At 42.6% G+C, this 72,089-nt stretch overlaps 1 protein-coding gene and 2 pseudogenes across 1 annotated transcript; 1 reads left to right on the plus strand and 2 right to left on the minus strand.

Annotated features, from left to right (window-relative positions):
- Positions 1–401: 401 nt before the first annotated feature.
- On the minus strand, positions 402–6,962 carry LOC138439841 (GTPase IMAP family member 7-like; annotated as a pseudogene).
- Positions 6,963–10,185: 3,223 nt separating this feature from the next.
- On the plus strand, positions 10,186–15,566 carry LOC138439625 (GTPase IMAP family member 6-like; annotated as a pseudogene).
- Positions 15,567–39,655: 24,089 nt separating this feature from the next.
- LOC138439779 (GTPase IMAP family member 4-like) lies at positions 39,656–43,888 on the minus strand. Its single transcript, XM_069588874.1, has 2 exons — positions 43,849–43,888; positions 39,656–40,569 (listed from the first exon to the last, which is right to left on the minus strand). The coding sequence occupies exons 1-2, from the start codon at positions 43,886–43,888 to the stop codon at positions 39,656–39,658; spliced, it is 954 nt and encodes a 317-aa protein (XP_069444975.1).
- Positions 43,889–72,089: the final 28,201 nt, after the last annotated feature.

The following is a 72,089-nucleotide window of genomic DNA, read 5'->3' on the forward strand; positions in this document are numbered from 1 at the left end:
ACCCCTGATTCCTGGAATCTGAAATTCATTTCCCCAGTGGCGAGCAGAGTGGCCAATATTTAAATAAATATTTTGTATATATGCATAAACATACATTATGTCTTGTACTTGTTATCTACTGCTGTGTAACAAATTACCCAAAACTTAGTGGCTAAAAACAACAAACATTTATCATCTCATCTCTCAGGAACCAGAGAACACTGCTGCTGGGGGGAGACTGGAAGCTTTGCTGACATTTACACAATATTCACAAGGGGCCTGTGTAATGTGTTTCACAGGTAGTGTTAATGCTCAATGCAAAATGCATTTCAGCCTTGTAATTCCTTTCATTTGAGTCTTTGAACCATGTCCAATGAACCAGAACTCAAACTAAGCAATCTTGTAGTTGGTATTTGTTGGAGGGGAGGGAGGCATGGAGAGCAACAGGGAGTGAGCTGGAGAGATGCTTTGCTAACTATAGTAAACTTTGAAAAAAATTGTTACTTCTTGAACAAAGGAAATATTCTTGAAAGCAGCTTCATAATTTCTTCAAATACACAGCTAAATATATTGTCTTGAGACTCCTTCCTAATGTTTCCTAGTTTCTCTTCATATTTCATCTTTGGTAATTTAATTTTCCCCTATTTTTCCTGTATAATCTTCTTGCATACTTGAGCACACTCCTTTTCCACTTTTTGGATTTCTATTTCTAATTGATCAGCATATCGTTTATTCAAGACTTCCTCCAGCTTTCTCAGGCTTTCCAATGTGCCCTTGTATCTGGTCAGAAAAGTAAGCCCCTTGGTTGTTCTGCACTATCTTGTCTATCAGCTCCACCAGCTCCTGCACCTGAGCTTCCTTCTCAGCCTGCTCTGTGTTTCTGCTGTTACTGAATGCATAGCAGCGGTGTCCACACTCCTGGAGGAGGCTTCATAAGTTTACATCTACATCCTTTGAAAAGTCGCTCAGGCTCTGGTCCCCCAGTTCATCTCTGCAAGTGAATAAGATGATCATATACTTCATGGCTGCTTTCCCAAAGAGATTCTTGACCAACACCACAGTTTCTTGCTCTTCCTGTGTGTAGTGGCCCAGCCTCAGGACCAAGACGATGGAGTGAGGCCCAGGACAGGAGGTGAGGACACATTGGCTGATTTCCTTGCAGGTGGCCATTTGGGTCTTCTGGGTGTCGAAGAGCCCTGGAGTGTCAACAAGGGGAGTGTCTTTCCCCTTCCATCCCTTCCATTTCCGGGATGCTTTCTGACAAGTTTTGGTAACAGCTTCAGCAGAAATCCTAGAGTCAAATACTTTTTCCCTGAGGATGGTGTTTGCAGTCACACTTTTTCCACTTGTGGTCTTCTCGACCAGCATGATCCTCAGACTGATATCCTGAACAGCAGTGGTGTCCACATCAGAGGCTGTGGAGAGTAGGCAAGTCAGCTATAGTTTACAAAGGAAAGAAAAATAATGTTCAGATTAAGTTGAAACCATTCCCAACCCTGATTTCTTACTCTACTGAATATATAAATCAAGTCTTCTAAGCCAGGTGAAGTATTTTCACAGAGGATTTGTTCTTTGATATCTTCTATTTATTATTCTAATTCCCACTAAATGCCTCTCCTGTGTTGCTGTGATGAAAGTAGCGTTTGCATGTTTAAATGTTTTTTACTGTAATTTTTTTTTCCATTTAACAAAATAATATATACATTTTGTTTTTGAAAAAGTTCAGGTTTAAAAATCAAATCTGAAGAATCCTGGTGGCAGTAGTTAGCATCCTATGCCATGAAAGAGTGCTCATTAAAAAGCACTAACAATCCAGACTCAAACAGAAAGAAAGCATGGATGGAGGAGAGACAATAGTCCCACATGGAGACTCTCAATATGGAAGGAAAACAACCACATGGTGAGACATGTGAAAACTGTCCTGAAATTTGCACATGTCACATAGAACTAACCTAGTCTTATTTGTCAAGTTGCATGAAGGAAGATAAATTTGATGTTCTTATTGTAAAAGTACTCTAATATTTAGAAGCAATAATGGGTGCCTTATGATTTATCATAAAATAAAATGTTTGAAGTGGGTCTGATGGTCATCTGGCTACATAGTTGAGACAATAATCCTGCAGTGACTGAGAAAACAGATCTGCTATTGTTGAAATTTTAAATTACATACACCTATTGTGGATAAATAGAACTTATCAATATTGACCCTCACCAGATGGTCAATACTGAAATCAGATTGATTATATCCCTTACAGCTGAAGATGGACAAGCTTTATACAGTCAGGAAAAATAAGACCTGAAGCTCACTGTGGTCATGAGCTCCTTATTGCAAAATTCAGGCTTAAATTGAAGAAATTAGGGAACACCACTAGATCATTCAGGTTTGACCTAAATTAAATCCCTTTATGATTAAACAGAGGAGGTGAAGAATAGATTCAAGGGAGTAGGTTCGGTACACAGAGTGCCTGAAGAACTATGGACAGAGGTTTGTAACAGTGTACATGAGGTGATAACTGAAACCATCCCAAGGAAAAAGAAATGTAAGCAGGCAAAGTGGTTGTCTGAGGAGGCCATACAAATAAATAAGAAAAGTAGAGCACCAAAAGGCAAAGGACAAACAAAATATATACCCAACTGAATGCAGAGTTCCAGAGAATAGCAAGGAGAAAGAAGAAAGCCTTCTTGAGTGAACAATGCAAAGAACTAGAGGAAAACAATAGAATGGGAAAGACTAGAGATCTTTTTAAGATAACTGGGCTTCCCTGGTGGCTCAGACAGTAAAGAACCTGCCTGCAATTCAGGAGACCAAGATTTAATCCCTGGGTCAGGAAGATTCCCTGGAAAAAGAAATGGCTACCCACTCCAATATTCTTGCCTGGAGAATTCTATGAGCAGAGGAGCCTAGTGGGTTACAGTGGACTACAGTCCTGGGGTTGCAAAGAGTTGGACATGACTGAACAACTTTTACTCACAAGGGAATATTTCATGCAAAGACGGGCAAAATAGAGGGAAGATATGGCAAGGATCTAACAGGAGCAGAAGAGATTAAGAAAAGGTGACAAAAATACACAGAAGAACTATACAAAAAAGGTCTTAATGACCCAGATAATCACATGGGGTCAGTCACCTAGAGCCAGATATCCTGGAGTGTAAACTCAAGTGGGCCTTAGGAAGAATTATTATGAGCAAAGCTAGTGGAGGTGATGGGATTTCAGCTGAGCTATTTAAAATTCTAAAAGATGATGCTGTTAAAGTCCTGCACTCAGTATGCTGGCAAATTTGGGAAACTCAGCAGTGGCCACAGGAGTGGAAAAATTTTCATTCCAATCCCAAAGAAAGGCAACACCAAAGAATATTCACACTACTGTACGATTGTGCTCATTTCACATGCTAGCAAGGTAATGCTCAAAATCCTTCAAGCTAGGCTTCAACAGTACATGAAGCAAAAACTTCCAGATGTACAAGCTGGATTTAGAAAAGGCAGAGAAACCAGGGATCAAACTGCCAACAACACTGGATCAAGAGAATTCCAGAAAAACATCTCCTGCTGCTTCTTTGACTAGAGTAAAGCCTTTGAATGTGGATCACAACAAACTGGAAAACTCTTAAAGAGATAGGAATACAAGGCCATCTTACATGTCTCTGGGTCTAACTGGTCAAGAGGCAACAATTAGAATCAGACATGGAAAAATGGACTGGTTCAAAACTGGGAAAGGAGTACCTCAAGGCTATATATTGCCACTCTGCTTATTTAACTTCAGCGTAGAGTACATCATGTGAAATGCTGGGCTGAAGGAATCACAAGCTGCAATCAAGATTTCTGACAGAAACACCAACAACCTCAGGTATGCAGATGATGCCACTTTAATCGCAGAAAGTGAAGATGAACTAAAGAGCCTCTTGATGAGGGTGAAAGAGGAGAGTGAAAAAGTTGTCTTAAAGCTCAACATTCAGAAAACTAAGATCATGGCATCTGGTCCCATCACTTCATGGCAAATAGATGGGGAAAAAGTGGAAACAGTGCCAGATTTTATTTTGGTGGACTCCAAAATCACTGTGGATATTGACTGAAGCCACAAAATTAAAAAACACTTGCTCCTTGAAAGAAAAGCTATGACACACCTAGACAGCATATTAAAAAGCAGAAACATCACCTTGCTGACAAAAGTCTATATAGTCAAAGCTGTGGTTTCTCCAGTAGTCATGTATGGATGTGAGAGTTGGACCATAAATAAGGCTGAGCACTGAAGAATTGATGCTTTTGAACTGTGGTGATGGGGAAGACTTGAGAGTCCCTTGGCCAGCAAGGAGATTTAACCAGTCAATCCTAAAGGAAATCAACTCTGAATATTCACTGGAAGGACTAATACTGAAGCTGAAGCTCCAATACTTTGGCCACTGATGCTGAAGCTGATGCTCTAGTACTTTGGGCTAGTACTTTGTGAAGAGCCAACTCATTGGAAAAGACCCTGATGCTGGGAAAGATTGAGGGCAAGAAGGTGGTGACAGAGGATGAGATGGTTGGTGGCATCACCAGCTTAGTGGACATGAGTTTGAGGAAACTCTGGGAGATAGTAAAGGACAAGGAAGCCTGGCAGGCTGCAGTTCATAGGGTCACAAAGAGGTGGACACAACTTAGCAAGTGAAAAACACAACAGAGACATAACACTGAAGTAGAACAGGATTCCTGGAAGGAAGAATAGAGAAAGTAGTGGAAAATTCCTCACAAGATAGCATCAACTCTCACATGGTTTCACAGGAGAATTCCATGAAACCGTTAGCAATCATGGGCACTTGATTCCTGAGAATCCCAATTTTTCTTAAATTATTTCAGAATATAGGAAAATAAAGTAAACCTTAAAATTCTAAGAAGTAAATGTAACTTTGAGCCACAAAGTTGACAAAGATTTTATCAAACAGAAAGCTACAGTTGAATCTCATGTATGAATATCAATACAAAATCCTAATCATGTATTAATGAAAACAGAATCTGACATTTAAAAAATTATTTTAAATATTTATTTATCTATTTGGCCACACCAGCACATGGATCTTCAATCTTCATTGTGACATCTTTTTTAAATGCAGCTTGTAGGATCTTTAGTTGTTGCAATTGAACTCTTAATTGTGATATGTGAGATATATTTCCCTCACCAAAATGAATCTGGGGCCTGTACATTGCGAGGGTGGACTACCAGGGACATCCTCAGAATCTGACATTTTAAAAAGGGCTACATCATAACTGCATGGGATTTTCTCTGGAACACTAGAGTGAGGAGCGCAGGTTAAATAAGAGGAAAATCACTGATATTAAGATAGCCTTTTATAGTAAAAACATTTCATAAAATATGAATTGACACATACTTTCTTATCTATTTCTCTACTCATCCCAAAAGCCAGCAACTTACTCAATGGAGAAATACTTTCTCACTAAAACTATAATCATTCCACCTCACTTCCCAATGGTATTTGTGATATCCATCAATGCAAATAGAAAAGAAAGTGATTATAGGAATGAGAATTAGAAAAAGAAAAAAGGAGAGGCCGGATAGTAAATAACATCATAAAGCCTCTTAGAGAATTGGTGCACAGATAGGCCAGTAGGGGGGAAAAAAACAACAGAAAATCTCTACAAATGCTCATTTGCATAGGGAAATTTAGTATATAATAAAGGCAACATTCCATATCAATGGAGAGAAGATGGACATTGTAATGAAAAGTATTGAAATAATTGAATAACCATTTGAAAAAGTATAAAATTGGATTCAGTCCTCATATCAATGTAAGAAGTATCCTAAATTCATCAAGTATTTGTTAAAAACTATATGCTATTGGAAGAAAGCAAACAAATTCTTTCAAAACACGAGAGTGAGGAAAACATTTCTAAACTGAGCCCAAAATACAGATACAATATGGAATCCAATTGATAAATCTGACTTTAAGTTTCTGGTTACATGTCAGAAGCTTGGAAGTCACTACTCCATCCTAAGAATAAGTGAAAGTTGAATGGACTGAAAAATCAACTTTTCTCGAATACTTCAGAGGTTGCTTTGAGGAGACAGGGCAAGGTGCTGTCCCCAAGACAAGAGAACAGACAGGGAAATACAGGGAGCCATGGCTCAGGAGAGCAGAGACTCAGCGTGGGCACCAGTGCTGGGGCAGCAAGACTGGGATTGACCATTTGCTCGATGGTCAGTGTGGAGTTAAAATTCCAGGAGGATCCTGTCGTTGAACAACCCACACTTTTGTGAGTTTTACTTCTGCGAGCCCCACCAGGTTCTGATAGTAAATATCCAAAAAATCCCCTAGTGCTTCCTGCTGCTGCTGCTGCTGCTAAGTCGCTTCAGTTGGGTCCGACTCTATGCGACCCCACAGACGGCAGCCCATCAGGCTCCCCCGTCCCTGAAATTCTCCAGGCAAGAACACTGGAGTGGGTTGCCATTTCCTTCTCCAATGCATGAAAGTGGAAAGTGAAAGTGAAGTCACTCAGTCACGTCTGACTCTTAGCGACCCCATGGACTGCAGCCTACCAGGCTCCTCCCTCCATGGGATTTTCCAGGTGAGAGTACTGGAGTGGGTTGCCAATGCCTTCTCCCTGCAGGGGAGGGGAAAAGGAATCATTTTGAAATGGGGCAAAGCATCTTGTTCTTCTCAACAAGGCCTGCCCTCAGAGGAAAGCAGTTAACCAGAGCCTGACCTGCTGGGGTTTTATCAAAGCCTAACTCACTTAGAGAAAGAGAAATATACTACTACAGTCAGTTCTAAGCCATTCATATAGGAAAAGGGAAATAGCCACCTCCAGTCCACTCAAATGCTCGAACCTGGGGTGGGGGAGAAAAACGCTTGTGAGGCTCACAGTCCAGAGGCAAAGGCTCACTAGAACTGTGATGTGCTCATAGACAATAGACTATGTCCCCTCCCTCACCCCAGCACCACAGTACTAAAGGCTTCTTTACAATTGCAGTTTTGTTTACCCAGGTCATCGTGTCCAGCTGGTGAGAAAAACGAGCAGACATACTAAAGAGCAAAAAATATAATTTGAAAAGACAGACCAAGCATCAGTACTAGACATGGCAGGTGTCAACTGAACAAAAATTCACAACCTAAAAGTTGAGAATGGTATTGTATTTGAGGAAGTACTGAAGACTATAGCTTGGGAGACACTCTCTCAAATGGCTCTGAGGAACTGTTCCAAAGAGATAGTGGAGGAGACAGGATATATAGGAACCTTCACTGAAAACAAAACAAAAGAAAACAAAATGTATGGTCAAGCATCAAAAGATTGCTTCCAATCACAAAAAGCCAGACACTCAAATTAATGATTATAGTGCTTTTCTACATATGGGAAGATGCAAGAGTCTGGGCTCATTGAAACCATTCCTTTGATATGCATCTTAGCTATTTAGGGCCAGTATCCTGTTTTTCTCCAATCTGAATTCCCCTCAGGGCACACTGTCTGGGCCTGAAATGCTGGTGACTTGATAATGGGCAACATTCATTACTTATTGAAATGGCAGGCGAGATTTATTTGTCTACCCAGGGATCTTGGAATGATTAGACCAGGAATTTAAAACAACTAAGATGAATGTCCTAGGGCTCTAATGTAAGAATAGATGGGCCATGTAAGCAGAGACATGAAATCCTAAGAATCAAAAATAAATGTTCGAGATCAAAAATAGTGTAACAGAAAAGAAGAATGCCTTGGATGAGCTAATTAGACCAGCCCAGATTATAGTCTTCAGGATCAGTTTCTGTGCAAATAATCCAGGCTCTCTTGGAGAAATGACTGATTTAAAATCTGAGGCAGGAAATGCATAAAATGAACTTGGATCATTTTACTGGACTTTTTATTTTTTTTTGCATCCTGCTGCAAACAAAGTAAACTATAAATAAATTATGAGATAATCCATGAAATCTAATGAAAGGATATGTGATAAAATGAAAAATTTATACTACCTTTGATATTGTGGTTATATTTTTTAGAATATAGTCTTTCTTTTTTAGATATGCATCTTAAAATATTTGCAGCCACCTTCTAGTGAAGTGTGGGAATCTAGATGAGAAGTCAGTAGGCAAGGTTCTAATCTTTTCTTGTCAATCTCTTTGAGCCTTGCAGAGTCACCAGTTCTCTGGAATTTGGTTCTCTTTTCAGTGAATAAAGAGAATTAGAGTAGGTTTAATGGAATGCTGTCCAAATGGCTTTCCAGTTCTGAAGGTCTGCCTTGGAGTCACTAACCTGTACTGAAGGAAAACAACAGGTTTCCAGGTAACATTATCACAACATACACTGGCTAAAAAGTACACTATGAAGACAAGCTCAGCCCCACCTAATGAAAGAGTAAGTGTATATTACCTATGTTCCAGCCTCTAGCAACCACCATTCCACTCCCTGATTCTATGACTTTAATAACTATTTTGTATATAAATGGAATCACACAGCATCTGTCTTTCTGTGACTGCCTTGTATCATTTAGTATACTGTTCTCATATTTTATTTGTATTGTCTCATATGGTGTGATTTTTCTTTTTTAAGGTTGAATAATATTCCACTGTATGCTTCTCTTTTAATCCACTCATCTGTTGATGGATATTCAGGCTGTTTCCACCTCTTGAATATTGGGAATAGTGCTCTAATAAATGTAGAAATGCTAGTGTTTCTTTAAGATTCTGATTTCAATTTTTTGAATCAATGCCCAGAAGTAAAATTGCAGGATCATTTAGTACCTCTGTTTTTCAATTTTTGAGACGCCTCCAGACTGTTTTATGGTTAGATCTCATCTTAAGTGTTCTTATCATAATAAAATAAAGTTAAAAAATTAAAACTATGAGTCATGTGGTAGTTATAGCAATGAGTATAGGACCATTGGACTGAGAGGGGGAACAGATCACAATATTATATTATTAGAAAACAGATGGAGAAGGCAATGGCAACCCACTCCAGTACTCTTGCCTGGCAAATCCCATGGAGGGAGGAGCCTGGTAGGCTGCAGTCCATGGGGTCGCTGGGAGTCTGACATGACTGAGCGACTTCACTTTCACTTTTCACGTCCATGCATTGGAGAAGGAAACGGCAACCTACTCCAGTGTTCTTGCCTGGAGAATCCCAGGGACGGGGGATTCTGGTGGGCTGCCGTCTCTGGGGTCGCATAGAGTTGGATACGACTGAAGTGACTTAGCAATAGCAGCAGCAGAAAACAGAGAGTTATCAAAGTAAATTAAAAAAAAAAACAAAACAACCCAATGCATCAGCTGAGCAAACACCACTTAAAAAATGAAAAAGGAAGAAGTTAAACAAAAATGTTTCTGCACTATTTCTCTACACATAAATGAATATGATACATAAAAATGGAATCAAATCATAAGAGAACGTAACCCAATGTAAAAATATTTCCTCATGTGCTTTAGACTATGAAACACTATAATAAGAATACAAACTCAAAAGCAAAATTCCCAAGAGGAGATGTTAGAAGGAAGAATGAGAAGAAAATGCAGGCTCAGAGAAACAAAGTGAAGATAAAAAGTGAATCATTTCAGGACCCGTAAATGAGTTAGAAGCAGAGAGGTAGGAAAAGATATAATTCAAAAGTAAATGTCTTATTTATAGGAAAGCCTTTCACAACAAACGAAAATCTCAAACACGAGAAGATTCAACAGTTAGAGAAGGACTAACATGTGAGTAAGAACAACCACAAATCTTACTTAAAAAGGATTGATGTTGCTGAAGTTGACAAATCAATAAATAAAACCGAGGAAGCATAATCCAGTAGTTTCTCTGAAATGGAAAAAATAACCCCCTCAAAAATCTAACTCTTTAGGAAAAAGAAGACTACATTTCATTCCTGGAAACTTGATGTAAGATATTTAACACTGAATTCAGTGTTAAACATTTTCCGAAAGATCTGCTGCTTTGGTTTAAGCCCCTGAGTTCCACTTGTCCTAATGCAGGATCAAAGTAATAACATTCATGTTCCTGTTTCCCCTGTTGACGTTACCAGTGAAGTCACTCTGTCGTGTCCCACTCTCTGCGCCCGCATGGACTGCAGCCTGCCAGGCTCCTCTGTCCATGGGGTTTTCCAGGTGAGAACACTGCAGGGGGGTGCCACCAGGGCCACAGACTAGCACAGCCGGCAGAGCTTTCTGCTTGGGGGGCGGGGTGGGCCTGGCCGGAGGGCTCCGCCCACTCCCTCTTCCCTCTTCTCACAGCTGACAGCTGCACTCTCAAGGGCAGTTCTGGAGCTGAGCTTCCGGATCACGTAATACTGAAAAACTATCCGTCATGTCCTCTATGTGTGGGTATGTTTGGGGCACTGTCTCTGATCTCCTCCATTCAGCCTGCAGTGTGTTAGCTCTCAAAGGAGACAGAGAGAGTTCAGGAGAGCACACGGCCCCAGGAGACGCAAGACATGGGCATTCCTCCTGCCCCACAGACACCATGGCGGTAAGTCCAAGGCTGTGGTGACCCTGCCTGTGTGTGAGTCTGTGTGTGTGTGTTGTGCTTGAGAGTGTGTTGTGGGGGTGCGGTGCATAGTGTGTTTGTGTGTATACATGTGTGTGTTATGTTGGTGTGATATATGTGTTTTGTGTGTCTATTTGTGTATAAATGAGTATATGTGTGTATTATGTTTGCATGTGTTGCATGTGTGTTTATATGTTTGTTTGTATGTTTGTGTGTGGAGTGGAATGTTGTGTGTGTGTATATTTGTATGTCTATGTTGTGAATATATGTATGTGAGTGGTCTCTGTGTCATATGTTTGTGTTTGTGTGCCATGTATGTATGTTCATATGTTTGTGAGTCATGTGTGTTCATGTGTGTTGTATGTGTGTGCTATGTCTGTACTTTTGTACGTGTATGTGTGTAAGTAGTGTATGTGTTGTGTTTGTGTGTATCTTTTGTTTGTATGTTTGTGAGTGTGTGTGAGTCTGTGTGTGTGTGTATTGTGCTTGAGAATGTGTTGCAGGGGTGCTGTGCATAGTGTGTTTGTGTGTATATGTGTATGTATATGTGTGTGTGTTATGTTTGTGTGTATGTGAATGGTGTGTGTCAATTTGTGTATAGATGAATATATGTGTGTTTTCCATGTGTGTTATGTTTGTGTCATATGTATGTTTATATGTGTGTTTGTATGTTTGTGAGCATATGCATGAATGGTGTGTGTTGTGTTTCTATGTATGGGTTGTTGTGAATATGTGTGTGTGAGTGGTCTCTGTGTCTTACGTTTGTGTTTGTGTGCTGTGTATGTATGTTCATATGTTTGTGAGTAAATATGTGTTTGTGTGTGTTGTATGTGTGTGCTATGTTTGTACTTTTGTACGTGTATGTGTGTAAGTAGTGCATGTGCTGTGTTTGTGTGTATCTTTTGTTTGTATGTTTGTGAGTGTGTGTTTGTGAGAGTGTCTGTGTGTGCGCCTGTTTCAGGAGCAATGGGAGGAGCCAGGGGAATCAGGAGGACCTCGCAGCCTTTGGGCTCTGCCTGGCACTCCCCGCCTACCCTTGGGCAGGACACTCTGTGAGTCTCACTTTTCTCCTGAGAAACCTCACAGGCTGACAGATCTGCTCCATGTTGGAGACAAACACTGGCGCGTGGCCCACGTGTGGTGATGCCCCGTCGGGCAGGGTCTGGGGTGAGGTGGCCGGGGCTGGGCAGACAGCTCTCTGGGCTTGAGAGTGGATGACAGGAGTTCCTGGTGGGTGACAATGCCCTCCTTGGCAAAGAGGACTGGGAATTGCTCTAGAAAATATTGTGCAATGTCCTGGGAACTTCCAGGGGGACAAGATCTCAGGAATGTGTAGTTTGGACTCAGCATCCACATCTCCAGGGACACGGAGGCCCCGGCAGCACGACCACCCGAGTCGGTGGCCTGGAGCTGAGTGCCGAGGACCCGAGGCTCCTGGCAGGAATGGACCCCACAGGGAGAGGAAGCATGTGCTTGTCTGCCGCCCTCCTCACCACCCAGCACTCGGCCTCTGTGGCCCTCACTGCCAGGCTTCCCCCACAGATCGTCCTGGTCCCATGAGCCCCTCACCAGCCCCTCCAGCAACGTCCTCCTCACATCCACCCGGCACATTGGCCACTGCTCCCAGGACAGTGTCTGTCAGGATGAGTCTCTGGTCATTTCTCCCCATCACAGAATCCACCCCACCCAAGTGGAGACCATGTGCAGGGGAAGGAAGGGGGAAACAGGGTCCCTAAAGGAAGTAGCGGGTGTCTCAGACACCCCCTCACCCCGTCCCATGCCTACAAACCGATACAAACAGCTTCCATGGGCAAGAGAAAGGCAAAATCAGGAGCCCCTGAAAGCTCGGAGGAAACCTCAGTAAGACACATGATGAGTTTTTTCTAGATGGAGGAAACTGAAGAAGGTGCATCCCAGGATCCTTCTCCAGACGGGTCAGGAGGTAAAACAACTTTCTAGCAGACATGAACTTGAGAGAGGCGGGGTTGGGGCCTGAAGGGCAGGTGGTGTGCTGGGGGGGCAGCCGGAGTCCCCGCTGTCAGAGATTTGCCCACCGGGGTGGCCATCACTGGGCGTTTGGATTGGGCCTTCCTTTACCCCACCCAGCCAGAGGGGAGGGCCCCTGATGGTGCCGTGGGTCAAAGGGGGTGACAGACCACAGTCACTGCCCCTTCACTGAGTGTCAGGAAGGATGTGTTCGTGGGTGTGATAGACGGCTCGCCCCAGGCCCCTGGTGGGTGTCGCGCTGGCTCTGCTGTGAGACTCTCAGGACCACGGGGGCTGCAAAGCACTAGTGAACACATAGGATGTCTTCCCAAGGGGCTCCGTCTCCCCAAAAGCTGTTTCATCAGAGTCAGGGGCTTCACTTTCATGGGTTCAACTTGACATCTAACCTGGGGAGACAGAACTTAGGAATTTAGGAATGCTGGAAATCCATCACTTTCCTGGACAAAGGAATTGATTGGCAATTTATTATGCAGTTCCATGTACTTATGTTTTTATTAGATGAACTTCAGTGGCCTGAGCCATTGGGAGAAACCCATAATATTAAGCTGGATAAGAAAGCCACAATCCCAGTGTTCACACCTGATTTATCCTTTTTGCAGCAATCGGGGTTCAGTATTACTTCAAAATTTCTCTTCTGTGCTCGATGTATTTGGCTTTTAAGTCCAAAGGTGTGGCATGAGTGTCTCCAGGCTTGCCCATATGGGAAACCACTGTCCTCCTCCAGCTTTGCATTTGAGTACAGATGGACATTGCCCTTCCCTGCTTCTGTGGATCTCCCAGGCATTCACTCAGGTCACCTGCAGAAGCTGGAGGGAGCCCATATCTTCCAGTCGGAGTTGGTGGGTGGGTCAGCCCACCAAGGCAGAAAGGCAGGAGAAACACACCACTGCTGGGCAGAGCTGGAAGAAGATGGTGCCAGTCCTGGCCTCAGGAGGCTGAGGGCTCTGCACTGAGACACACCAATGTCTTCGCTGGGAACAGACTGGGAACCAGTTAGGGTTTGATGCTTCTCTATGTGCTGTGGGTCCTGGGACCTGCAAGGCCAGAAGGGAACTCCCTTCATGCCTTCCAGCCACAGTCATTTCTAAAATCTGGACATGGGATCCTCAGTATTAGATGGGCATGAAACATCTACTCGCAGCTGATGGTTCTGATATTCTCCTGGGTAAGGGTGTCCAGCCCAAACTTCAACGGTGGAGCTTAGGACTGTGACCCCAGTGTGAGTTGTGCTGTGGAGCTGGGAGTCTGGCTGAAAGGTCCCCACCCTCACAACACTCCTTGTTGGGAAAATTGAAGGTAATGTGGTGTGTTCGATCATGGCAGGGAGAGGACAGACACAGAGGCTTGTGCTTCCAACTTCACCCTCTTCCTGGAAAGGGTCTCCAACCAGAGGTGCTCGAGAAGCTCAGGCTCCCAGTTCATGAGGGGATGATCCCACTTGGTGGGACTAGGTGGCCCGAGAAGAAGTTTCAAAACAGAAGCATGAAACGTGGCATTCTACCATATGATCCCACAATTCCACTTCTGGGGAATATACCCCATAAAGTTTAAACAGATTGTGAATATATGTTCACTGAGGTGCATAGTAGCATTATTCACAATAGCAAAAAGTGGAAACAGTCCCCCAACTCCATATATATCTGAATATGGATTCACATATACACCTACATTCATATATACACCTACACCTACAGTGGAATATTATTCAGCCTTAAAAAGGAAGGCAATCCTGACACTTGCTCCAACATGGATGAAGCTTGCACACATTATGCAAAGTGAATAAGCCAGACACAGCAGGGAAAAAATTGCCTGATCCCAGTAATGTGAGGTCCTTAGAACAGTCGAACACATGGAGAGAGAAAGAGCAGCGGACATCGTGTGTTGGGGGAGGCAGGATGGAGAGTGAGTGTTTACTGGGGACAGGGTGTCATTCGGAAAGATGGAAAGATCTTGAGATGCCCAAGTGATGACTGCCCAGCAATGTGAATGTACCAAAGGCTACACATAAACAGGGTTCAAACAGTACATTATATGTTATTTATTTTCTGCCGTAATGTTTTCCCCAAAAGTGAAAAAAGGAGAAAAGGAAGGAAAGCATGTGAACCTAGGGCATATCTCGGATGCAGACGCTGGGCTTCCTTTGTCCTGCCCACACCCGGACCGTCTGGCCCCGGGCAGGCTAAAGCGGGGGAGGGGCTCTAACCTCGTCCCCCCACCTTCTCTTGATGCTTCCAGGGCTGCGGGGAGATGAAGGGACCCCACAGACGCTGAGGCTCATCCTGGTGGGAAAATCCGGGAGCGGGAAAAGCGCCACGGGAAACAGCATCCTTGGGAGGAGAGTGTTCGAGTCCAAGCTCAGCGCCCGCCCGGTGACCCAGGCCTTCCAGGAGGAGCGCCGCGCGTGGGCGGGGAGGGTGCTGCAGGTCATCGACACCCCCGACATCCTGTCCTGCTGGGAGGCGCCGCGGGGGACCGCTCAGGGCATTGGCGAGGCTGGCGCCCGTTCCTGGCCGGGGCCGCACGCGGTGCTCCTGGTGACTCAGCTCGGCCGCTTCACTGAAGAGGACCAGCGGGTGGCTGGGCGCCTCCAGGAGGTGTTCGGGAAGGGCATCCTGGCCCGCACCATCCTGGTGTTCACGCGGAACGAAGACCTGGATGGTGGCTCCTTGGAAAGGTACCTGCGGGAGACCGACAACCGGGCGCTGGCCAAGCTGGACGTGCTCTGCTCAAGGCGACACTGCGGCTTTAACAACAAGGGGGACGGAGCCGAGCAGGAGGCCCAGCTGAGGGAGCTCGTGCGGCACGTCGAAGGGGTCCTGTGGGAGCACGAGGGCCGTGCCTACAGCCCCCCAGCCGCCCCTCACCTCTGTGCCAGCACCCCATGAGAGCTGAGGCCTCCAGTGGCTGGGCGCCAAGGAAGGGCGCAGGGACCAGGCCTGGCTGCGGGGCCTGCGCCACATCCTCACGGAGCCTGAGCAAGTGCGCCCATCTGAGGTGCAGGCCTCCGTGGCTTCCGGCCTGTCTTCCTAGGCCTGGAGTCCGGCTCCCAGGCCCCTCACTTGCCCGCTCCATCCCAGAGGTCCCTGGCCCCCGCTGTGTCCAGAGCAGCCTCTGGTCAGGTGAGAAGAGGTGGCTGGGCTCCTGAGTTCTCAGGTCGGTCATCACACCTTCCAGAACACAGAGGGCCTCCTGCTCTGCACCCCCAGCCCATCCTCACTTGTCTCTGGCAGTCCCTCTCAACAGAACTCTAAGAGAAGCCACGCCTCCTGAGGAGGGCCTGTGCTCCCTTGTGCCGTGGAACCCCGGCAACATCCCAGCCACTGGAGTCTTGGCTTAAAACTTGATGCAGCAGATCAGCATGGAATGTCGACCAGGCAACTCTGCATCTTTCGGAGAGTTGTGTCCTTGCCCATTAAGATGGCAGACACGATGGCTTTTAAGGCCCAGTGCCATGTGGGGCAGGACAGTCTCTGGGCTGGGGAAGAGAAGGCAAATAGAAACAGGGAAGGGCCTCAAGAAGCTGCTCTTGATTCACTTTTGAAAGAGGCCACAACCCACAGCAAAGGAGCCCCATGGGAAGGAGCAGAGCATGGCAGGGGTATCCTGGGGCCAGGTCTGCTCAGGAAATGCGGCCTAGACCTGGCTGCAGGACACGGACCCACCCCGGAGGTCCAAGTGGACTTGGACAGTGGAGGAGCTCTTCCCCGGGAGGCTTGGACAAGGGAGGTCACACACCTGGCACTGCACCCCATGATGCCCACCCTTCCGCATGGAGAGCAGAAGAGACTTCTAGCCCCGCCTCTGCCTGACCTGCAACCCCTTCCCTTCTCCCCTGTGAGAGGGGAGAAAGCGAGGGGCATCTGGGCCTGTAGGTGGGTTCCCCAGCCAGGTGTTTGGGGGTGTAGAATGGAGGGAGGAAGGAAGAAAGGGAAGCTGCAAAGAAAGAAGCAGGAGACCATGTGAACGTCCTCGGGAGCAGCCTACGGGCCTCGGAGAGTCCTGCACCTCAGGGTGTCATCTCGTCCTCACCCAGAGGACCCCTGAGAAAGCTGGGACAGGTCTTTAGCTAAAAGAGTCTCACGTCAGAACAGAGACATATCGGAATATGCTTAAGGTAGCCTTTGTGCCACACCATTTACTAAGTAGGTGATCTATCTCCTGCTGAACTGAAACAGCAGTTATCATATGGTAAATTTTCATATTCCCTATGATTTCTGTGAGAATTTTTGCCTCTTTTCTTGTCTTCCATCTTCTCAACTCCCATATGAATAAAATATTGACTTGATTCCTGTGGCTTTGATTGTAATGTGAACTCTCCCCTCCACCCCCGATTTCCTCCCTAGTCACCATTTTTGTATTTCTTTTGTTATTTTCAGGCATCATTTCTTCTGTGTGAAAATTAAAATTACTTGTTGAATTTTCTAAAAAGAACATTGTTGGTATTCCAGTTGTAGTTGTCTTATGTATATGTATTGAATTTGGGAGAATTGGAAGCAAGATAAGTCAGACAGAGAAGGACAAGTACTGTGTAATATGTGGGATCTAAAAAGTCAAACCTGTTTAAAAAAGGAAGAGAATAGTGGTTACCAAGAAGTGGGGGCACAGGGGATAAGACTGATGGTGTTTTAGGCACAGACTTGTCACAAGCACTGAAAAACCATAGAGGTCTAAAGTACAGTATACTGAATGTAGACAATAATATTGTAGTATAGTATGTGATGTGCTAAACATTGTTAAAATGGCAACTGTACTATGATACACCAGTCTACCAAAGTAACACTCAGCACACCTTAAATTTACACAATGTGAAAACAAATTTAAAGTCTCATTAAAAAATCTGAAACATTAAAAAAAAATAACTGGGAGACTCTGTAAATGCTTCAAGGATAAGTGAAGCAAGCTCATTTTGTTTCTAAGTGAATAGACCCATTACTTCATAGCCACTGAATTAACAGGTAAAATCATTCACATTTCCTTTAAGATAAGAAGATAAATATCCTTAACTAAGGTACTTTTGTTTTAACCCTGTTGGCTTATTGATCTCTTCCTAGAAAATACAAGTATTGACCAAATGACAGGCACTGTCACTCACGAACGTCAAGTCACTAAACGGCAAATGGCAAGTCACTCAAAACACATCATTCATTAAAAATTCTAAAGGAGTTGCTTAAAATTTGGGGTTTTCTCTCCTTTATTACTAAAAATCAAGGAAAATCCCCCCCATGACATTTCAGAAGGAAGGGGAGTTGTTGCTTCACACCATCACTTCTTGAGCATCAGAGAACAGGGAAGGCATTGTCAGTTTATTCTGGAAATCCCACGGTCTGTGTACCAGAAAGAGAGCTTTTGTGGATGAGGTCATGGGTAGGGGGAGGAGAGGGGTTTGTCTTGGCCAAAGCTGTGAAAATAGTGACCTTTGGAATTCATTATTCTCAAAAAAACCCCTACGCTGGAACAAAGCATGAAAGAGAGAGATCTGGAGAGTCCGAAGTGACCAGTTGAGTCCACGGGCTGCTTCCTCCTCGGTGGGTCAAAGCAGTGGCTAAAAATCTCAGGGAAGTTTTCCAGCTCTGAATTCTCCTGTAATAACTTTCATACACTCTGTAGAAAATTCAAAATAATGAGAGTTTTTAAACAACTGTTGGAAGACACTGAGAATGACCAAGTACAGGAAGAGGCTATGGGGAACTTGACACTTCACTCAGGGGCCACGTGGTGTCACATGTATGTGGTTCCCCCCGAGAGCACGTCCCCATCCTGCTGATCCAGGGATGTCACTCAAGCAGAAATTCACAGGGACCTGAGAGTAAGAGGATGGAGTTTGGGAGCAGCCAGAGAGGGTAGATATCGATGGAGATGCCCACAGAGGGCATGGGTGGGAGCATGAGAAATTCTGCATTAAAAACTCCCTTCAAATCTTTGGATGACCCAGGAATTGTGATCTCTAAAGGGTCCAGGGGAAATCATTTAGAAGGATGAATAAGCTGGTCAGAGATTTCAGAGTTGCCCTTAATAGCAAAGACAGAATTTTAGATTCTAGTCCACAAGTATTCCACTGAATTTTACTAGTGGGAGTAAAGATTACCTCAGGACTAAGGGGCCTGCCCTGAAAGAGCAAAACTGGAACAGCTCCTTGCTAACGAAGACTCTTGAGTTTCCCTTGGACTGCAAGGGGGTCCAACCAGTCCATCCTAAAGGGGATCAGTGGAAGGAGTGATGCTAAAGCTGAAATTCCAATACTTTGGCCACCTCATGAGAGGAGTTGACTCATTGGAAAAGACCCTGATGCTGGGAGGGATTGGGGGCAGGACGAGAAGGGGATGACAGAGGATGAGATGGCTGGATGGCATCACCGACATAATGGATGTGAGTTTCAGTAGACTCCGGAGTTGGTGATGGACAGGGAGGCCTGGCGTGCTGCGATTCATGGGGTCACAAAGACTGAGCGACTGAACTGAGCTGAACTGAACTGAGCTGAACTGAACGATATTAAGCCTTCCAAAGTTAAGTTCAAAGGCATGGGCCAGTAATTTCAGTGCCTGCTGGAGCAAACCCAGGATCTTTCAGAAGAGCATAGTAATATCCCGAGTCTCTACAACATGCTATGGAGAATATCTGGTAAACTACTAAAAATTCTTTTTTTCTAATATGAAGGTAGAAAGTTATAAAACTTCCCTCTACACATGTTTATCTGCATCTCATAATGTTTTGTGTGTTCTCTTTTCACTATCACTCAGTTTATATTTTGCATTTTCTTTGTGATTATCTCTTTTCACTCATGGAGAATGTATTTAATTTCCAAATATTTGAGTATTTCTCAAAATTGCACTATGCAATATGGTAGACACTAACCATATGTGGTTATTGAGCATTTTCAAATATAGCTATACCTGGAAAATGGAACTTTTATTTCATGATAATTTGTTTTAATTTAAATTTAAACACTGAAGCACTGTAAAATATTTTACTATGAAACACAGTTCTGTTGTTTGGGTAGAAATACACTTCACTCTAACTGTTTAATCACATATTATTGTTGTATTGAAATGCAAACCTTGGGAACATTTATTGTTTCTAGTGTCAGAACATAAGCACATCATCACTGATTTAGTCGCTGTCCGAAGACTGATTCCCTTTGAGCAATCTTCCTAATGAGTGTTGTAGTACTTTTATGAATACTTTGTCTAGACAGCATGGATGACAGTGATACAGAGCTACATTTAGTTGGTTATTAAATTTAAATCCGGATGATTATTTTACTTATAATAGATTCAGATTAAGTTTTAGTTATAAGTAAGCATGGAGAAAATTTAAGCTTCAAAATGAAGGCATGATATTGATGCAGAATGAATGGAGATGACAAAGCAGGTACTAAAACTGGAACAAAAGAGAGAAAAAGCCTGGAAATGTTTTACAACATTCAGGATGAATGGTAATTGCAGTGGGCTGCAGTGCAATGAAACCAAGACAAAAGAAACAACCAAAAAAGTTGTTAGAGAGCTTTTCAGTAAATACATACAGGGTTTGATAAAATGTTTCCTCTTAGCCATCAAAAACAGACTTCACAAAACTACTAATGGAAGCCAGAATTGAATGGCCAACAAAAACACTCTGGACATCTTTTAACAGACTCAGGACTTGCAACTTTGGCCAGCTATAAAACAGTTTGGATTATTGGATTAAAAAAAATTTCAATTGGAGAGATGATGAAAATATTGTTACTTTGGTTATGGAAAGTTTTCTTGTAAATGTTTAAAGAAAAAACTAAAAATTCTAATGTATACAAAGCGTGAAAAACCTTCTACCAAATAATTGCCCAGAGAAGAAAAGACTTTTAAAATAATACCAAAGATTAATGGAGTTAAAGTTTTAAAAATTGCAATTCTTTTTCTTTAGACCTAATGAAAATTGTGACTTTAGACACAATCGACATAACACTTTGAGTATGTCTTCATTTTTTAAAGCCTTTCCCCTCCTTATTTTACCAATGGGTGGAAATGTGTGATTTTCTCTTGACATGAAAATATTTTCAATGTATGGTGATCTTGCCTGATGGGTTTAATATTTTCTGCATAACTGATACATGAACTCCTATAAGGCTATCCTCCATCCTGTTTTAAAAGTCAGAAAAAAGCAGCAAACTGGGAGGGAAATAGTTTATCCCCAGAGTAGTAATGTTTGAAGGGTTTCAAAGTATGTTGCTTTTCCCCTCCTTCCAACTGCGTGTCTCTATTTTCTTCTTACAGCTCACAAAATGTTAAGGGTCTTGTTGTTGTTAAGAGTAGTTCTTTGTAGGTTTTTTTTTTTTCCTTCTTCTTTCCCCAGATGAAAGTCCAATCTCTCCTTAGTTTGCTTCTCTATGCAGTATTTGACTTGCTCAGTTCTTGCCTGATTGCATCAATGAGCTCTTCTTTTAGCTTGTGCTTAGTTCCCAGCATTTTGCATGATGCACTCTGCATATAGGTTAAATAGGCAGCCTTGACGTACTCCTTTCCCAATTTGGAACCAGTCTGTAGTTCTATGTCCAGTTCTAACTGTTGCTTCAAGATTGCTGGGAGAAATATCAATAACCTCAGACATGCAGATGACACCAACCTTAAGGCAGAAAGCAAAGAACTAAAGAGCCTCTTGATGAAAGTGAAAGAGGAGACTGAAAAAGTTGGCTTAAAACTCAACATTCAGAAGTCATGGCATCTGGTCCCATGACTTCAAGGCAAATAGATGGGGAAACAGTGGAAACAGTGACAGACTTTATTTTTGGGGGCTCCAAAATCACTGCAGATGGTGATTGCAGCCATGAAATTAAAAGACACTTACTCCTTGGAAGAAACGTTATGACCAACCTAAATAGGATATTGACAAGGAGAAACATTACTTTGCCTACAAAGGTCCATCTAGTCAAAGCTATGGTTTTTCCAGTAGTCATGTATGGATGTGAGAGTTGGCCCATAAAGAAAGCTGAGCACCAAAGAATTGATGCTTTTGAACTGTGGTGTTGGAGAAGACTCTTGAGAGTCCCTTGGACTGCAAGGGGATCCAACCAGTCCATCCTAAAGGAAATCAGTCCTGAATATTCATTGGAAGGACTGATCCTGAAGCTGAAACGCCAACATTTTGGCCACCTGATGTGAAGAACTGACTCATTGGAAAAGAGCCTGATGCTGGGAAAGATTGAAGGCAGGAGGAGAAGGGGATGACAGAAGATGAGATGGTTGGATGGCATCACGGACTTAATGGACATGAGTTTGAGCAAACTCTGGATATTGGTGATGGACAGGGATGCCTGGTGTGCTGCAGTCCATGGGGTTGCAAAGAGCTGGACATGACTGAGTGGCAGAACTGAACTGGACAGGGCTCTCTTCCATTTCCAGGAGAAGGAGGACTCCTAACTGTGGTTTCTGGTCCCTGTTATGTCTTCACTTCATCTTTACTAGGGAGTCCTAGCATACTGTTAACAATATGATGTTTTGCTTTATTAGATTCAATTGTCTGTGTGTATACTTTTCCTTCAGAATCCTGGAAAGGAGAAGGGTTTTTGGCACCCTGGATCTAGCTGGTAATACTTAGAGCAGAGGAAATGCCTTGAAAAATTTGAAGCCACTATCCCTTTCTTTGTCAAACACAGGATATTTGCTCCAGTGTAATCACTGTCAAATCACTGTCTAGGACCAGCCACATTGGCAATGCCAGGGAACTGTTAGGAGTGCAAATTCTCAGGTCTACTCACTCAGTAACTTTGTATGTTAACAAGTCTTCCAGGTGACTCTGATGCAAGCTAATGCTTCACAAAATATGGGAAAATCTGAATAGTCAGATTCCAATATTTAAAAAAATAGTAATAGATTTTTTTCAAAAGATGACAGTCTTGTCAACCAATGGATTGTCCATATCCTATAACTTCTCCAATTTTCAGAAAAAGATTTAGTCACTAGACAATAACATTTTACACAGTAGTAGTCCAGCTAATTAGAGTTGAGAACTGTCTTTCCTCTCCTAGGGGAAGGGAAACAAGAAGGCAGAAGAATATAGCAATCATATATGGTCCTAAATTTTTCTCTCCAGGTTCAGGAAACAAGAGGTATATTAGATAGTGAAGTTCTGGTCACTTCTTGCATTTTGGTCTGGGGAGTGCCCTCTGGAAAAAATCCTTTCAAACATGGATGTCACTTTATGTGGTCCTTGTTTCAAGGATGGAAATACTTTCCGTTTCTATCTGCTTTGGTGGCTCCCCAGTACTTTCTAGTATTTGTTCTTTGTAGTTTATTCCAAAGTTTATCTGTAGGATATTTAATATCTTATAAGACTGTTAGGTAGGTAGAACAGGGAAAAGGAGTCCACAATGGCGGTGGCTACAAGACAAGGAAGGGAAAAGCCCGTGAAAATGGAACAAAAGAAGGTCCGAGGACTGGAGTGAGGACCTCAGGTAAAACAAACAACACTCTTGGCTGGCCCAATTTACATAGGACAGGCCCAGGGAGAGATAAACATATAAATAGAGGAGCCAAAGCTAGCTCACTCTCTCTCCCGCGTGCTGGGGCACTCTTCTCCTTGTGTCTTTAGATCGATGTGCCCTCACGGCTCAAAGATGGATTTTCCTGCTTTCTTCTAAATAAAATAGAGCTGTAACACTGAGCTGTAACATTGATTTGTCTAAGAGCTAGAACATGGTCCATTCGAGACCTGAGAGCTGTGACATGCCAAGGGGGCTTTAATGTCCGTCAACCAAATCATTTTTGTGATGAGACAAAGAATCGAGGAACATACACTTGCGTGACAAGACTCTGTTCTCTTTTGGAACCAGACTCGAGCACTGAGGTTCTATTTTCTTGTCCTTTCCTTGGTTCATGTGTAGAATGAGCAAGAGTTTAGGACTGTAGAAAAGTTTGGTTGGGAATCGTCAAAAGAATCCGCCATACCGTTGAGAATGAGGTCTCTCTAGAGCAAGAAGTGTGTGGCAAATTCACCCCAGCTCATATGGCAGGTGCTGCTGGACATCAGCCCACTAGCATTTGTCCCCTCCTCATTACTAACAAAACTACAGTTTTGCTTATCACAGCAATGGACCCATGTGAAATACTGAATTGTACTCAGTATGAATTGTTTCTTGTAGGTGAGGTAAACATATGACCAAGAGGTGGTAGAAGAAGCCCTGTGGGTTGGCTTTGCTTTTGCAGTAGAAGTGCCATCCTGTCTTCCTTCTTGTGTCTGTTCTTTCTGCTTGCAGTTCTGACCTGAGGCTGAAGCTGAAGCGGCCATCTTGCCACTCTGGGGACAAAAGATACCAGAACCGGTGGAAGAAAAAAATCAAGTTCTTTGGATAGTTAGATCAGCTCTAGAGTACCAGCCGTAAACTCCTTGTATCAAAATTGAACCCCTTGTTAAGCTACTTTGGTGAAGTTGTATTTCCTGCAACCACGTGAAATATCACCCTCTAGCTGATATTCCAGGGCTGAATGAGAGCCACTGCCTGACCAGCCACAGAGAACGTAGACCATCTGGAGCTGTGGTCAGGTCAGTTGAGGAGCCCCTGAAAGGGCACTTCCTGGATCAGAAATCAACTCACTCGGTGCCTTTACACCAGCTTGTGGACTTTCTTGTTGGGGATAGCAGGCCTTCAGAGGCTTGACAGACATGAGACATCACCCAGCAAGTAGGGGTGACAGAGGCTGAGGCTGGAGGCCTCATATGTACGTGCATGTGTGTGTGCTCAGTTGTGTCCGACTCTTTGTGACTCTGTGGACTGTAGCCCTCCATCCATGGAATTTTCCAGGTAAGAATACTAGAGTGGGTTTCCATTTCCTTCTTCAGGGGATCTCCCCAACCCAGGGATTGAATCTGTGTCTCCTGCATCGACAGGCAGATTCTTTAACACCGGCACCACCTGGGAAGCCTGGAGAATGCCATCTTTCTCCACAAACCAGTGTCCTGTAAGGCAACCAAAATCCACGGGAGGAAATAAATACAATGGTTGCAGAAAGTGTCTGAGTCACCTACATGCAGACTGAACACTATCTAAAGTGGCTCTTTTTTTTCCCCTAAGTCTTTACTGAATTTGTTACAGTATCGTTTTTCATTTATGTTTTGGTTTTTTTGGCTGCAAGTCATGTGGGATCTTTAGGTCCCAGCTAGGGATCAAACCAGCACCACCTGCATTGGAAGGCAAAGTCTTATCAACTGGACCACCAGGGAAGTCCTTAATGGGGCTCTTTAACACATCAGAATGGACTGGTTTTTACATGAGAGCAGACATTTAATTCTGAGTTTTCTCTGGAAATAATGGATAAGACCTAGGAAAGATTATGAAATTTTAGACAATGTAAACATATACCTTTTCTCTCTATTCCCTAAATGTAGTACATGTTTAATTTTGGCACAGATGGCATTTCCAGTGGATTTGAAATTGTTCTGTAGGGCGTGACTGACTTATAGTCTCAGAAGACTCATTTCCATACACTTGTTCAAAACTTTAGGTCTGTAAAGGTAACTATTACCTCAAGAGGAATTAAATATAAACAACATTTTCTCATATCATTATCTTTTCTCACAAATCCTATATCAACAATCCAAAGCTTAGGAAAAGTTCATTTCAGTTCAGTTGCTCAGTCATGTCCAACTCTTTGTGACCCCCTGGACTGTAGCATGCCAGGCTTCCCTGTCCATCACCAACTCCTGAAGTTTGCTCAGACTCATGTCCATCGAGTTGATGATGCCATCCAACCATCTCATCCTCTGTCATCCCCTTCTCCTCCTGCCTTCAATTTTCCCCACCATCAGGGTCTTTCAAACGAGTCAATTCTTTGCATCAAGTGGCCAAAGTATTGGCATTTCAGCTTCAGCACCAGTCCTTCCAATGAATATTCAGGACTGATTTTCTTTAGGACTGACTGGTTTGATCTCCTTGTAATCGAAGAGATCTCAACAGTCTTCTCCAACACCACAGTTCAAAAGCATCAATTCTTTGGCACTCAGCTTTCTTTATGGGCCAAATCTCACATCCATACATGACTACTGGAAAAACCATAGCTTTGATTAGACAGACCTTTGTTGGCAAAGTAATGTCTCTGCTTTTTAATACGCTGTCTAGGTTGGTCATAACCTTCCTTCCAAGGACAAAGTGTCTCTTAATTTCGTGGCTGCAGTCACCATCTGCAGTGATTTTGAAGCCCCTAAAAATAATGTCTGTCACTGTTTCCCCACCTATTTGCCATGAAGTGATGGGACTGGTTGCCATGATCTTAGTTTTTAGAAGGTTAAGTTTTAAGCCAACCTTTTTCCTCTCCTCTTTCACTTTTCATCAAGAGGCTCTTTAGTTCTTCTTTATTTTCTGATCATAATGAGACAAAACCAGATATCATTTCTGGGAAAATGTGCTTCTGTCTGGAAACTGAAATGGCGCATTGTATTAAACAACTCTGGTTGAAAACAAAAATACAAACTGAGTCTTTAGAGTTTCTTAAAGATCATAAAAATGAAAACATTAAATATCAGAAGCTGTAGGCCTCATTGAAAGTAGTGACCAGTGTAAAATGCATTGTGCCAAAATCTTTTTCAATAAAAGTGAAAGTGGCTCAGCTGGTAAAGAATCTGCATGCAATGTTGGGAGACCTGGGTTCAATCCCGGGGTTGGGAAGATGCCCTGGAGAAGGGAAAGGCTACTCACTTCAGTATTCTGGCCTGGAGAATTCCATAGGCTATACAGTCCACGGGGTTGGAAACAACTGGATATGAGTGAGCTACTTTCACTTTCAAAAGAAGGAAAATAAATCTCACTAAAAAAAAAAAAAAGACCACTGGAAAAAGTGAATTAAAAGCAAGTACAAGTACAAAGTTATGACCAACCTAGATAGCATATTGAAAAGCAGAGACATTACTTTGCCAACAAAGGTACATCTAGTCAAGACTATGGTTTTTCCAGTAGTCATGTAGGGATGTGAGAGTTGGACTGTGAAGAAAGCTGAGCACTGAAGAATTGATGGTTTTGAACTGTGGTGTTGGAGAAGACTCATGAGGGTCCCTTGGACTGCAAGGAGATCCAACTAGTCCATTCTAAAGGAGATCAGTCCTGGGTGTTCATTGGAAGGAATGATGCTAAAGCTGAAACTCCAGTACTTTGGCCGCCTCATGTGAAGAGTTGACTCATTGGGGCAGGAGGAGAAGGGGACGACAGAGGATGAGATGGCTGGATGGTATCACCAACTCAATGGATGTGAGTTTGAGTAAACTCTGGGAGTTGGTGAGGGACAGGGAGGCCTGGTGTGCTGCAATTCATGGGGTCGCAAAGAGTCGGATACGACTGAGTGACTGAACTGAACAAGTACAAAAGACAAAACTTTATGTATTAGCAAATAGGTGCCAACACCACCATTAAGAATGTGATACTTCATGACCAAGAGGGATAGAAAACAAAGAGGTTGGTTAAATATTGGGAAATCTGTTAATGTCATTCATTCAATTATTTTCATGGATGATTTTTTAAGTACTTAATAAAATTTAATAGCCATTCAAGATAAACCTCCCAAGAAAATAGTGATTTGGGGAATACTTGCTTAATATGATTACACACCAAATTCATTCATTCAGTTGGTCAGTCGTGTCCAACTATTTGCGACCCCATGAATAGCAGCACACCAGGACTCCCTGTTCATCACCATCTCCTGAAGTTCACTCAGACTCACGTCCATCGAGTTGGTGATGCCATCCAGGCATCTCATCCTCGGTCATCCCCTTCTCCTCCTGCCCCCAGTCTCTCCCAGCATCAGAGTCTTTTCCAATGAGTCAACTCTTCTCATGAGGTGGCCAAAGTACTGGAGCCTCAGCTTTAGCATCATTCCTCCCAAAGAAATCCCAGGGTTGGTCTCCTTCAGAATGGACTGGTTGGATCTCCTTGCAGTCCAAGGGACTCTCAAGAGTCTTCTCTAACACCACCGTTCAAAAGCATCAACTCCTCAGCGCTCAGCCTTCTTCACATCCAACTCTCACATCCAAACATGACCACAGGAAAAACCATAGCCTTGACTAGATGGACCTTAGTCGGTAAAGTAATGTCTCTGCTTTTGAATATACTATCTAGGTTGGTCATAACTTTTCTTCCAAGGAGTAAGCGTCTTTTAATTTCAAGGCTGCAGTCACTATCTGCAGTGATTTTGGAGCCAAAAAAAAAAAAAAAAGTCTGACACTGTTTCTACTGTTTCCCCATTTATTTCCCATGAAGTGATGGGACCAGATGCCATGATCTTCATTTTCTGAATGTTGAGCTTTAAGCCAACTTTTTCACTCTCCTCTTTTACTTTCATCAAGAGGCTTTTTAGCTCCTCTTCCCTTTCTGCCATAAGGGTGGTGTCATCTGCATATCTGAGGTTATTGATATTTCTCCTGGCAATCTTGACTCCAGCTTGTGTTTCTTCCAGTCCAGCGTTTCTCATGATGTACTCTGCATAGAAGTTAAATAAGCAGGGTGACAATATACAGCCTTGATGTACTCCTTTTCCTATTTGGAACAAGATTGTTGTTCCATGTCCAGTTCTAACTGTTGCTTCCTGACTGGCATACAGATTTCTCAAGAGTCAGGTTAGGTGGTCTGGTATTCCCATCTGTTTCAGAATTTTCCACAGTTTCTTGTGATCCACACAGTCAAAGGCTTTGGCATAGTCAATAAAGCACAAATAGGTGTTTTTGTGGAACTCTCTTGCTTTTTCCATGATCCAGTAGATGTTGGCAATTTGATCTCTGGTTCCTCTGCCTTTTCTAAAACCAGCTTGAACATCAGGGAGTTCACGGTTCACGTATTGCTGAAGCCTGGCTTGGAGAATTTTGAGCATTACTTTACTAGCATGTGAGATGAGTGCAATTGTGTGGTAGTTTGAGCATGCTTTGGCATTGCCTTTCTTTGGAATTGGAATTAAAACTGACCTTTTCCAGTCCTGTGGCCACTGCTGAGTTTTCCAAATTGGCTGGCATATTGAGTACAACACTTTCACAGCATCATCTTTCAGGATTTGAAACAGCTCAACTGGAATTCCATCACCTCCATTAGCTTTGTTCGTAGTGATGCTTGCTAAGGCCCACTTGACTTCACTTTCCAAGATGTCTGGCTCTAGATGAGTGATCACATCATCATGATTATCTGGGTCGTGAAGATATGTTTTGTACAGTTCTTCCGTGTATTCTTGCCACCTCTTCTTAACATCTTCTGCTTCTGTTAGGTCCATACCATTTCGTCCTTTATCAAGCCCATCTTTGCATGAAATGTTCCCTTGGTATCTCTAATTTTCTTGAAGAGATCTCCAGTCTTTCACATTCTGTTGTTTTCCTCTATTTCTTTGCACTGATTGCTGAAGAAGGCTTTCTTATCTCTTCTTGCTATTCTCTGGAACTCTGCATTCAGATGTTTATATCTTTCTTTTTCTCCTTTGCTTTTTGCCTCTCTTCTTTTTACAGCTATTTGTAAGGCCTACTCAGACAGCCATTTTGCTTTTTTGCATTACTTTTCCATGGGGATGGTCTTGATCCCTGTCTCCTGTACAATGTCATGAACCTCAGTCCATAGTTCATCAGGTACTCTATCTCTCAGATCTAGGCCCTTAAATCTATTTCTCACTTCCACTGCATAATCATAAGGGATTTAATTTAGGTCATACCTGAATGGTGTAGCGGTTTTCCCTACTTTGTTCAATTTAAGTCTGAATTTTGTAATAAGGAGTTCATGATCTGAGCCACAGTCAGCTCCTGGTCTTGTTCTTGTTGGCTGTATAGATCTTCTCCATCTTTGGCTGCATAGAATATAATCAGTCTGGTTTTGGTGTTGACCATCTGGTGATATCCATGTGTAGAGTCTTCTTTTGTGTGGTTGGAAGAGGGTGTTTTCTATGACCAGTGCATTTTCTTGGCAAAACTCTATTAGTCTTTTCCCTGCTTCATTCTGCATTCCAAGGCCAAATTTGCCTGTTACTCCAGGTGTTTCTTGACTTCCTACTTTAGCATTCCAGTCCCCTATAATGAAAAGGACATATTTTTTGGGTGTTAGTTCTAAATGGTCTTGTAGGTCTTCATAGAACCATTCAAGTTCAGCTTCTTCAGCATTACTGGTTGGGGCATAGACTTGGATAACTGTGGTACTGAATAGTTTGCCTTGGAGACGAACAGAGATCATTCTGTTGTTTTTGAGATTGCGTCCAAGTACTTCATCTCGGACTCTTTTCTTGACCATGATGGCTACTCCATTTTTTCTGAGGGATTCCTGCCCACAGAAGTAGATGTAATAGTCATCTGAGTTAAATTCACCCATTCCAGTCCATTTTAGTTCACTGATTCCTAGAATGTTGACGTTTACTCTTGCCATCTCTTGTTTGACCACTTCCAGTTTGCCTTGATTCATGGACCTGACATTCCAGGTTCCCATGCAATATTGCTCTTTATAGCATCAGACCTTGCTTCTATCACCAGTCACATCCACAGCTGGGTATTGTTTTTGCTTTGGCTCCATCCTTTCATTCTTTCTGGAGTTATTTCTCCACTGATATCCAGTAGCATATTGGGCACCTAATGACCCGGGGAGTTCCTCTTTTAGTATCCTATCATTTTGCCTTTTCATACTGTTCATGGGGTTCTCAAGGCAAGAATACTGAAGTGGCTTGCCATTCCCTTCTCCAGTGGACCACGTTCTGTCAGACCTCTCCACCATGACTACCCAGTCTTGGTTTTCCCCGCAGGCATAGTTTGCTTTCCTTGAGTTAGACAAGGCTGTGGTCCTAGTGTGATTAGATTGACTAGTTTTCTGCGAGTATGGTTGCAGGGTGTCTGCCCTCTGATGCCCTGTTGCAACACCTACCATCTTACTTGGGTTTCTCTTACCTTGGGCGTGGGGTATCTCTTCACGGCTGCTCCAGCAAAGCACAGCCACTGGTCCTTACCTTTGATGAGGGGTATCTCCCCACCACCGTCGTTCCTGACCTTTAACGTGGGATAGCTCCTCTAGGCCTTCCTGCACCTGTGCAGCCACCGCTCCTCAGGTTGCTCCTCCTGGCCGCCTGCTCTGGCCTCGGGCATGCGTGGCTCCTCCCAGCTGCCGCCCCTGGCCTCTGGCTCGGAGCAGCTCCTCAGGGTCATTGCCTCTGGCCTCTGGCATGAGGTGGCTCCTCCCCGCTGCTGCCCCTGGCCTCGGGTTCATGGTGGCTCCTCAGGGTCACTGCCCCTGACGTTGGATGCAAGGTGTCTCCTCCTGGCCGCCCCTGACCTCAGACGCGGGATAGCTCCTCCCGGCTGCCGCCCCTGACCTCGGACACAGGGTAGCTCCTCTCGGCCGTTCCTGCACCGTCACAGCCTGGCACTCTAGGCCGCTGCGCTGACCTCGGACGTGGGGTAGCTCCTCTCGGCCGCGCTTAGCTCGCTGGCCGGCTCTGGCAGCCACCTGCACTTAGGGCACTGTCTGGCTCTCACACCACACACACACACACAAATACTTGAAATAACCTGCTGTAATTCAGCAGCTATCTTACTTGCCTAATTGGAAAACACTCAGGGTGGGTTCAATCCCTTGGTTGGGAAGATCCTTTGGAGTAGGAAATGACAACCCACAAAAATGTGCTTGCCTGGAAAATTCCATGGACAGAGGAGCCCGGTGGGCTGCAGTCCATAGGGTTTCAGAGTCTGTCTCAATTGAGTGGACATGCATGCATGCACAAATGAAGATATTTTCAGGAAGAAAGCAAGCATTCCCACCCACTACTATTCAACACTATAATGGAGGTTTTAGCAAACAAAAAGCAATCAATTAGGGGCATAAGAATACATGGAGGCATGCATGGCCCTGTGGGGCTCCTGGGCCCAAGGCCTTTGTGTCCCCTCTTTCTCTGATGACAGGAAACAGCCTTCACTCAGCCTCCATGACCTTCCTTGAGCTCCAAAGGGCAGATTCAAGTGGCTGTTAATTAGGGAAGGAAGGAATTGGGAAACCAGAGAAATAGTCAAGAGGAGCATTGGGGTTAGGTCTTGCTTCCCCATCAAAGGATACACACAATAAGCCTTTGTGCTTGTTTACAGATACTGAAACCCCTCCTGGTGGCGGAAGTTAACGATTAACCGTGGTATGCTGCCCACAGCGTGTAGACCCTAGACCAGTTGGACCTGAAGGTTGATGATGCTGACTCCTGCTAACCTCACCAGCAACCCATCAGAAGATTGTCCAAGAGCTGATTATGCCCTCTTTGGACAATAAAACTTCTCACTGTCTTCCCCAAGTGGGGATAGAGGGCTTTGAGGGCATGAGCCTTCTGTGTCCCCTTTTGCCTGGCAAAGCAATGAAACGCTCCTTTTCTACCCAAAACTCTGTCTCCAAGATTTGACTCAGCACTGGTGTACAGAGAAGCTGAGCCTTCTGTGGTGACCCAAGGACAACAGAGCAGATAAAACCAAGGCTGGTCATGGAATGCAGGAACAGAAAAACCAGACCATTATCATCCTTCCCTCCCCTGTGTTGTAACTATTAATGGATTTTGGGACAGCAGTCCCCAAAACCTGTCTCCCCTCCTACCCCATGGGGAGAAGACATTTGCCTTACTCTTCCCCCCCACCCAGTATACCTGACTCATCCAGTCAGCAAATGACCCACAAGACCCCGATTCCACCCCTTGCACTCTGGGTATAAAAGCAAACTAAGGACCTCTGTTTAACATCAGTTCTCCCTCGAGCTGGCCTGCTGTTCTAACAGTGTCTCCCACTCTAATAAACTTTATTTCCCTCTCATTCTGTCTCATGTCTGGAGATTCTTTTCCATTCCACACCTGGACCATGGCACCTTCTACATCATAAATGAAGGAGAATTGAGAAGCTGGGATACATCCGTAAGATGGAATACTACTCAGCAATAAAGGAGAACAAGCTCTTGGCACATACAACTTGAATGATTCCCCAAATCATTATGCTAAGAGAATGACATCAGTCTCAAAAGGGAGTTTGTTTTCCTTATCTCTAGATTCTCAGTGTCTGGTATAAAACCTACCAGCCAGTGCAAACAACCAATCAATGTCAATAAATAGATGAACAGGCACAAACTTCCAAAACTCTTGAGAGAAGGAATAAGCTTCATTCTTCTATTGTACTAATCACAGTGCATAGTATTAATCTGTCTGCCTTCTACCCTGGGAGGCAATGGGCAATACTGCTCTCAGCATATGTCACATGGGCTCCTCTTCTCCGTGATGCTCAAGAGCAGAACCAGTTGTCTTACAAGAAATTTAAGAATTGGAATTTGAGGATTTGGGAGGCAGTTCTTCCTGGGTTACTAGATCAGCTTTGCAAAATTTCCTAATTGTCTTATCTTGGGCAAGTTATTTAAGCTTTATATGTTTTGATATTCCCCTCTATATTAGAAGGTAAATGATCATAAATAATTTCTGGAAAGTTGGGAGAATTAGTAAAGGCACTTAAAGTATTCAGGACAGTGTAGGGCACACAGCCAGCAGCTGGAAGTTGATAGCTGTGATGATCATAAGTTCATTTTACAGAGGAGGGATCAGAAATCCAGATGTGGTTAAGGACTTGCCAGAGGTTAAAGTAAGAGGGGCAGAACCAACCGTGCTTGTGCAAGTCATGACTGCTTTAAGCCTCTGTCACTTGAGCTGCAAAATGAGGGGGTTGGACAACATCTTCTCTACAGAGCTTCCAGTTCTACAGTTCTTGTTCTACTAACTGACATCCTGGAACTTAAAGAACTTATTTATCTGCCTGAATGGTCTCTAGTGGTTTTCCCTACTTTCTTCAATTTAAGCCTGAATTTGCCAATAAGGAGTTCATGATCTGAGCCACAGTCAGCTCCCAGTCTTGTTTTTGCTGACTGTATAAAGTTTCTCCATCTTTGGCTGCAAAGAATATAATCAATCTGATTTCAGTATTGACCATTTGATGATGTCCATGTGTAGAGTCTTCTCTTGTGTTGTTGGAAGAGGGTGTTTGCTATGACCAGTGTGTACTCTTGGAACAACTCTGTTAGCCTTTACCTGCTTCATTTTGTATTCCAAGGCCAAATTTGCCTGTTACTCCAAGTATCTTTTGACTTACTACTTTTGCATTCCAGTCCCCTATAATGAAAATGACATCTTTCTGGGGTGTTAATTCTAGAAGGTCTTGGAGGTCTTCATAGAACCATTCAACTTCAGCTTCTTCAGTGTTACTGTTCGGAGCATAGACTTGGATTACTGTGATATTGAATGGTTTGTTAAGGAAACAAACAGATAGTTCTGTCATTTTTGAGATGGCATCCAAGTACTGTATTTTGGACTCTTTTTTTTTTTTTTTTTTGGCTATGATGGCTACTCCATTTCTTCTAGGGATTCTTGTCCACATTAGTAGTTATAATGGTCATCTGAGTTAAATCCACCCATTCCAGGCCATTTTGGTTCAGTGATTCCTAAAATGTCGATGTTCTCTGTTGCAATCTCCTGTTTGACCACTTCTAATATTTCTTGATTCATGGATCTAACATCCCACGTTCCTATGAAATATTGCTCTTTACAGCATCGGACTTTACTTCCATCACCAGTCACATCCACAATTATGTGTTTTTGCTTTGGAGGTGATGGGATTTAGTTGAGCTATTTCATATCCTAAAAGATGATGCTTTGAAAGTGCTGCACTCAATATGCCAGAAAATTTGGAAAACTCAGCAGTGGTCACAGGATGGAAAAAGTCGATTTTCATCCCAATCCCAAAGAGAGGTGATGCCAAAGAATGTTCACAGTACTGCACTATTGCACTCATCTCACACGCTAGTAAAGTAATGCTCAAAATCCTCCAAGTGAGGCTTCAACAGTATGCAAACTGTGAACTTCCAGATGTTCAAGCTAGCTTTAGAAAAGGCAGAGGAACAAGAGACCAAATTGCCAACATCCATCAGATCATCAAAAGAGCAAGAGGGTTCCAGAAAAACATCTCCTTCTACCCTATTGACTACACCAAAGCCTTTGATTGTGTGGATCAGAACAAACTGTGGAAAATTCTCCAAGAAATGGGAACGCCAGATCACCTAACCTGCCTCTTGAAATCTAGAACTGGACATGGAACAACAGACTGGTTCCAAATAGGAAAAGAAGTACCTCAAGGATGTATACTGTCACTGCGCTTATTTAACTTCTATGCAGAGTACATCATGAGAAATTCTGGGCTGGATGAAGCACAAGCTGGAATCAAGATTGCTGGGAGAAATATCAATAACTTCAGATATGCAGATGACACCACATTTATGGCCCAAAGTGAAGAACTAAAGAGTCTCTTGATGAAAGTGAAAGAGGAGAGTGAAAAAGTTGGCCTAAACTTACCATTCAGAAAACTAAGATCATCGCATCCAGTCCCATCATTTCAGGCAAATAGATGGGGAAACAATGGAAACAGTGACAGACTTTATTTTGGGGCTCCAAAATCATTGCAGATGGTGACTGTAGCCATGAAATTAAGAGATGCTTACTCCTTGGAAGAAAAGTTATGACCAACCTGGATGGCATATTAAAAACCAGAGACATTACTTTGCCGACAAATGTCCATCTAGTGAAAGCTTTGGTTTTTCAAGTAGTCATGTATGGATGTGAGAGTTGGACTGTAAAGAAAGCTGAGCACTGAAGAATTGATGTTTTTGAACTGTGGTGTTGGAGAAGTCTCTTGAGAGTCTCTCGGACTGCAAGGAGATCCTACGAGTCCAACCTAAAGGAAATCAGTCCTGAATATTCATTGGAACACCTGACGCTAAAGCTGAAACTCGAATACTTTGGCCACCTGAGTCAGTGAAGAACTGACTCATTGGAAAAGACCCTGTTGCTGGGAAAGATTTAAGGCAGAAGGAGAAGAAGACGACAGAGGATGAGTTGGTTGGATGGCATTACCGACTCTATGGACATGAGTTTGGGCAAACTTCAGAGGTTGGTGATGAACAGGGAAACTTGACATGCTGCAGTCCATGGGATTGCAAATAGTTGGAGATGGCTGAGCAACTGAACTGAGCTGACCAGGTTGAATGACTTCTTTATATTCTGGAAATGACTTACTACAGAACATCAGTAAATTGGTAAAACAAAACAAAACAAAAAATGAGACACTTGAGAGAGACTCTTTTGCAGCATTAATAATATACATATTATTATATTTATATTTATATATTTATATATGTGTGTTTGTATATATTGAAGAGGGCCATGGCCACCCACTCTAGTATTCTTGCCAGAAAAATCTTCATGGACAGAGGAGCTGATGGGCTATAGGGTCCCAAGGAGTCAGACATGACTGAGCAACTAAGCACATATGTGTGTGTGTGTGTGTATTTAGTTGTTCAGTCACTCAATCATGTCCAACTCTTTGCCACCCCATGGACTGCAGCATGCCAGGCTTCCCTGTCCTTCACCTTCTTCTAGAGCTTGCTCAAACTCATGTCCATTGAGTGAGTGATGCCATCCAACCATCTCATTCTTTGTTGTTCCCTTCTCCTGCCTTCAAAGTTTCCCAGCATCAGGGTCTTTTCTAATGAGTCAGATCTTCACAACAGGTGGCCAAATTATTGGCCTTCAGCTTCAGCATCAGTCCTTCTGAAGAATATTCAGGCTGTTTTCCTTTAGGTTTGACTGATGTGATCTCTGTGTAGCCCAAGGGTCTCTCAAGAGTCTTCTCTAACACCATAGTTCAAAAGCATCAATTCTTCAGTGATCAGCCTTCTTTATAGTCCAACTCTCACATCCACACATGATTACTGGAAAACCCATAGCTTTCAGTATACAGACCTTTGTTGGCAAAGCAATATCTTTGCTGTTTAATACAGTGTCTAGAGTTCTCATACCTTTGCTTCCATGGAGCAAGCATCTTCTAATTTCATGGCTGCAGTCATCATCCACAGTAATTTTGGAGCCCAAGAAAAGAAAATCTGTCACTGTTTCTACTTTTTCCCTTTCTGCTTGCAATGAAGTGATGGAACCAGAGGCCATGACCTTTGTTTTTGAATGTTGAATTTTAAGCCAGGTTTTTCACTCTCCTCTTTTACCCTCATCAAGAGGCTCTTTAGTTCTGCTTTGATTTCTGGCAAAAGGGTGGCATCATCTGCAAATCTGAGGTGATTGATATTTTCCTGGCAGTCTTGATTCCAGCTTCATCCAGCCTGGCATTTCTCATGATATACTCTGCATATAAGTTAAGTAAACAAGGTGACAATATACAGCCTTGTCGTACTCCTTTTCCAATTTTGAACCAGTCTATTATTCCATGCAAGGTTCTAACTGCTGCTTCTTGACCCGCAAACAGATTTCTCAGGAGACAGGTGAGGACATCTGATATTCCCATCTCTTGAAGATCATAGTTTGTTATGATCCACACAGTCAAAGGCTTCGCCATAGTCAATGAAGCAGAATTAGATGTTTTTCTTGAATTCCCTTGCTTTCTCTATGATCCAACGGAGGTTGGCCATTTGATATCTGGTTTCTCTGCTTTTTGTAAACCCAGCATGGAAAACGGTAAATATTATTATATATATATTATATATGTCTATATATATATCATGCATATCTTTTTTTAAAGTCACATTCTTTAAGTATCAGGGAAGGGAGCCAAGTCCCTGGTAATTAGTAAAGCTAGTGAAGGGGATGGAATTCCAGCAGAACTCTTTAAAATCATGAAAGATGATGCTGTTAAAGTGCTGTACTCAGTGGGCCAGAAAGTCTGGAAAACTCAGCAATCGCCACAGGATTGGGAAAGGTCAGTTTTCATTCCAATCCCAAAGACAGCCAGTGCCAAAGTATGGTGAATAATTACATTGAATACATGTCAATCCATTCTTGGATGCGTGTCAGAGACTTTTAAACTGCACATTCTTATAACAAACCAAGTATTCATGTACCCATGTTTAGATTATTTTCATGAAATGATTAAAGTAATGAGATGGGAAATAAATAGCAGAATGATTTTCTTTGTCTCATCTACAGCATTAACCTAGGATGCAAGAATAAGAATAATTGAATGTATTTATACTGAAAATTACCACTGCAGCTAGCTTGTTTCTTTTTTTTTTTTTCATCTTAAGCATGAATTTAATTTTCTTTGAAGGGTATATGTGGTTCTTTGGTTGAATATTTGCTTGTGTTGTAATACAATGCAACACAAGTTGTAACACAATAAATACAATATTATATAATTAATTTACAATTATTATAATTTACATCATAATATTGCATTATTAATAATGCAGTATTGTATCTATTGTAATACAATAAATTGTAGTACAATAGCATGTTAAATTCATACCTAAGAATTTTGACTGAGACGCTGATGATGAAAACCGTAGAGACCAAGTCCTCCCACATTCTGCAGAGTGAAACCGAATCTGTCTGCTCAGAGTGATCACCTGTGCTGGAGTCCTGTGCTTCTTTGCCAGGTGCTTCTCATATTCTTGAGCCTTTGCTAACTTCCCTGGTGGCTCAGATGGTAAAGTGTCTGCCTACAATGTGGGAGTCCTGGGTTCGATCCCTGGGTCGAGAAGATCCTCTGGAGAAGGAAATGGCAACCCATTCCAGTACTCTTGCCTGGAAAATCCCATGGATAGAGGAGTGTGGTAGGCTACAGTCCATGGGGTCGCAAAGAGTTGGACGTGACTGGACGAATTCACTTTCACTTTTTTGCGACCCCATGGACTGTAGCCTATCAGGCTTCCCCGTCCATGGGATTTTTCAGGCAAGAGTGCTGGAGCGGATTGTCATTTCCTTCTCCAGGGGATCTTTCCGACCCAGGAAACAAACCCGGGTCTCCCGCATTGCAGGCAGACGCTTTACCATCTGAACCACGTGAGTCAGCTATAAATAGATAGCAGCTATGTTAAAGGTACAGTCCTGTGTTTTTGGGGAAAATCAGGGCAAAACATATATCGTCTTTTGGACAGAATGGGTTAGGGCCTGGAGAAGATGATTTTAAGATGACCAAGCAAGGAGAGTTGGCATAGGTCACATGTGACCTCCAGACCATGTTGGAAGAACATGGGAATGTGCTTGGGGAAAGCCTACACATTACTAGGTGAAGAGGACCCATTAAAAGAGGAGAAAATGGACAGGGATGTCTATTTTCATCCATAGATTTTAAAGAATTTTTGCAGCAGGAAAGCCACAAAGGTCTCAGAAACCTCAGTTACACATAATTTCTACCAGTACATAATGATGAATCCAAAAAGAATGTAGACTTTGACTGACAGAGGGGTTGAGAATGTGGCTCAAACCTTCCGGGGGAAAAAGGGGATGGGAGATGTCTAGACGGTGGACCAAGTCTACACCAAAATCATCTTGAACTTTTTCAAAAAACTGAAATTCATCCCTGTGTTCTTAGAAGGAGTAGTGGTGCTTTCCAAGCTGGGGGTGGGGTGGGGAGGGGAATAACAGATTCCAATTTGCACAAATATCAGAAAACAGAAAAGTTTTATTAAAATAACAATAAACAAACAATTCATCTGCATGGGGCAGCTGTTAGTTTCACAGGAAAAGGAGAGAGAGAACTGGTTATTCAGCAAACTGGTTGTTACTGGTCAAAGATTTCCTACAGATACATCTGAATTCACCAAGCATTATTCTCTTATCTGTTGAATATCTTTTGTGCCTTTTGGCATTTCAGGTAGTTGAGTTCTGAAAGATCTCTTTGTCACAGAACTCTTTGTTCGTAATGGTCAGTTGATAAGAAAAAATTTGAGGCCTTCAGTAAAATTATAAGTGAACGAATTTCCATTCATCTAGAAAGATGTCTATCAGTATCTCCTGTAAGCTTAACTAATGGAAAGAATTGATCTTTCTAATAAACTATAAGGGTAAGATGATCAGCGCCGTCTAAAGACAAAATAAGTGAGAAAAAACTGTAGGGGAAGATCACCCACCAATCTAGAAAGAATCTAGAGGGGAAATCTTTTCTAGGGATAAAGACAGAAAGCTCGGGGTCATCTTCTTTGGTCTCCTGCATTCCCTGTCTTGGTGTCTCTGAGAAAGAATTCACAAATTAGGGAGCATCTTTCTGCTCCCTAATACTTTCTGCTTTGGAGTTTCACAAGTTGAGAATTTATCCCTTCCCTATTAAATCAATCAAACATATACCAATTATCAATAGTGAACTTACTCTCCTTAGCCCTGAGAGTCTCAGAGAAAAAGGAGAATGCTCTGAGTTACATGGGGCAGGACCACCCCAAAATATGCAGGGAATATAGACAGATTCTCATGACGTTTAATCCTTAAACAGAGAGAAGACAAAGGAAGCAGCCTCTAACAAGATGAAGATGATTTCAAGTATCTTATTCTGACTCAAAACATCATCCCTGGCTGTTTGCTGCCTTGAAACCCGGTGAGCCTCCATTTCTGCCAATCGCCTTTCCATTTCCGTCTTCTGCTCTTGCTGTTCTAGTTCATCCTTCAGCTTTCTGATTTCCTCTTTGAACTCCTGTTTTATCTGAGCTTTTGCTCTTTCAAGCTCTTCTCTGTAATTTTCTTGTAATGCTTGGGTTTGCTTCTGAATCTCCTCCTCGGTCTTCTGATACCGGCTATTCGTGTAGTATCTCCCCTTGCACTTGTCCACCACATCCTGGACCAGGGCCAGCAGCTGCTCCCTCTGGTTTTCCTGCTCAGCTCCTGTGGCCTTGTTGTTGACAACACAGTAGCGATCTCTGAACTCCCGAATCAGCTCTTGGATGGTTGTAGCAGCATGCTTTAAGTAATCACGGAAATCCATGCCGGCTAAGTCATCTTTGAATAAGGCAATCATGTGTTCCTTAGCTCTCTCTCCAAACATTGTCAGGATCTTCTCTGTGGCTTTCTGGTCTTCGGGCATGTAACGGACGAGTGGGATGACCAGGAGCAGAGCGTGAAGCCCCGGGGAGGTCAGCACCATGCAGTGGGTAATCTCCTTGTGAGTCTCAGCATCTGAGACCTTCATGTCAAAGAGGCCAGGTGAGTCCACGATGACAACTTCTCTCCCCTTCCAAGTGCTGCTTCCTTTGTTACAGTGCTTGGTGATGGATACAGCCGAAAAGCTAGACAGAAACACTTTCTCTCTGAGGATGCTGTTTCCTGTTGCGCTTTTTCCTGCCCCAGTCTTACCCACTAAGACAAGTCTCAGCTGGGAATCTCCAGGGTTTGCAAGCCCTGGAACATCAGGAAACAGAAGACCCAGTGTTAGAATGAACTTCAGCTGTCTTCCCTGCAATGCTCCCACTCACTGAATAAGTATTCAACCCTGAATATTCATTGGAAGGACTGATGCTGAGGCTGAAGCTCCAATACTTTGGCCACGTTGATGCAAAGAGCAGACTCACTGGAAAAGATTCTGATGCTGGGAAAGGTTGAAGGCAAAAGAAGGGGGTGGCAGAGGATAAAATTGCTAGACAGAATCACAACATCAGTTCAGTTCAGTTCAGTTGCTCAGTCGTGTCCTACTCTTTGTGACCCCATGAATCGCAGCACATCAGGCCTCCCTGTCCATCACCAACTCCCGGAGTTCATTCAGACTCACATCCATTGAGTCAGTGATGCCATCCAGCCATCTCATCCTCTGTCGTCCCCTTCTCCTCCTGCCCCCAATCCCTCCCAGTATCAGAGTCTTTTCCAATGAGTCAACTCTTCACATGAGTTGGCCAAAGTACTGGAGTTTCAGCTTTAGCATCATTCCTTCCAAAGAAATCCCAGGGCTGATCTCCTTCAGAATGGAATGGTTGGATCTCCTTGCAGTCCAAGGGACTCTCAAGAGTCTTCTCCAACACCACAGGTCAAAAGCATCAATTCTTCAATGGGCATGAATTTGCACAAACTCCAGGAGAGAGTGGAGGACAGAGGAACCTGGCAAGCTGCACTCCATGGGCATGACTTAGCAACTGAACAACAATAACAACAGATATTTTTCAGGATCCTTTTCAGCTTCTTACTCTGACCTTGTGGAAGCAAACAGCTCATAGAGGAGGAAACAATGTGGTTAAGAAGAGGACTCTGAGTTGCTACCAGTAGTTGTTCTTCATAAGATAGGAGGTATCACAAAATTGATTGTGCATATTCGACTTCCTAGGAAAGTTGAAAGTTAATATCAGAGCAGTAGAGCACAGCAATTGAAACCTTAATTTAAACACCAAATCATCTACCAGCTCTTTCTGTGCTGGTATTCCGCAAGTCTCTGCATATCTCTGCAAAGTGTCTATTAAAGTCAAAGTCCTCTGGATTTGTCAGGCATAGACCCAGGACCAGAGGGAAGGCAATTGACAATCACAAGTGTAAGCCTGTTTTCTGAGAAGGCAGACCTTGCTGGGTGACCCTTGAGCTTAAGGGTCTGATTCCTGCATCAGGAATCCTCTGTTATATCTACCCATTTCTGCTTTGAGACAATGCCTACATTATCCCACATACAACATCATAGACACTGTTACCAATTCCAGGTTATTTTCAGAGCCATCACCATTCACCCAGGTCCTCAGACTAGAAAGCTAGGACTCGCCCTTGACTCCTCTCTTTCCCCACTTTCCAGACCCAACCCATCAGCATATTCTCTTGGCTCCAAATCTGTTCACCTGTCTCTGTTTTGAAGATCATCATTCCAGTCCAGATTCCATCCCCACCCCTGCCTCAACAGTCTCCTAACAGGTGTCTCCACTTCTTCTTTGTCCCTTTCAGTCTATTCTGTGAGGTGGGCTAATCTTTAAAAAATATCAATCAAACAGAACCATGAACTTGCAGAAACCCCTCCTATGATGTCCATAAAATCTGTAGTTATCCTCCATCTACCACACACTTTCTGGTGAAGTGTTTGCTGATCCCTGAATCCCTGAGGCAGAGTTTTCCTCATCTGAGAACCAGAATCCCAGGATAAAAGAAATAAATTTCCCAGTGCTACAAATACTGGATATGGGATGGCTAAGATTTATCTAAGAAAAAATGTACATAAGAATTCAGAGTATTCTTAATAGTTGGCCTCACAATAGAAGCTCCAACCTAAGGAGATCCCAGGGCATTGGTTGGCCTTAGAGACAGGCTGTAGGAAATTCATGGCCCAGCAGTAAAAAGGCACCAAGGCCAGTGCCAACACAGCAACTATTGGCTAATGCTGATAATGAATGGATGGCAACCTCTGAAGATGGCAGCCATAGCCACGACGGAGTCCATCTCTGCACTCGTGCCTCTTGGGAAGGTGGATTCTCAGCTCCTCTCATCAAGATGCTGGGTCTGTTTCTCCAACCCTTCAGTCAGACTGGGCCGTGTGACTTGCTTTGGATCATAGGATCATGGAAACATGGTTAAGCAGAGAATCCAAAAGTACTGACACATTGTGCTTTGCCTTCTCTTTCTGATTTTTGGAACCCTACACCTGCCCTGGACTAGCCTACTTGATGAGGGACACAAGGCCCTGTTATCCCTGTCTGCCTGGTTGACCCAGAGCTTGCTGACCACCAGACTTGTCTGTGAGGCCACCCAAGATTATTGTGTTGCATCCTGAACCACCAGCCCAGCACCCACACATGAGTCAGTCTGGCTGAGATTAGCCAGGTTGGTCCAGACCCAAGCATGGCCCAAGTGAGTGACCCTCAAAATTAAGAGCCACCTAAATGGTTGCTGTTTTAGGTTCCTAAATTGTGGGGTGTTTTGCTAAATCAGCAAAAGCTCAAATGATAGAATCTATTCCTAGGATAAAGGGGTAGAAGAAGGGTTATATGGGAAACAGAGTGATCAATCTGTTGAGTGTATTGCTTAGAGTGAGGGCACTGGGGGCAGGGAAATTAGGGGCTTGAATGAGGCATTGATCACCCCCTTGTTCCTCCTTTCCAGTCCTCTTGGGCTGAAAAGACAGGCAGAGAAACCACCTGGGAGGCCACAACCCCTAATCCGGTGTGCCCACATGTTGTTGCTGCTGCTGCTGCTAAGTTGCTTCAGTTGTGTCTGACTCTGCAACCCCATAGATGGCAGCCCACCAGGCTTCACTGTCCCTGAGATTCTCCAGGCAAGAACACTGGAGTGGGTTGCCATTTCCTTTTCCAATGCATGAAAGTGAGAAGTGAACGTGAAGTTGCTTAGTCGTGTCTGACTCTTTGCGACCCCATGGGCTGCAGCCTACGAGGCTCCTCCGTCCATGGGATTTTCCAGGCAAGAGTACTGGAGTGGGTTGCCATTGCCTTCTCTGGCCCACATGTTAGGAAGTAGCAAAGAAGAAACCTCATCAAGCCCGGGAGCAGTCAGGGTATTGGAACTCTCCTCCTGCTCGCTGTTAAGCTGTATCACAAGGAGGATGCAGAGAGGCTAGAGAGAATGAGAGAGCAGAGCAAATGAAGGGAAACTGAGAAATGTGGCTGAAGATGTTTTGCTCTTGTACAGGTTGGCTGGATGACAGGGCAGGAGAGTCCCAGGCCTCCCGCCAAGCCTGGCTGCCCTCCCCAAGCAGCCTCTCACTGTGGCTGGTCCTGGGTTTGCTGAGGTACTGGGCAGCCATTGTGGTTTGGATTCCTGAGAATAAAGAGGCAGAACTATGTTATTACAGGGACATGCAGAATAAACTGGAAACATTGTCCTCCTATAAACAACACTTTCCCTTTCTTCATAAACTTGCTACCTGATCTCTCCTCTCTTTCTCAATAGTTCTTAATTCTGCTCTCAGTCTCATTTTCAGACTGTCAGTTTTCTTTACACAGATGTAAGTGCTTCAAGTGATTCCTTGGCACTGGTTCTGGGTGCCCTTCCCGCCTCTATTCAGTGAATTATTGCTTTGAATGCCATTTATATGTAGTCTGCAGCCTGGACCATTCTCAGAGTTCCAACCTGTTCTATCCCACTCAAATTCTCCAACTGGCAATTTTGTGGGCATCTCAAACTGATTTGGACAAAATGAAACCCTGACAACCATTCCCAGCCTGCTTCTCATTTCAGTAAATGATATCATGAAATGGCTCATGGAGAATCTTGGGGTCATCTCTAAAACACTTCTGCCTCACTTGTTCTCAGTCCATTACTAAATACTATAGATTTTAGTTTCCCAAATGAAAAATTATCCATTTCTCCCCATCTCCATGTGAATCCAAACCACTATCATTTCATTGCAATGTAGTAGGCTCCCAAATGATACTGTATATTCAATCATTCCTCTCCTCAAGAGTCAGATGCTTTTATAAAATTTATACTTCAAGGATAATTACTTCACAGTATTCTATTGGTTTCTATCAAACATCAACATGAATAAGTCATAGGTACCCCATGTTCACTCCCACTTGAACACCTGCCCACCTCCCTCCTGTTTTCAAGAACAAGAACCGTTCGTCTGGACTTGTTCCAAGAGTCTCATGCCTTATAGCATCCAGTTTATCAATAATTATAAATTTCTCTTGAGGCCCTTGCCAGGGCCTGCTTTTCTTTTACTCTGCCTCTCTCCTACATCGCGCCCTTTCTGATTTTGCACGTGATGAGAAATGGTGAGAAATGCTAGTTGCTGTTGTTGGCTTCGTTGTCTCTTGACCATTCTTCTCCAGACTATAGAGAAGCACAAACGCAAAATTAATAGCACTCCCACCACCAGAGCAATTCTGTACCCAAATGTCTTGATCTGTTTTAAGGGATTAAGAGAAGAAAGATGATCAGCAACAGTATCAAGAAAGTCTGATCCAGAAATTACATCAAGATGTTATTAAAACCTTTCAGTATATCTGGTGGGATTTGAGTTACAGCCACAGGAAGAAACAGGTCTTCATCCCCTGCAACTTTACCATAGAACTCCCTTTTGTACAGGCGTCGTTTTATTAGGCACAGGTATCTGTGGTTTAAAAGCAACTCCATCATCCCAAGGGCTTTCAGGATTGAAAGGAGGGGGCTCGACCAAGGGTGCAGTTGGTCAAGTGAGAAAGATCTGTTCTTGACTTCCATCATCCTTTTGGCTCTTGTTTTTCATTTTTATTGATTGTTTCTCTTCCTCATCACCTATGTTTTCATATAAATTCATTTCCTCCATTTGTTCTTGAATTTGTTCTCCAGAACCCCCGGAATCCGAGGTTTCGGATTGCGGGGGTCCTAAAGCTGTGTTAATAAGATTCCCTACTGGCCATAGGCATAGGAATCTCTTCGCTGCTTTGGTAGGCAAGGCGCAGGCAACACGTAACTTCTTGCCATTCCTCATGCCTCAAAGTCCCTTTATCTGGATCTAGCCAGTAGCAATATTTTTCAATGGCAGAAAACAATTCTTTAAAAGAGGTGTGAGATATCTCAACTCCCAAACCTTCTAACTAAGTTTTCAACACTTGCATGTAGTCACTGTGCTTAGAAGGAGTTTGCCCCATTGTTACCCATTCAGAGAAAAGCGAGGATCAGGGGACCAAGACTGCTGCAAGGTGAAGGTGCCGAAACTGAATCCAAGCCAGCTTTATTAGACTTTCAGCCATAAATGAAGGAATATGCGGGGAGTTAAACTGTAACGCATGTGGCCTTCAGGGCCAGAGAACAAAATGATCATTAACCGTGGAGTAATTAGGAAACAGTAATCAATAACAAATCAGTAACTAGGACTAATATTCTTATCTATAGATTTTCCACCAGACACGAAAAACATGTGACTCTGAGACGCCAGTTGGGAAACCGTCTGGGGTCGGTTTTCCGACCCACGGATCATATCTTGTTCTCAAGAACATGAACCGTTCCCTCTGGACTTGTTCCAAGAGTCTCATGCCTTATAGCATCCAGTTTATCAATAATTATAAATTTCTCTTGCGGCCCTTGCCAGGGCCTGCTTTTCTTTTACTCTCCCTGGCTCCTACATCGCGCCCTTTCTGATCTTGCACGTGATGAGAAATGGTGAGAAATGCTAGTTGCTGTTGTTGGCTTCGTTGTCTCTTGACCGTTCTTCTCCAGACTATAGAGAAGCACAAATGCAAAATTAATAGCACTCCCACAACCAGAGCAATTCTGTACCCAAATGTCTTGATCTGTTTTAAGGGATTAAGAGAAGAAAGATGATCAGCAACCGTATCAAAAACGTCTGATCCAGAAATTACATCAAGATGTTTATTAAAATCTTTCGGTATATCTTGTTGTAGATCATGAATATCTACAGAAATATTACCTAGGTTCAATAGGTGTCGTTTGACTTTACCCCAATTGAATTGTGTCTCCTTATATCTGAAAGCCGTTACACAAAAGGAAGTAAAGTTCCAATCACATCTTGGTCTCACCCGTTTGTGTAAACTGACTAATGGATCTCCTAATAAAATAACAGATTGTTGAAGGTCGGCCACTTGGGAGGCCACCTTTCCACCATTTTCTTTCTTGAGTGGTCCAAAGGACATCGGCATCTGTATGCCATTCTTGTACAAAATGAACTGTTTGTATAGATTTATGAAGAGCCATTCTGGCCACAGCTGCTGTAGTGGCAATAGCGATCATGCCTAAGATGGCAGCAATGAACAATGCCCGAAAGCGTTTAACACATTTAAGATTTTTCAGTATTGCTTCAATAACATATAATGTAGGGCTTTCTTGCCAAGGTCGTCGTGAATCAACTGGAACCCATTCAACTGGAATCATTCTGGTTTTAAGAACGTAAATACTCTGCCAACTTTCATCAAGAGGAATGGAATTATTTACCCATGTATAAAATGAACAGTGAATACATGTTGCTAATCCCAAATTGGGGTCATATTTTGCTGTTCCGATCATGAAAACCAAAGGAATTCTTACACAAGTCTGAATAGTGTGGGCAGAGTGTTTTTGTAAAATTAAAGGTAGCTTTTGGGTCCCTTAAAATATAGTCAGTATATCGTCCCTTCCAAGCGATTGGTTCTTTCAATGCCATGGGCATTTTCCGTGTGTCATCATGAACAGGATAATGATCTAAACGAGGCACAGAGGAGCTAACCCCACCCCATGCCATACGAGGGGTTGACTACCGTAAGTACTAATTGCCTTGTCATGCTATACCCGTGGGAAACACACTTTAGAGTCTATCAGTTTAGTGGTTCCTCGGGGTCCCCAGTTGAAAATGGGGCCTTCTGCAACATTTAATAATAAGTGACCTTCTGATCCTTTACATAACTCCCATCTTAACCAATTTTCAATACCATGGCTAAATTCAGCAACACAATCAGGAAGGTCAGGTGGTTTCATCATGCTGGAAGGTTCCTCTTTTTCTAAAAACGGAAGACCAGTTAACAGATAGAGGGCAGTCTTATCCTCATTTGATTCCTTGACAACTGAGAACTGCCATTTCTGATATCCTGTTTTAAGACGTATACTTCCAAGACCAATACAAATAGGAGCGGCATCAGAGCCAATAGTATAATTTACCAGCTGACTACCTTCTTCTTCCTTTACAGCCTATTTCAATGTGTCCTAGTTTTCCACGTTGGTGACGTCTCACCAAAAGGCAAAAGTCTTTTTACTAGCTTTTAGACAATGCTTGAGCCAGAGGTTGCATTTTATATGGTTCTGAGCCACTATCCTGGCAAAGTTTAAGATATTCTTCTAGAGGGGCACCCTGAGCTCTGAGAGGCCGAATCACCTTGTTACACTGTGAGGTAGCACTGTCATAAGCAGGAGCTTGCATCAGCAAACCTCTCAACCCAGATCGTGAAACTGTGTTATTTAAATTTTGCCGTAGCCTGGCAAAGAAACCTACATAAGGTTCCCCATTTGATTGTTTAATTTGGGTAAATGAAATCGAGGCCTGTCCGGGTGGATTTATTCTCTCCCAGGCTTTTAAACATATCATTCTCACTTGAGTGAGTAATTGATGATCAAATTGTTACTGAGCTTGAATGCCAAAATGTGCCCCGCTACCCGTCAATTGATCAAGTGTTATATCAGCTGGCGGGTTGGCTGTCGCATTTCTGTGAGTTTGTTGATTTGCCGCATCCTGCCACCAGGTCCTAAATTGTAAACATTCTGAGGTGGATACCAGGTTCTGCCTATCATTTCCCAATCACAAGGAATTAACCGTTCAGCTTGTGAAAGTCCCTGAGTTAGTCCCATGCTATAAGGTGGGTTAGTTCCATATTGGGTACATGCCTGTTTCATCTCCTCTATGGTTTTGAAAGGTATGGCATTATAATCATAGTGCATTCCTCCTCGGGAGAATTGAGGATCTGGTGGGATTTGAGTTACAGCCACAGGAAGAAACAGGGTCTTCATCCCCTACAACTCTACCATAGAACTCCCTTTTGTACAGGCGTCGTTTTATTAGGCACAGGTATCTGTGGTTTAAGGCAACTGCATCATCCCAAGGGCTTTCAGGATTGAAAGGAGGGGGCTCGACCAAGGGTGCAGTTGGTCGAGTGAGAGAGATCTGTTCTTGACTTCCATCATCCTTTTGGCTCTTGTTTTTCATTTTAATTGATTGCTTCTCTTCCTCATCACCTATGTTTTCATATAAATTCATTTCCTCCATTTGTTCTTGAATTTGTTCTCCAGAACCCCCGGAATCCGAGGTTTTGGATTGCAGGGGTCCTAAAGCTGTGCTAGTAAGAATCCCTACTGACCATGCAGGCAAAATATCTGACTTTCTTTTGTCGATGCTCTTTTGTCTGTCTCTTTTTCACCCCATGGACTGTATTCGGCCTGTCTCCTGTGTACATAGGATTCTTCAGGCAGGAATACTGTAGTGGGTAACCATTGCCTTCTGTAGGTGATCTTCCTCATTCAGGGATAGAACACAGGTGTTCTGCATTGCAGGCAGAGTCTCTTTGAGCCACTTGAGAAGCCTTAAGACATGTGACTCTGAAGGCTACAGGGCCTACGTGTGAGAGTGAGAAGGCTTGGGAATCAGTAACCTCACCTTAAAGGGGCATGGAGAAATTCTCACATGCTCTGAGTTCCAAACCAGAAGCAGTGATAAGACAAGAGCCTGAGGGAGACCCAGTTGGTGATCTTGGAGAGCTGCTCAGAGAGGCACAAGGCAACTGTGTATATATATATATATTCTTGGATTGGAAGAATCAATATAGTGAAAATGCGTAACATGATATTTTTTTATACTATCCAAAGTAATCTACAGACTGTATGCAATTTCTATCAAATAACCAATAGCATTTCTCACAGAATTAGAACACAACATTTTACTATTTTTATGGGAACACAAATTACTGTGGGTAGCCAAAACAATCTTGCTAATAAAAATGAACAAGAAAGAAAAAGTGGACAAATTCTTAGAAAGGTATAATCTCCCAACAGTGAACCAGGAAAAAATCAAATATATGAATAGACTAATAACCAGTTGTATAGTCTTCCCATTGGGAAATCTAACCTAGTCTCCCACTTGACAGGTGGGGAGACTGGTAAAGAATCCACCTGCAATGCAGGAGACCCGGGTTCAATCCCTGGGTCAAGAAGATCCCCTGGAGACAGGAAAGGCTACCCACTCCAATACCCTGGCCTGGAGAATTCCATGGACTGTATAGTCCATGGGCTCACAAAGAGTTGGACACATAGCGACTTTTGCTTTCACAATAACTAGTCATGAAACTGAATGTGTTATTTGTCCAAGAAATAAAAGTCCAGGACCAGATGGCTTCACAAGTGAATTCTACCAAACATTTATGAAAATGTTAACAGCTATCCTTCTCAAATGATTTCAAAAAATTGCAGAGGAAGAAATACTTCCGAACTCATTGTATGAGGCCAGCATCACTCTGATATCAAAATCAGAAAAGATAACACAAAAAATAAAAGTAAGGCCAATATCAGTGACAAACATATGCAAAAGTCCTCAACAAAATATTGACAAACCATGCTGGGCTTTCACTCTGTACCTCCCAGACAGTGCCTGTGTGCCACTTCCCTGCCCTGTCTGGCTGGGCCCTCCTCTTACAGGGGCCAGGAAATGGGTGGGCAAGGGGTCGATGGGTTAAAGGGACACTGGCCTGGAGGTGAGTGCCTCTTCCCACACCACCTTAAACCCTCAGTCCCGCTATGGTTGAAGATGCCCAACCCAGGGATAGAACTCAGGTCTCCTGCATTACAGGCTCTTTGGATCATCTAAAACTACTATGCAAGAGGATTTAGAAACATTACATTCATACAACCCAGATTCTGTTGGTGAATTATTTATGATAGCTGATTACAGTTTGTGGCATAGTAATATTTCCTCTTCAAAAACAAGTATGTCCAACATTGGAAGCTTAAAGTTCTGTATCTGGACTTTTATGGATAAAGGAAATAATCAGAGTTTCCAAATTTAGGACTAGGAAACTAGTTTATGTGAAAATGAATAGCATATTATTTTAAACAAATAATAAAAATAGCAAAAATGCAAAATCATTTTTAACCCACTCTCATTCTAAAATGACTACTGGTTTTTCCAGTAGTCATGTACAGATGTGAGAGTTGGACCATAAAGAAGGCTGAGTGCCAAAGAACTGATGTTTTTGAGCTGTAGTGTTAGAGAAGACTCTTGAGAGTTCCTTGGACTGCAAGGAGATCAAACAAGTCAGTCCTAAAAGAAATCAATTCTGAATAGTTATGAGACATACTGATACTGAGGCTGAAGTTCCAATACTTTGGCTACCTGATGCAAAGAGCTAACTCATTGAGAAAGACCCTGATGCTGGAAAAGATTGAAAGCAGGAGGAGAAGGGGAAGAGAGAGGATGAGATGGTTGGGTGGCATCACCAACTCGATGTACATGAGTTTGAGCAAGCTCTGGGTGTGGGTGATGGACAGGGAAGCCTGGTATGCTGCAATCCATAGGGTTGCAAAGGGACAGACACCACTATTGAACAACAGCAACATTCTAAAAAGTTAAAGTATCTATGAAAAGCAAAACTTATGAGTAGAGCATCTATCGGAGTGGGATGCTTTAAAAAAAAGTTTATATTTTGTATTGGAGTATAGCTGATTAAGGAGTGGGACATTTTTGAAATATCCTTCTTGTTGGCTCCATAAATAGCAACTGTTGCATTTCTTTTGGCAGAGCTCTGCCCATCATGAAAAATACCCTTCTGTTATTAAAATGCCTTTCTGTTATTAAAAGAAATTCTCATGAGCTAGATTTCCGTTTTGAGGGGATTGACATCATGATTATATGTCATAGTGTCCTGAGTATCCTTTTAGAACTTAAGTCTAGAAATTCAGAAATGTTAGCTACTGTTTGTATTTGTCTTTTGTTCATTGTTTTTTAACCAATATTTGCTCTTTCTCTTCAGGCTTATGAATAGTAAAATTTAAAAAATTTGCAAACAAATCTAATAATACATTAAAAGGGTCATATACCATGATCAAGTGGGATTTATCCCAGGGATATGAGGATTTTTCGATTTCTGCATACCATGTTAACAAATTGAAGAATTAAAAAAAATCCAATTATCTCAATAGATGTAGAAAAAGTTTTTGATAAAGTTCAGCATCCATTTATAATAAAAAATCTGCAGAAAGGGGCCACAAAGGGAACTTAGCTCAACACAATAAAGGTTATAAATGACAAACCCATGGGCTTCCCTGGTGGCTCAGTGGGAAAGAGACTGCCTGCTGATGCAAGAGATGTGGGTTTGATCTCTGGGTGGGGAAGATCTTTTGGAGAAGGGAATGGCTACCCACTCTGGTATTCCTGCCTGGTAAGTCCCACAGACAGAAGAGCCTGATAGCTACAGTCTTCAGGGTCCCAAAAGAGTTGGACATGACTTAGTGACTAAATGACAAACCCATAGCAAGCATCATACTCAACAGTGAAAAGCTGAAAGCACTCAGTCCAGGATCAGGTGCAAGCTGATAATGCCCACTCTTGCCACTTTGACTGAACATAGTTTTGGAAGTCCTACCCACAGTAATCAGAAGAAAAAGAAATAAAAGGAATCCACAACAGAAAGGGAGAAGAAACTGTCACTGTTTGCAAATGACTTGATACTACATATAGAAAATCCTAAAGAAAACTGCTAGAGCTCATCAGGGAGGGCAGTGAAGTGCAGGATACAAAATTAATACAGAGGAACCTCATGCATTTCTACACACTAACAAAGAACTATCAAAAAGCGAAATAAGGAAACAATCCCAAAGAAAGGCGATGCCAAAGAATGCTCAAACTACTGCACAATTGCATTCATCTCACACGCTAGTAAAGTAATGCTCAAAATTCTCAAAGCCAGGCTTCAGCAATACATGAACCGTGAACTTCCAGATTTTCAAGCCAGTTTTAGAAAAGGCAGAGGAACCAGAGATCAAATTGCTAACATCCACTGGATCATGGAAAAAGCAAGAGAGTTCCAGAAAATCATTTATTTCTGCTTTATTGACTATGCCAAAACCTTTGACCGTGTGGATCACAATAAACTGTGGAAAATTATGAAAGAGATGGAAATACCTGATCATCTGACCTGCCTCTTGAGAAACTTGTATGCAGGTCAGGAAGCAACAGTTAGAACTGGATATGGAACAATAGACTGTTTCCAAATAGGAAAAGGAGTACGTCAAGGCTGTATATTATCACCATGCTTATTTAACTTCTATGCAGAGTACATCATGAGAAACTCTGGGCTGGAGGAAGCACAAGCTGGAATCAAGATTGCTGGGAGAAATATCAATAACCTCAGATATGAGAGATGACACCACCCTTATGGCAGAAAGTGAAGAAGAATTAAAGAGCCTTTTGATGAAAGTGAAAGAGGCAAGTGAAAAAGTTGGCTTAAAGCTCAACATTCAGAAAATGAAGATCATGGTATCTGGTCCCATCATTTCATGGCGAATAGATGGGGAAACAGTAGAAACAGTGGCTGACTTTATTTTTCTGGGCTCCAAAATCACTGCAGATAGTGACTGCAGCCATGCAATTAAAAGACGCTTACTCCTTGGAAGGAAATTTATGACCAACCTAGACAGCATATTAAAAAGCAGAGACATTACTTTGTCAATCATGGTCCATCTCGTCAAGGCCATGGTTTTTCCAGTAATCATGTACGGATGTGAGAGTTGGACTATAAAGAAAGCTGAGCGCCGAAGAATTGACGCTTTTGAAGAGTGGTGTTGGAGAAGACTCTTGAGAGTCCCTTGGACTGCAAGGAGATCCAACCAGTCCATCCTAAAGGAAATCAGTCCTGGGTCTTCATTGGAAGGACTGATGCTGAAGCTGAAACTCCAATGCTTTGGCCACCTGATGTGAAGAACTGACTAATTTGGAAAACCCAGATGCTTGGAAAAATTGAGGGCAGGAGGAGACGGGGACAACAGAAGAAGAGATGGTTGGATGGCATCTCTGACTCAATGGACATGGGTTTGTATGTACTCTGGGAGTTGGTGATGGACAGGGAGGTCTGGTGTGCTGTGGTTTATGGGGTTGCAAAGAGTCAGACAAGACTGAGCCACTGAACTGGAACTGGAAGGTAACATTCCCATTTACATTTTCACAAAAATGAAAGAAATGCCTAGGGGTAAACCGACCTAAAGTAAGATGAAAGACCTGGACTCTGAAAACTATACCACACTGATGAAAGAAATTGAAGAAAACACAAACAGATGGAAAGATATATCACATTCTTGAATTGGAAGAATTAATACTGATAAAATGACCATACTACCCAAAGTGATTTACAGATTCAATGCAATCCCTATCAAATTACCAATGATATTTTTTAAAGAACTAGAAGAAATATTTTTAAAAATTGTATGGAAACTCAAAAGATCCTGAGAAGTCAAAACAATTTTGAGAAAAAAGAACAGAGTGAGAGGAATTATACTCTTTGTAATCCAAACAATGTCAACAGTAATCAAGACAGTATGGTATTCGAGCAAAAACAGACACATAGATTAATGAAAGAGGCCACAGAAATAAACCCATGCAGTTATGGTCAAAGGAAGCGAGAATATACAATGGAGAGGGTCTCTTAAATTGGACAGCTACAGGTAAAAGAATGAAATTAGGGCGTTTAGTAACACCATATACAAAAAAACCATCAAATTGGGTTAAAGACCTAAATCTAAGACTGTATACCATAAAACTCCTAGAGTAAAACATAAGCAGAAAACTCTTTGACAGAAATCACAGCTATATTTTATTTTTGCATCTGTCTCCTAAAGCAAACCAAATAAAGGCAAAACCACCACAGTTAAAAATGGTACCTAATTAAACTTAGAACCCTTTGCTCAGCAAAGGAAACCATCAACAAAATAAAAACACAGCCCTCAGAATGGGGGAAAATACTTGCAAATGATATGAGAGAATAGGGGTTAATCCTCAAAATATATAAACGACTCATTCAATTCAACATAAAAAAAAAACTATTTGATTTAAAAAGGAACAGAAAACCTGAATACACATTTTTCCAAAGCAGACAGACAGATAGATAACAGGCACATGAAAAGATGCTCAAATCATTAATCATCAGGGAAATGAAAATTCCCACAATGAGATATCACTGCATACCTCATATCTGTCAGAATGTCTATCATCCAAAAAAAAAAAAAAAAAAGCAAACATTGGTCAGGAAGTGGAGAAAAGGGAACCCTCCTACGTGGTTGGTGGGAAGGCAAATTGGTACAGTCATTTTGGAAAACAGTATGGAGGCTTCTCACTAAAAATAGAAGTACCATATAACTCCACAATTCCACTCTTGGGTATATATCTGAAAGAATACTAATTCAAAAAGATATATGCACCCAGGGTTCATAGTAGCATTATTTATGGTTGTCAAGACATGAAAGCTGTCTAAGTATCCATCAATAGACAAACAGATTAAGAAGACATATATATATACATATATATATATGTATATATATATTCAGTTCAGGTTAGTCACTACTGGAAAAACCATAGCCTTGACTACACTGACCTTTGTTGGCAAAGCAATGTCTCTGCTTTTCAATATGCTATCTAGATTGGTTATAACTTTCCTTCCAAGGAGTAAGTGTCTTTTAATTTCATGGCTGCAATCCATCTGCAGTAATTTTGGAGCCCCCCCCGCCAAAAAAAAAAAAAGTTTGACACGGTTTTCCACTGTTTCCCCATCTATTTGCCATGAAGTGATGGGACCAGATGCCATGATCTTCATTTTCTGAGTGATGAGCTTTAAGCCAACTTTTTCACTCCCTCATTCACCTTCATCAAGAGGCTTTTTAGTTCCTCTTCCCTTTCTGCCATAAGGGTGTTGTCATCTGCATATCTGAGGTTATTGATATTCCTCCCAGCAATCTTGATTCCAGCCTGTGCTTCTTCCAGCCCAGCGTTTCTCATGATGTACTCTGCATAGAAGTTAATTAAGCAGGGTGACAATATATAGCCTTGATGTACTCCTTTTCCTATTTAGAACCAGTCTGTTTATGTCCAGTTCTAACTGTTGCTTCCTGACCTGCATATAGTTTTCACAAGAGGCAGGACGGGTGGTCTGGTAGTCCTATCTATTTCAGAATTTTCCACAATTTATTGTGATCCACACAGTCAAAGTATTTAATGTATATGTGTGTGGTAACAGTTTGCCATTTGCAAGAACGTGGATATACTTGGAGGGTATCATGCTAAGTGAAATAAGTCAGAGAAAAATACTGTGTCATATCACTTTAAGTGGACTCTAAAAGGTACAACAAAACTAGTGAATATAACAAAAAAGAAACAGACTCACAGATATAGACAACAAACTAGTGGTTACCAGTGGAGACAGGGAAGGGGAAGGGGCAATATAAGGGTAGGAGATTTGAAAGGTGCAAACTGTGTGTGTTAGTTGCTCATTTTGTCTGACTCTTTGTAACCCATGGACTGTAATCTGCCAGGCTCCTCTATCCAGGGGATTCTCCAGACAAGAATACTGGAGTGGGTTACCAGTCTCTTCTCCAGGGGATCTTCCCAACCCAGGGATTGAAGCTGGGTCTCTCACACCGCAGGCGGATTCTTCACTGTCTGAGCCACTAGGGAAGCCCATAAAATAAGCTGCAAGGATATATTGTACAAACACAGGGAATATAACCAGTATTTTATAATAACTATAAATGGAGCTTATTTAACTTTTATGCAGAGTACATCATGGGAAATGCCGGGCTGCATGAATCACAAGCTGGAATCAAGATTGCCAGGAGAAATATCAATAACCTCAGGTATGCAGATGACACCACCCTAATGCCAGCAAGTGAAGAAGAACTAAAGAGCCTCTTGATGAAGGTAAGAGAGGAGAGTGACAAAGCTGGCTTAAACCTCAGCCTTCAAAAAACTAAGATTGTGACATCCAATCCCATCGCTTCATGGCAAATAAATGGGGAAACAATGGAAACAGTGACAGAATTTCTTTCCTCAGTCTCCAAAATCACTGTGGATGGTCACTGCAGCCATGAAATTAAAAGACCCTTGCTCCTTGGAAGAAAAGCTATGACAAACCTAGACAGTGTATTAAAAAGCAGAGACTTTACTTTGAGGACAAAGGTCTGTATAGTCAAAGCTATGGTTTTTCCAGTAGTCATGTATGGATGTGAGAGTTGCACTATAAAGAAGGCTGAATGCCAAAGAATTGATGCTTTTGAACTGTGGAGCTGGAGAAGACTCTTGAGAGTCCCTTGGACAGCAAGGAGATCCAACCAGGCAATCCTTAAGTAAATCAATCCTGAATATTCATTGAAAGGACTGATACTGAAGCAGACACTCCAATATTTTGGCCACCTGATGTGAAGAGGAAAAGACTCATTGGAAAAGACCCTGATGTTGTGAAAGATTGAAGGCAGGAGGAGAAGGGGACGGCAGAGGATGGGATAGTTGGATGGTATCATTGACTCAATGGACATGAGTTTGAGCAAACTCTGAGAGATGGTGAAGGACGGGAAGCCTGGTGTGATGGGGTCCATGGGGTCACAAAGAGTTGGACACGACTGAGTGACTGAACAACAAAGACAACAGCAACGATGAGAACATATACCCACACTTCCACTGGCAGGAATTGTGAACCCTAGTCTGCTTACCCACACTGCTTCTCAGAGATTGGTGGTTATAGTTATAAACCTCCAGCAGTGGTGAAGAGAACAATGGGTCCTAAAAGGGAGGCTACATGAAGGGGTTGGTTCTTGGTGCCCTTGGCTTCAGGGGCCTTGGGGTGAGAGACCACTTCTAATCCAGGCCTTCTACTCCCAGTGTTCCTGAGTCTCAGCAGTCTTGAGAGTGATGGATGGCTACAGACAGTTATAGTACCAGCATTATTTACCACTTGTCTCCAACAGTAAGAAAATAAGAAACAAGGAAATGTGTTTTTTTCCCCCACATTTTTCTATTACTCTCAGAAAAGACACAATTTCTTTCCTTATTTGCCTAGAAAGGTTTCTTAGTCCCATACGTCAAAAACCCGTATTTGCTTTGATAACCTCTGAATTCTTAGCCATTCCATGATCCTGATGGTGGAAGAAGAGGCCATTATTAGACACTAAAAAGCAATACACCATGATAATATGATCATTTTAGAAACACTATAGTGGTCCAACATAAAGAAATTGATTCTTACAACCCATTCTAGTTATAGATTAAGAAGAACACTAACTAGGTGCAGAAGAGTCATTTGGCCAAATTCAACACTGACTCATGTTTAAGGCAGTTTATAAAATTTACATTAGATACTTCTTTAAGATGTCTTTACATAAATATAAATTTAAAACATTTTTTCATCACTTATTTTTTCATGCAACTAATATAGTTGATTATAAAGTTCATTTGGATGAAGAAAATAGAAAAGCTAGCCTTGACAATCTGGAGAAGGAAATGTCAACCCACTGCAGTGTTCTTGCCTGGAGAATCCCAGGGATGGGGGAGCCTGGTGGGCTGCTGTCTATGGGGTCGCACAGAGTCAGACACGACTGAAGTGACTTAGCAGCAGCAGCAGCAGCAGCATCCTTGACAATTAAGAAAAAGTATCAGTGAGGGAAGACCAGAAAGACCAGAAGTTTTACCAGATTGTAGAACATTATCATTTCTATAATTAAAGCAGTATGGTGCATGAATAGACAGAACAGTGAGACACAAACAAAATTCAGAAATAGACTAAATTGATCACACTATACTCATTTATATTCAGTTCAGTTATGTTACATTTATATTCACTAAAGCGGCATCTTACATCAGTGGGAAAAAAGGTGGACTAATAAGCAATATTGAAATAACTATATAGAAAAACATAAAACTGCATCCATTTCCTGATGCCATTCAAATTCCAAATAAATTAGAAATTTAAATGTCCAAAAATTAATCCATATAAATAACAGAAGAAACGTAGGTAAATCTCTGTAATGTGGGGATGGGGGAAAATATGTGCAAGATTTGAAAAAGAGTAAGGAAAGAGAGGAGGAAAGGAGGGCCGAGAGGAGCTACTCCACATTCAAGGTCAGGAGGGGTGGCCCTGAGGAGATAACTCTTGTCCAAGGTAAGGGGCAGCAGGTGCGCTTTGCTGGAGCAGCCGTGAAGAGATACCCCACATCCAAGGTAAGAGAAACCCAAGTAAGATGGTAGGTGTTGTGAGAGGGCATCAGAGGGCAGACACACTGAAACCATAATCACTGAAAACCAGCCAATCTGATCACATGGATCACAGCCTTGTCTAACTCAATGAAACTAAGCCATGCCATGTGGGGCCACCCAAGACAGATGGGTTATGGTGGAGAGGTCTTGTGGTCCACTGGAGAAGGGAATGGCAAACCACTTCAGTATTCTTGCCTTGAGAACCCCATGAACAGTATGAAAGGCAAAATGATAGGCTATTGAAAGAGGAACTCTCCAGGTTGGTAACTGCCCAATATGCTACTGGAGATCAGTGGAGAAATAACTACAGAAAGAATGAAGGGATGGAGCCAAGGCAAAAGTGAGAAATAGATTTAAGGGACTAGATCTGATAGACAGAGTGCCTGATGAAATATGGAATGAGGTTTGTGACATTGTATAGGAGACAGGGATCAAGATCATCCCCATGGAAAAGAAATGCAAAAAAGCAAAATGGCTGTCTGAGGAGGCCTTACAAATAGCTGTGAAAAGAAGAGAAGCAAAAACCAAAGGAGAAAAGGAAAGATATAAGGATCGGAATGCAGAGTTCCAAAGAATAGCAAGGAGAGATAAGAAAGCTTTCCTCAGGGATCAATGCAAAGAAATAGAGGAAAAGAATAGAATGGGAAAGACTAGAGATCTCTTCAAGAAAATTAGATATACCAATGGGGCGTTTCATGCAAAGGTGGGCTCGATAAAGGATAGAAATGGTATGGACCTAACAGAAGCAGAAGATATTAAGAGGTGGCCAGAATACATAGAACTGTACTAAAAAATTCTTCATGATCCAGATAATCACGATGGTGTGATCACTCATCTAGAGCCAGACATCCTGAAATGTAAAGTCAAGTGGGCCTTAGAAAGCATCACTAGGAACAAAGCTAGTGGAGGTGATGGAATTCCAGTTGAGCTATTTCAAATCCTGAAAGATGATGCTGTGAAAGTGCTGCACTCAATACACCAGCAAATTTGGAAAATTCAGCAGTGGCCACAGGACTGGAAAGGTCAGTTTTCATTCCAATCCCAAAGAAAGGTAATGCCAAAGAATGCTCAAACTACCACACAATTGCACCCATCTCACATGCTAGTAAAGTAATGCTCAAAATTCTCCAAGCCAGGCTTCAGCAATATGTGAACTGTGAACTTCCAGATGTTCAAGCTGATTTTAGAAAAGGCAGAGGAACCAGAGATCAAATTGCCAACATCCACTGGATCATGGAGAAAGCAAGAGAGTTCCAGAAAAAATAACTCTTTCTTCTTTATTGACTATGCCAAAGCCTTTGACTGCGTGGATCACAATAAACTGTGGAAAATTCTGAAAGAGATGGGAATACCAGACCACCTGACAGGCCTCTTGAGAAACCTATATGCAGGTCAAGAACAGTTAGAACTGGACATGGAACAACAGACTGGTTCCATATAGGAAAAGGAGTACATCAAGGCTGTATATTGTCACCCTGCTTATTTAACTTCTATGCAGAGTACATCATGAGAAATGTTGGCCTGGAAGAAGCACAAGCTACAATCAAGATTGCCGGGAGAAATATCAATAACCTCAGATATGCAGATGACACCACCCTTATGACAGTAAATGAAGAGGAACTAAAGAGTGTTTTGATGAAAGTGAAAGAGGAGAGTGAAAAAGTTGGCTTAAAGCTCAACATTCAGTAAACTAAGATCATAAAATAATAATAATAAATTAAAAAAAGAAGAAAACTAAGATCATGGCATCTTGTCCCATCATTTTATGGCACATATGTGGGGAAACAGTAGAAACAGTGTCAGACTTTATTTTGGGGGGCTCAAAAGTCACTGCAGATGGCGATTGCAGCCATGAAATTAAAAGACGCCTACTCCTTGGAAGGAAAGTTATGACCAACCTAGATAACATATTCAAAAGCAGAGACATTACTTTGCCAAGAAAGGTCTGTCTAGTCAAGGCTATGGTTTTTCCAGTGGTCATGTATGGATGTGAGAGTTGGACTGTGAAGAAAGCTGAGTGCTGAAGAATTGATGCTTTTGTACTGTGTTGTTGGAGAAGACTCTCGATAGTCCCTTGGACTGCAAGGAGATCCATCCAGTTCATTTTAGGGGAGATCAGTCCTGAGTGTTCACTGGAAATACTGATGCTAAAGCTGAAACTCCAATATTTTGGCCACCTCATGGGAAGTGTTGACTCATTGGAAAAGACCCTGATTTTGGGAGGGATTGGGGCAGGAGGAGAAGGGGACAACAGAGGATGAGATGGTTGGATGGCCTCACGGACTTGATGGATGTGAGTCTGAGTGAACTCTGGGAGTTGGTGATGGACAGGGCGGCCAGGCATGCTGTGATCCATGGGGTCGCAAAGAGTCGGACACGACTGAGTGACTGAACTGAACCGAACTGAAGGAAAAAGAATATCAATTTGATTACATAATAATCAAAAAGATAATGTGATGCTAAAATGAGGCACAATATATAAATTAAACTACACACAATTCAAACCTGTGTTATTCAAGAGATAATTATGTCTCACTCCCCAAAAAACCTGCAGGGAAGAAATTTTATTATCAGAATTGTTTAAATGAAGAAACTGATGTGGCTCAAGAATTCTGAGACACTTGCCCACAGTTATGGTGTAAATTACTATTGAGAAGAGATGGACCCAATTCAAAGTCTGTCTGACTACCACGGTCACTCTTATCCACTGCACACTCCAGCCTCTTCTAGGTTCCTTCTCTGTTTCATCATTCCATAGATCACATCAGATCAGAGGTAGATGAGGGGAAAATAGTTCACTCTCTTTGCCAAATGGTGAACAGGTAGCATGTGTGTAGTTAGAGAAGGCAAGGGGAGGGTTTCACAGATATTTTTTTCTTTAGAATAGCTAACCCTGTCATCAGAGTACAGGCTCCTCAACTTATCTGTCATCCTACTAGGGACACAACTTCTCTCTGTTAAGTATTGAAATGAATTCAAACTGAGTTTTAGGTTTCCTCTGCCATTAGTTACCTGGGTAATCCATTGTCTCATGAATTCACCAAGGTCTCATGGAGTCGCCATGCTCTCAGGGATTCTATTTCCATAAAATCAACAAGGACTTACTGTAAAGCATGTTGCATATTGAACTCTACTCAATACTCTGCTCTGGCTACGTTGCTCCAGTCTTGTCTGACTCTGTGCTATCCCATCGATGGCAGCCCACCAGGCTCCCTGTCCCTGGGATTCTCCAGGCAAGAACACTGGAGACGGTTGCCATTTCCTTCTCCACTCAATACTCTGTAATAAATTATGTGGCAAAGAATCTGAAAAAGAGTGGGTGTATATTTATATATAACTAAGTCACTTACATGTACACCAGAAACTAATACATTAAAAATAAACTGTACTGTAATATAAAATTAAATTTAATTCAACAAGGTATTTAGACAAAATGGCCTAAATTACCTTGTAGTTCTAAAGACCTGCCTTGAAGACACTAAGAGAAAACTCTGGGTTCCAACAGCAACTGTATAGAAGGTGCCTGCATGTATTCTGAGTGGTGTTTGACTCTTTGTGATCCCATGGACTACCAGCGTGCCAGGCTCCACTGTCCATGGGATTTCCCAGGCGAAAAAAACTGGAGTGGTTTGCCATTTCCTCATCCAGGAGATCTTCTCAGCCCAGAGAGTGAACCCATATCTCCTGCATCTCTGCATTGCAGGTGGATTCTTTACCACTGAGCCTCTGGGGATTCCTGGAGGAAAGTTGCAATATTCAGCAAAAGGTTGTCTTGTTAAAATGAGACGCATGGACAATGTGTTAACAGATATCCTTACTCCCCTCCCTACCGCCACCTCCCCCACTCTGGCAGCATCCTCCTGACTTGTTTGCAGAGCACCTGGTCCCTTCTCAGGCCAGAATCCACACCCTTCCCAGAGTCCCCTATCCTACTGTCCCTGCAGCTCTGTCTCCCTGGGATCTGTTCTCAGCCAGGCTCACCTGATTTAAGGGTTTGATGAGCTGTCTGGTTTCCTCCAGAGAAGCTGTTTGAGCCCCTGCTTTTGCTCTAACTGCTGCACCTCTGAGACCTCGGAGCCAGAAAGCAGATTGGGTGGGGCCAGTGAATAAAGTGTTTTAAAGAGACAGAAATGTTGCCCTATAACATGATGGGTGCTTCACTTTTGTGAAGTGGAAAGCTTTTGCTTCATGTGCTTGCTATAGCAGCAAAATTTCTTAAATTATATTCATTGTTTGGAGTTATCATGGTGGACCCAAAAGGCCCTTATTAAATGACCTAATCTTGTCCAGAAAGCCAGACTCAGTGTCTGATCATGTTTCTTGGGAGCTGTATGAGGCCATAGGGCACTTCAGGGAAGAATGAAGTCAGACACGTGGCTTGCTGTATCCTGGAGATACTGCCTGTTCTACTATTTGGGTGTAAAGTAGACCATTTAGCTGAAGAGATTTCTAAGCAAAGTGTGGAAGGTGCAGCCTGGTTCCTCCTTCTGCTTATAGTGAAATGCAAGAGGAAAGAGTTTGCAGTGATATGTTTAGAAGCTGAGGATTGCCAGCAACCCCAGAAGCCCAGAAGAGGCCAGGAAGGATCTGAGAGCCTTCAGAGAGCACAGCTCTCTCAACATTTCGAGTTTGAGCTCCCAAACTATTACCCAATAAATGTCTCTGCTTTTAGTTTGTAGTAATCTGATAGAGCAGCTCTAGGAATCTAATCAATCATTTTCTCTTTTTCTCTACCTTTTCTCCTGCTTGCTTTTTGTTTCTCTTATGGACCCACACATTCCCTTCCTGCTTTACAGGGTCTGACTAGTACAAGATTACTAGAACGTGCCCTTCCTCATTCCCTACCCACACATCTGATGAGGATGGGCCATGGAAGTCTTAGTGATTTGAGATGTTGTGGTTTTCTCAGGAGAGTTTAGCTTTCAAATTCCCAGGAGAATTTAGCTTTTTTCAACAGTTTATACAACAAATCAACCGGAAAAAGTGCACAACCTAAAAAGTTGAGAATATTGTTTTATTTGATGGACTTCGTGAGGACTTCAGTCCAGAAGGCAGCCTCTCAGGTAGCTCTGAGGGAGTGCTCCCAAGACTCAAGGGAACAGCCAGGATGTGTAGGATTTTGCAACAAAAACCAGGTGGTCAGGAATATCAAAAGATTACTGTTAATTAAAGAAAGTCAGACATCTCAACTTAATGGATTTAGTGTTTTCTATGTAGTGGACTCAATATGCCAGCAAATTTGGAAAACTCAACAGTGGCCACAGGATTGGAGAAGGTCAGTTTTCATTGCAATCCCAAAGAAAGGCAATCCCAAAGAATGCTCAAACTGCAGCACAATCACACTCATCTCACACACTAGTAAATTAATGCTCAAAATTCTCCAAGCCAGGCTTTAGCAATACATGAACTGTGAACTTCCAGATGGTCAAGCTGGTTTTAGAAAAGGCAAAAGTATCAGAGATCAAATTTGCCAACATCTGCTGGATCATCGAAAAAGCAAAAGAGTTCCAGAAAAGCATCAATTTCTGCTTTATTGACTATGGCAAAGCCTTTGATGGTGTGGATCACAATAAACTATGGAAATTCTGAAAGAGATGGGGATACCAGACCACCTGACCTGCCTCTTGAGAAATCTGTATGCAGGTCAGGAAACAACAGTTAGAACTGGACATGGACCAACAGACAGGTTCCAAATAGGAAAAGGAGTATGTCAAGGCTGCATATTGTCACTGTACTTATTTAACTTATATGTAGAGTACATCATGAGAAATGCTGGGCTGGATGAAGCACAAGCTGGAATCAAGATTGCTGGGAGAAATATCAATAACCTCAGATATGCAGATGATACCACCCTTATGGCAGAAAGTGAAGAAGTACTAAAGAGCCTCTTGATGAAAGTGAAAGAGGAGAGTGAAAAAGTTGGCTTAAAGCTCACCATTCAGAAAACTAAGATCATGGCATGTGGTCCTATCACTTCATGGCAAATAGATGGGAAAATAGTGGAAACAGTGGCAGACTTTATTTTGGGGATTCCAAAATCACTGCAGATGGTGACTATGGCCATGAAGTTGAAAGACGCTTGCTCTTTGGAAGGAAAGTTATGACCAACCCAGAGAGCATGTTAAAAAGCAGAGACATTACTTTGCCAACAAAAGTCCAGGTATTGAATGCTATAGTTTTTCCAATAGTCATGTATGAATGTGAGAGTTGGACTATAAAGAAAGCTAAGCCCTGAAGAATAGATGCTTTTGAACTCTGGTGTTGGAGGAGACTTTTGAGAGTCCTTTGGGCTATATGGCGATCCAACCAGTCAATCCTAAAGGAGATCAGTCTTGAATGTTCATTGGAAAGACTGATGCTGAAGCTGAAACTCCAATACATTGGCCACCTGATGCGAAGAGCTGACTCATTTGAAAAGACCCTGATGCTGGGAGAGATTGTAGGCAGTAGGAGAAGGGGACAGCAGAGGATGAGATGGTTGGATGGCATCACCGACCCAATAGACATGAGTTTGGATAGATTACGGGAGTTGGTGATGGACAGGGTGGCCTGGTGTGCTGCATTCCATGGGGTAGCAAAGAGTTGGACACAGTGAGGGACTGAAATGAACTGATGTATTGGAAGAAACAAGAGTTTGGGCTCATGGAAATGATTCTCTGATGTGCATCTCAGCTATCTGGGCCCTATGTCCTATGCTTTCACATCCAGAGTCCCTTCATGGTGCACTGTGTGGTGTCTGCAGTGACTGATGGCTGGGCAGCAGGCAACCCATTTGTCTCCATCCTGAGTCCACTTGGGCTCACCATGGTGGTGGTGATAGTGGCTGAGGGCTACACTGCAGCATCCTTTGTTGATATAGCATGGCAACAGTTTTCATTCACGACACCAAATCAAAACCCAAAAGAATTTTTTCTTTTAAAGAAAATCAGAAGGAATTAAGACCTGGCAATGCATTCAAGTCCTCCTGAACTCTTAAGGGAAACTGTCTAACTGCAGGGGTAGTGTGCGCTGAGTAGGCTATAAAACCACCTGCCTAAAATCTTGCCCTTTTCCACGAGAAAGTACCCATTCTACCCACTTACAGAACTCAAAATTCACACAGAAGAATTGTTTCACCTAAGAAAATTTAAAGAGGAGGACTTTATCCGTTTAAAGTAAGACAAAACAAATCGTAGTGCATTTAAATATATGAGAAACTTCTCCCTAAACTACACTGGTAGAACAAGATTTTCAACTCTGACTAGTTTAAGAACACTTAACTTCCTTCTACCAATCCAAGGACACTTGTCTTATTCCATGAGATTGATTCGTAGACTCTCTTAGCAGCAGCGTATGAGTACTGGTCTCTCCATTAATACATGAAATGCAACCAGTGGAAATGTCTGTGGATCTTGATTCTCCCACAATCAAAATCTATGGTTTTGAGGGGAAAAAAACCCCATAATCCCTCTGAGCACCATTATCTTTACATATTAGAAGATAAAGAAGAACTAGATTAATTGTTTGATGCCTACTATGGAATGGTATCCTTATCATTGTAGGGGACTGGAACGCAAAAGTAGGAAGTCAAGAAACACCTGGAGTAACAGGGAAATTTGGCCTTGGAGTAAAGAATGAAGCAGGCCAAAGCCTCACAGAGTTTTGCCAAGAGAATGCACTGCTCATAGCAAACACCCTCTTCCAACAACACAAAAGAAGACTCTACACATGGACATCACCAGATGGTCAACACCAAAATCAGACTGACACCACCCTAATGCCTGAAAGTGAAGAACTAAAGAGCCTCTTGATGAAGGTAAAAGAGGAGAGTGAAAAAGCTGACTTAAAACTCAACCTTCAAGAAACTAAGATCATGGCATCCAATCCCATCGCTTCATGGCAAATAGATGGGAAAACAATGGAAACAATGACAGACTTTCTTTTCTTAGCCTCCAAAATCACTGCAGATGGTGACTGAAACCATGAAATTAAAAGACACTTGCTCCTTGAAAGAAAAGCCAAGACAAACATGGACAACATATTAAAAAGCAGAAACATCACTTTGCTGACAAAGGTTCACACAGCTAAACTATGTTTTTTCCAGCTGCCATGTATGGGTGGGAATTGGATCATAAAGAAGGCTGAACACCAAAGAATTGATGCATTAGAACCGTGGTGCTGGAGAAGAATCTTCAGAGTCCCTTGGACGGCAAGGAGATCAAACCAGTCCATCCTGAAGGAAATCAACCCTGAATATTCACTGGAAGGACTGATGCTAAAGCCGAATATCCAATACTTTGGCCACCTGATGTGAACAGCTGACTCATTGGAAAAGACCCTGATACTGGGAAAGACTGAGAACAGGAGGAAAAGTTGGTGACAGGGGATGAGATGGTAAGATGGCATCACTGCCTCAATGGACATGAGTTTTAGCAAACTCTGGGAGATAGTGAAGGACAGAGAAGCCTGGTGAGCTGCAGTCCATGGGTCACAAAGAATCGGACACAACTTGGCAACTGAACAACAATAAATGGAGTATAACCTTTAAAAATTGTGAATCACTATATTGTACACATGTAACTTATAACTTATATAATGCACTGGTCATAGCAAACACCTCTTCCAACAACACAAGATGGTCAACATTGAAATCAGATTGATTATATTCTTTGCAGATTGTATTTCTAGAGATCGAGAATCTCTAAACAGTCAGCAAAAACAAGACCAGCAGATGACTGTGGCTCAGATCATGAACTCCTTATTGCCAATTCAGACTTAAATTGAAGAAAGTAGGGAAAGCCACTAGACCATTCAAGTATGACCAAAGTTGAATTCCTTGTGATTATACAGTGGAAGTGAGAAATAGATTTAAGGGACTAGATCTGATAGACAGAGTGCCTGATGAATTATGGACGGAGGTTCATAGTACAGGAGACAGGGATCAAGACCATCCCCACAGAAAAGAAATGCAAAAGGCAAAATGGCTATCTGAGAAGCCCTTACAAATAGCTGTGAAAAGAAGAGAAGTGAAAAGCAAAGGAGAAAAGGAAAGATAAACCAATTTGAATGCAAAGTTCCAAAGAATAGCAAGGAGAGATAAGAAAGCCTTCCTCAGTGATCAATGCAAAGAAATAGAGGAAAAGAACGGAATGGGAAAGACTAGAGATCTCTTGAAGAAAATTAGGGATACCAAGGGAATATTTCATGCAAAGGTGGGCTCAATAAAGGACAGAAATGGTATGGACTTAACAGAAGCAGAAGATATTAAAAAGAGGTGGCAAGAATACACAGAAGAACTGTATAAAAAAGATCTTCATGACCCAGATAATCACAATGGTGTGATCACTCACCTAGAGCCAGACATCTTGGAATGTGAAGACTCACCTAGAGCCAGACATCCTGGAATGTGATGTCAAGTGGGCCTTAGGAAGCATCACTATGAACAAAGCTAGTGGAGGTGATGGAATTCCAGTTGAGCTATTTCCAATCCTAAAAGATGATGCTGTGAAAGTGCTGTACTCAATATGCCAGCAAATTTCCAAAGCTCAGTTTTGGCCACAGGACTGGAAAAGGTCAGTCTTATTCCAATCCCAAAGAAAGGCAATGCCAAAGAATGCTCAAACTACCACATGATTGTACTCATCTCACATGCTAGTAAAGTAATGCTCAAAATTCTCAAAGTCAGCCATAGATGAACTGTGAACTTCCAGATGTTCAAGCTGATTTTAGAAAAGGCAGAGGGGCGGTCCTAAAATGGCAGGGGAATAGGACGGGGAGACCACTTTCTCCCCCACAAATTCATCAAAAGAACATTTCAACGCTGAGTAAATTCCACAAAACAACTTCTGAATGCCAGCAGAGGACATCAGGCACCCAGAAAAGCAGCTCATTGTCTTCAAAAACAGGTAGGAAAAAATATAAGACAAAAAAAGAGACAAAAGAGGTAGGGAGGGAGCTCCGTCCCGGGAAGGGAGTCTGAAAAAGAGAGAAGTTTCCAAACACCAGGAAACACTCAAACTGCTGAGTATGTGGCGAGCCTTGGAAGCACAGAGGGCAACATAACAGGAAGGAAATAAATAATTAAAATCCACAGATTATGAGCCCAGTGGTAACTCCCCCAGTGGAGAAGCCGCGCAGATGCCTGCTTCTGCCACTAGCAAGCGGGGGCTGGGCAGGGAGGCGTGGGCTGCATTGCCTTTTAAGGATCAGGCCCGAATGCCCCGAGTGTACCCAGAGTGAACTAACTTGGGCTAGTAAGCCAGACTGTGGGATAGCTATCACGGGAAAAGCCCTAACCTAAGACACTACCAGGACGGCTCACAGAACAAAGGATGGAACAGAATTAGCTGGCTGCAGACCATCCCCCTCTGGTGACAGACAGCCAGAGCTGGAAGGGCCGGAAGTTGGCAATCGAAGCCCCAGAGAGACATTAACTACCAAACTGCAAACAAGCTTCTTTGCTAACTAAGACTTCTTGGGGTTCTGGACAGTTATCATCCGCCTGAGAAGGTGTGCCAGCTGTATACCCAGAAAACTGAGCAGCAGGGACGGGAGAGGTGATAAGTCTCAGTGACCGTGCTCACCAAACACCTGAACTACTTGGACTTGGGAAGGGCACAAAACACAGGCCCAACCAAGTCTGCGCCTCTGAGGACTACCTGAGCAGCTTAGACCTGGGAGGTGCATGCAGCCGAGGATCAGCCTCAGACGGTTGCTGGCCGAGCAACCTAGAGCTGAGCTGTGTGTGCTGTGAGCAGGGGCAGGCCCAGTGTGGCTGAGACACTGCGAGCAAACGCCAGTGTTGTTTGTTTGCAGCATCCCTCTCTCCCCACAGAGCGACTGGACAAGTGAGCCTAAAAAAAAAAAAAAAATGTCCACCACCCCACCCCTCCTCTTTGTGTCAGGGCGGAAGTCAGACACAGAAGAAGCTAAAACAGAGGGAACCGCCTTGGAAGTGACAGGGGCAATAGATTAAAACCCTGTGTCGTTAGTACCCACTACATAGTAAGGGGCCTATAGATCTTGAGAAATACAAGCCAGACCAAGGAACTATCCGAAAATGAACTGACCCCACACTCCCCACAACAACACCAGAGAAAGTCCTAGATATACCTTTACTGTTTTTACGATCATTCTTTTGTTTTTTCCTTCTTTTCATTTTCTTCTTTTTTTAAAACATTTTAAAAATTTTAAGTCCTCTATTTCTCCTTTAATTTTCCATTTTTATAACCTATTACTTTTCAAAAAAATACCCTATTTTTAAAGCAAACTTCATTTTTTTTTTTTTACGATTCTTGTGACTTTCTTCTTCTTCTTCTTCTTCTTCTCCTTTTCTTTCATATTGTATTTTTGAAAATCCAACCTCTACTCTAGATTTTTAATCTTTGCTTTTTGGTATTTGTTATCAATTTTGTACTTTCAAAACCCCAACCTTCAGTACCCATTTTTACTTGAGAGCGAGTGTACAGGCTTGACTGCTCTCTCATCCTTTGGACTCTCCTTTTTCTCTACCAGGTCGCCTCTGTCTCCTTCCTCCTCCTTCTTTTTACCCAACTCTGTGAATCTCTGTGTGTTCCAGATGGTGGAGAACACTTAGGGAACTGATTACTGGCTGGATCTGTCTCTCTCCTTTTCATTCCCATCTCATATCCTCCTGACAACCTATGTCTCCTTCCTCCCTCTCCCCTTCTCTGTATAACTCTGTGAACATCTCTGAGCAGTCCAGACAGTAGAAAGCACATAAGGAAGTGATTACTGGCTAGCTTGCTCTCTCCTCTTTTGATTCCACCTCATCTCATTCAGGTCACCTCTAACTCACCCCTCCCTCTTCTCTTCTCCATGTAACTCTGGGAACCTCTCCGGGTGTCCCTCAATGTGGAGAAACTTTTCATCTTTAATCTAGATGTTTTATCAAAGGTGCAGTATAGAAGGAAAAGTCTTGAGACTACTGTAAAAATAAAACTGAAAACCAGAAGCAGGAGGCTTAAGTCCAAATCCTGAGAACATCAGAGAACTCCTGACTCCAGAGAACATTAATTGATAGGACCTCATCAAATGCCTCCATACCTACACTGAAACCAAGCACCACCCAAGGGCCAACAAGTTCCAGAGCAAGACATACCACACAAATTCTCCAGCAACACAGGAACACAGCCCTGAGCTTCAATATACAGGCAGCTCAAAGTTACTCCAAAACCATTGACATCTCATAACTCATTACTGGACATTTCATTGCAACCCAGAGAGAAGAAATCCAGCTCCACCCATCAGAACACCAACACAAGATTCCCTAACCAAGAAACCTTGACAAGCCACTGATACAATCCCACCCACAAAGAGGAAACTCCAAAATAAAGAGAACTCCACAAACTGCCTGAATACAGAAAGGCCACCCCAAACACAGCAATATAAACAAGATGAAGAGACAGAGAAATGCCCAGCAGGTAAAGGAACAGGATAAATGCCCACAAAACCAAACAAAAGAGGAAGAGATAAGGAATCTACCTCATAAAGAATTCTGAATATTGATAGTGAAAATGATCCAAAATCTTGAAATCAAAATGGAATCACAGATAAATAGCCTGGAGACAAGGATTGAGAAGATGCAAGAAAGGTTTAACAAGGACCTAGAAGAAATAAAAAAGAGTCAATATATAATGAATAATGCAATAAATGAGATCAGAAACACTCTGAGGCAACAAATAGTAGAATAACAGAGGCAGAAGACAGGATTAGTGAAATAGAAGATAGAATGGTAGAAATAAATGAATCCGAGAGGAAAAAAGAAAAACGAATTAAAAGAAATGAGGGCAATCTCAGAGACCTCCAGGACAATGTTCAATGCCTCAGCATTCTAATCATAGGAGTCTCAGAAGAAGAAGACAAAAAGAAAGACCATGAGAAAATACTTGAGGAGATAATAGTTGAAAACTCCCCTAAAATGGGGAAGGAAATAATCACCCAGTCCAAGAAACCCAGAGAGTCCCAAACAGGATAAACGAAAGTGAAACACCCCAAGACACATATTAATCAAATTAACAAAGATCAAACACAAAGAACAAATATTAAAAGAAGCAAGGGAAAAACAACAAATAACACACAAGGGGATTTCCATAAGGATAACAGCTGATCTTTCAATAGAAACCCTTCAGGCCAGGAGGGAATGGCAAGACATACTTAAAGTGATGAAAGAAAATAACCTACAGCCCAGATTACTGTACCCAGCAAGAATCTCATTCAAATATGAAGGAGAAATAAAAAGCTTTACAGACAAGCAAAAGCT

The sequence above is a fragment of the Ovis canadensis genome, chromosome 4 (genome assembly GCF_042477335.2).
Source record: "Ovis canadensis isolate MfBH-ARS-UI-01 breed Bighorn chromosome 4, ARS-UI_OviCan_v2, whole genome shotgun sequence".
Lineage (NCBI taxonomy): Eukaryota > Metazoa > Chordata > Mammalia > Artiodactyla > Bovidae > Ovis > Ovis canadensis.

Coding starts and splice junctions, on each gene's coding strand:
- LOC138439779 (XM_069588874.1), bottom strand. CDS start 43,888: ATGGCTGCCCAGTACCTCAGCAAACCCAGGACCAGCCACA. Junction 40,570..43,848: donor CAAACCCAGGACCAGCCACA/GTGAGAGGCTGC, acceptor CTGATGTTCCAG/GGCTTGCAAACCCTGGAGAT.